Here is a 60323-nt window from a genome sequence, read left to right on the forward strand (position 1 = left end):
CTGTGTACCAGATTCCTCCTTTATGTAACTCTACAGACTGCAGTTGGATACTATACATGAGGAATGATATGGCTCCATTAGAATGAGGGTCGAATAATGTGCATTATACTAGAATTTTTTTTTTACATTGTGAAATCTTGTTTCTCTTATGATTTTTGTTTTGAACTTTTAACGGTTCAAGTCCTAATATTTTTCAGCCCACTGAATATAACTCTTAATTTGCTATTCTGTTGAATCCCATTAATATCTATCTTATTAGAATTCTAAGGCCCAGGAAGAGAAGAAATCAGCTGTGTAAGAAGTGTTGTCAGTTGAAGATGCCTGGGAATATTTGCAGGACTTGTTGCAGGAAATAAAATCTCAGAAGAATAGCATGTTTCTGGTCCTGACGGATGAGATTGTAAGCAACTCTGCTAGTCATTCAATCTTGAAGGCCAATAAGATTTAATTAATGTTTTAAATGTGTATCTCTCATCTTCCTTTTTACTTGGAAAGTAGGTCATGCAATCAATATACCTACCTTAATATCAAGAATAAGGCATGCTTATGTTTAGAAATATCAGGAGAGGTCCAAGTTAGTTTGGCTCAGCTCTCGTCAAAGCAACCTTTTCATCTCTACCAGTTTAAGGGCTTGATTCTCCAGTTGTTTCACAATGGGAGTCTTGTCTGCAGAATTAGGCCTTGATTCTGCTTTGAAACAATCACAATAATTTGCACAACATCAGAGGGTTACATAAACTGTTATGATTTACCATCAGAACAAGAAGGGAAATCTGAAGTGGGAGGATGATGGCTTTTGCACATCTGTGCCTGAATAAAATAATAAAGGATTACAGAACACGACCAAGCACGTTAAAGTTCTAGAAACGTTTTTTTAAAAAAAAATTCTGTAGCCTAGAAATCTTTTGTGTGTGTGTGTGTGTGTGTGTGTGTGTGCGGATGAACTTGCTCGAGGTGGAGGAGATAAGATTTAGCCCATAATGCAAGTCAGATGGCGCTCTTCTTCTTCGAGTGATTGCTCATATCCATTCCAGTTAGGTGTGCGCGCCGTGCGTGCACGTTCGTAGGAAGACTTTTTACCCTAGCAACTCCAGTGGGCCGGCAGGTTGCCCCCTAGAGTGGCACCGCCATGGCGCTCGATATATACCCCTGCCGGCCCACCCGCTCCTCAGTTCCTTCTTACCGCCGTGTCGGTCGTTGGAACTGTGGAGTGCGGCATAGCTGTCCTCCACGTCCCTAGCTCTCCTTCGTTTCACTGTTCTCATAGTTGTAGATAGTTGTAAATTGTAGTTAGTTATTGTTAATTGTAGTATAGCTGTATATACTTATTAGCGGGTTTGGGCTGTAGCCCTTCCCTGCGCCCGGCACCGGGCCCAGGCCTGGTTCGCCGGGGTTCAAACAGTGCTCAGCCTGCAAAAAGCCGATGCCGACCAGCGATCCCCACGACGCCTGTCTGAAGTGCCTTGGGGAATCGCACATTTCAGATAAGTGCCGCATCTGTAAGGCTTTTAAGCCTCGGACAAAAAGGGAGAGGGACCAGAGGTTAAGGACTCTCCTGATGGAAGCGGCACGTAACTTTGTGGCCCCGACGCAGAGCGCCGGCTCCACGCCAGCACTGGAAAGACGCCCCGGCACCGACCTTCCCCGGCACCGGGACCCGACGCAAGGCCCTCGACGTCTGTGACTCCATCCTCGCAGACTCGAGCGGAGCACCCGGCACCTGCCTCTGCCACAGCGCCACCAGCAGGGATTCTGTCGACTCCGGGCCCCGGAGGTCCGTCGAGTCCGGTCTCTCCTAGTTTCCCTATAAGATCTGGGGTTGAGCTGTTGGTCCCTTCGACGCCAGACACATTCACTTCGGCGCAGGACCTAATTGCTCTCACGGAGCCTACCCAGACTCAACCCCCGGTACCCCCGGTGCGGGTTATATCTAGAGGCAAGCCTGCGACAATGCGAGCGCAGTCTCTGGACTCGCCCAGCCTGCACCGATCCCCTTCGAGGTCCCGGCACCGTGGACGTTCTCGCTCCAGGCGCCGCTCGCAGTCCTGGCACCGCTCCCCTCGGCGGTACCAGTCGCACTCGCAGCGTCGGTTATCCTCCAGATGGTCTCGCTACTACCAGCACCAAGACTCCAGGAGCTGTTCCCGTCGGCAGTCAGCACCCCGCTCGACCTCCCGGCACTGAGCTGGTGGCAGGTCCCGGTCCAGGTCGAGCTCCCGGCACCGCGCTGGTGGCAGGTCCCTGTCCCGATCCCGACACTGGTTCGATTCCCGGTACCGGTCCCCGGCACCGAGAAGATCGTCGACATCGAGACCGAGGGAGCCCTATCAGCCACGTTCGGCCCCACCATGGCCTTCCTGGCAGCCGTCTGTCTCATCGCAGGCAGACAGCATGTACGCCCTGGACGCAGACAGACCCGCGGCCCTCTTCCATGACCCTCCGCCGCAGGATCAGGGACCGCAGCAGTGGGGTTTCTGGACACCCTGGGCGTACCATCAAGCCCAGGGCCTTCAACACATTCCACCTCAACCAGTGGCATCTGAGCGCAGGGCTCCGGAAGCCTCGTTGTCTCGCCCTCCCCCCTCTCCGGCGGGGGAAGACCGATCTAACCAGCGGGACCCTGAGCTCCCTCCAGAATCAGAGGCGCTGGTATAGACGGAGCCCCCCGTGGACCCGCTCCTACCGGGGGTCTCCTCGTCGTCCTCCCCCGATGAGGCAGTGGCGGGAATGTCATCCTCCAGTCCTCCCCCACTCGACCTCAGGGCGCACCAGGACCTCCTCAGGCGTGTAGCGCAAAACTTGAACTTGCAGGCTGAGGAGGTTTTGGAAATCGAAGATCCTTTGGTGAGCATTCTCTCAGCGGATGCTCCCACCAGAGTCGCCCTTCCCTTTATCAGGACTATTCAAGCCAATGCTAATACCATCTGGCAATCACCGGCCTCCATCCCTCCTGCTGCACGCGGGGTGGAGTGCAAGTATATGGCACCCTCCAAAGGATATGAGTACCTGCATGTCCACCCAACCCCGTGCTCCCTTGTCGTGCAGTCTGTGAACGAGAGGGAGCGCCACGGACAGGAGGCCCCAGCACCGAAGTCCAAGGAAGCGAGGCGCATGGACCTGCTAGGCCGGAAGGTCTACTCATTGGGCGCCCTCCAACTTGGGGTCTCTAACCAACAGGCCCTCCTTAGCCGCTATGCCTATAACTCCTGGGTAGCAGCGGATAAGTTCAAGGAGTTGTTGCCTCAGGATGCGCGTCAAGAATTCGTGGCAATTCTTGATGAAGGCAAGAAGGTCGTAAGAACTTCATTGCAGGCATCCTTGGACGCGGCAGACTCGGCCACCAGAACTCTGGCTTCGGGGTTACAATGCGCCGCATCTCCTGGCTACAGGTTTCTGGCCTTCCTCCGGAGCTCCAACACACCATCCAGGACCTCCCGTTTGAAGGTCAGGGCCTGTTTTCAGAGAAGACTGACCCCAGGCTGAAAAGCCTGAAAGACAATAGGGTCATCATGTGCTCTCTAGGGATGCACATGCCCGGGACACAGCGCAGACCCTTCCGGCCACAACAGCAACAGCAGCGCCAGCCCTATCCCCAGTGCCGCCAGCGGCAAGACTTTGGTAGACGCCGAAGCAGGAATGGCCGGCGCAGACAATCGGGCAACCAAGGGGGGCAGAATCAGGGCTCCTCTAAAGCCCCACCTGGCCCAAAACCTTCGTTTTGAAGGTGCACCCGAAGACGCTGTACCAGTTTCCCCCACAGATCTGTCCCCCCCGTTTTCCAACCGCCTTTTGTTCTTCCTCCCGGCATGGACCCAAATAACTTCCGACAGTTGGGTATACGCACTGTGCAAACGGGATACCGTCTGCAATTTATTTCACACCCTCCTTCCCGCCCTCCACCCTTGTCCCTCTTCAGGGACCCCTCTCACGAGCAATTCCTCCTTCAGGAGGTGCAGATGCTCCTCGACAAAGGAGCCATAGAGGCGGTTCCGGAGAACGAAAAGGGCAAGGGGTTTTATTCCCGCTACTTTCTGATCCCCAAGGCCAAGGGAGGCATCAGACCCATCCTCGACCTGCGGGAACTCAACAAACATATGGTGAAGTTGAAGTTCCGCATGGTATCCCTGGGGACCATTATCCCATCTCTGGATCCTGGAGACTGGTACGTCGCCCTTGACATGCAGGACGCTTATTTTCATATAGCCATTTTTCCGCAACACAGACGCTTCCTTCGGTTCGTGGTCGACCACCACCGCTATCAATTTGCGGTCCTCCCGTTTGGCCTCTCCACAGCCCCGAGGGTATTCACGAAATGCATGGCTGTCGTCGTCGCATATCTTCGATGCAGTGGCATACACGTATTCCCCTACCTCGACGACTGGCTGATTCGAGGCACGTCAGAGTCGCAGGTCCGCAACCACATCCACAAGATCAGCAGACTCTTTGGAGCTTTGGGCCTCATTATCAACGTGGACAAGTCCACTCTGCTCCCCACGCAGAGGATAGAGTTAATCGGGGCCATTCTGGACTCCACCTTGGCCAGGGCCGTTCTGCCGCTGTCCAGGTTCCAGATGCTGTCGGCCATCATTCAGCGTCTACAGACGGCTCCCTTGACCTCTATAAGGACGTGCCTAACCCTTTTAGGCCACCTGGCGGCCTGCACCTTTGTTACGGGTTATGCGCGGCTTCGCATGAGGCCCTTCCAGTCCTGGCTTATCACTCAGTACCGTCCGGCCAGGCATCTGCTGGACACGGTTATCACCATCCCCCAGGAGGTACTGGATTCCCTCCGGTGGTGGCTAGACCAGTCCGTAGTGTGTGTGGGGCTCCCGTTTCATCCGCCCCAACCCTCGGTATCCCTAACAACGGATGCCTCAGACCTGGGGTGGGGGGCCCACCTCGGAACCCTGAGGACGCAGGGCCAGTGGTCTCCTCAGGAAGTGGCCCTCCACATCAACATACGGGAGTTGAGAGCGGTCCACCTTGCTTGCCAAGCGTTCTCCCATCAGCTTCAAGGTCGCGGTGTCTCGGTATTCACCGACAACACGACGACCATGTACTATATCAACAAGCAGGGCGGCACGAGATCCTCTCCCCTATGTCAGGAGGCAGTGCGGCTCTGGGACTTCTGTATAGCCCACTCCATTCACCTCATGGCTTCCTTTCTCCCCGGAGTACAGAGCACACTGGCAAACCGTCTGAGCAGATCCTTCCTTTCGCACGAATGGTCCCTTCGCCCGGAAGTCACCCTCTCACTCTTCCAGAGGTGGGGTTGTCCCCGGCTGGACCTCTTCGCGTCCAGGGGGAACAGGAAATGCCAGACGTTCTGCTCCTTTCAAGGGCGGGAACCAGGGTCGGTAGCGGATGCCTTCCTTATCCTGTGGACGACGCACCTACTCTATGCGTTCCCTCCGTTTCCGCTTATCCACAAGGTCCTTCTGAAGGTGCGCAGGGACAGGGCCCGCTTGATTATGATAGCTCCAGCATGGCCCAGACAACATTGGTATCCGATGTTGCTGGACCCGTCTCTGGCTGACTCAGTGCCCCTGCCCCTTTACCTGGATCTGATCACCCAGGACCACGGCAGGCTCCGTCACCCGGACCTCCAGTCTCTACACGTCATGGCGTGGCTCCTGAGTGGCTGACCAGGTCGGAACTACGGTGCTCTACCCCTGTACGTCAAGTACTACTGGGCAGCAGGAAACCTTCCACTAGAGCGACGTACTCGACGTACTCGGCCAAGTGGAAGCGTTTCTCCTGTTGATGCAAGGAGAGGGGTTCCCCCCCATGGAGGTTTCTGTCGCCAGTATTCTTGATTACATCTGGTCCCTCAAGCAGCAGGGCCTGGCGATATTTTCCCTTCGGGTTCACCTGGCAGCTATCTCCACCTTTCATCCGGGGGGAGATGGCCTTTCGGTTTTCTCTCACCCTACGGTGACTAGATTCCTGAAAGGACTAGAACGTCTCTACCCCCACGTTCGACCCCCTGCCCCTACCTGGGATCTCAACCTGGTTCTGACACGGCTCATGGGCCCTCCATTTGAACCGTTAGCGACTTGCTCCCTGCTCTATCTCTCCTGGAAGACTGCTTTCCTGGTGGCCATCACTTCAGCCAGACAGGTGTCAGAACTCCGGGCCCTCACAGTAGATCCCCTGTATACGGTCTTCCATAAAGACAAGGTGCAGCTGAGGCCACACCCTGCCTTTCTCCCCAAGGTGGTCTCAGCCTTTCACGTCAACCAGGAGATCTTTCTCCCCGTCTTCTTCCCAAAGCCCCATTCGTCCCACACGGAGCAACAACTCCACTCGCTTGATGTCCGCCGGTAGCGGACCGAATCAAAGGACTACCCATTTCCTCACAAAGGATCTCCTCATGGGTGATGTCCTGTATCAGGACCTGTTATGACTTGGCTCACACCCCTACGGGCCATGTGACTGCGCACTCTACCAGGGCACAAGCATCATCGATGGTTTTCCTCGCCTACGTACCCATCCAGGAGATTTGTAGGGCGGCGACCTGGTCCTCCGTCCACACCTTCGCTTCCCATTATGCCCTGGTCCAGCAGTCCAGAGATGATGCGGCCTTTGGCTCTGCAGTCCTCCATGCCACAACTTCTCACTCCGACCCCACCGCCTAGGTAAGGCTTGGGATTCACCTAACTGGAATGGATATGAGCAATCACTCGAAGAAGAAAAGATGGTTACTCACCTTTGTAACTGTTGTTCTTCGAGATGTGTTGCTCATATCCATTCCACACCCGCCCTCCTTCCCCACTGTCGGAGTAGCTGGCAAGAAGGAACTGAGGAACGGGTGGGCCGGCAGGGGTATATATCGAGCGCCATGGTGGCGCCACTCTAGGGGGCGACCTGTTGGCCCACTGGAGTTGCTAGGGTAAAAAGTCTTCCGACGAATGTGCACGCGCAGCGCACACACCTAACTGGAATGGATATGAGCAACACATCTCGAAGAACAACAGTTACAAAGGTGAGTAACCGTCTTTTTTGTACAGGTGGAGGATCTGCCAGGCCTGCATTTCATGGGTAATTCAGAGCTTAACTGTGTAGCAACTCCTTCTTTTTGTTCCCTTGTAACAGTTTGAGAGAGAGGGGCATAATGGGCTAGGGAGGAAGCAAGGATAACCAATTTACTTCTGCATGGTACCATTAGCTTCTGACATCTCCATCTCCCTACAGTTTGGGAATGCAGCAGCAATGAGAGCTACTGCAATCTAGGGTGGGTAAAAATCAATGATTTTTTTCATCAATTTTTTTTTTATTTAAATTGGATTTTTTTTGATAACATGCTTTTTGAGGGGGAAAAAACTATCTAAAGATAGTTTGAATTAAGATACTTTATAGCTCAAAGATATCTCATCATGGAATAGGGATTATAAATTCTAATTCTATAGTATGAGACAATATTTTCATGTAATGTTAAGAAAAGTTGTTTGTCAATGAGTTCCAATAGTTCATTGATTAGGGACAAGGGGCGGCTCCAGGCACCAGTGCACCAAGCACGTGCCTGGAGTGGCAAGCCAGGGGGGGAGAAGGGTGGGCCTGCCGGTCACCATGAGGGCAGCAGTCAGGCTGCCTTTGGTAGTGCACCAGTGGGAGGTGCGCCGGTCCTGCAGCTTCGGCAGCAGTTCGGTGGCGGGTATGCAGAAGGCACGGGACAGGTGGACCTCCCATAGAACCACCGCTGAATCTGCGTTACCAGCAGACCTCCTGCAGGCATGCTGCCAAAGGCTGCCTGACTGCCATGCTTGGGTGGCAAAATGCATAGAGCCGCCCCTGTTAGGGACCCAATTTTATGGGGTTGCACAGGTTTTTGTATAGATTATTTAGGTTAATATTCCTATCTACCCAATGGGACTCAGTGTTTAGTGTAGAAGATATCATCAGAGATGCTTAGTTTTGCGATTCTCAAACTGTTGATTTGTGTCTCCAGAGGTAACATGCTTGTTAACAGCAAAAATGTTTTAAAATAAATAATGTATAGAGGTGAGAAATAACAGAGCTCACCCCTATTGTCCCTCTGCAAATTTGTGTATACAGAGTCAATCCCTTACCTTTCTCTAAAAGTGCAAAGTTTCAAAAAGTTCAGTGAATAGAAGATTGTTGTGAGAAGCGAGGGACACATGCTTGTTTTGTTAAAATATTTTGTTTTCTGTTGAAGAAAATGCAGAATACTTAACGTTGTTGTTTTTAGTTAAATAAAACAATTTGAATGTCTGTCTGGTGGTGATCTCTTCTTAGTACAGCATGGCAAGAAAATCCTCCAAATATTTATGGTTAACCTGTTGATTGGAGATAGTCCCCGCACCCCCATGACTTCATAAATATCTGCTACAATTACCTTTTGGTAAATGAAATAACCAAACAATCATTCATTTTCTGATATAGCTGTAAAACTAATCTGAAAATGTTCAAAATAAATCATTCTTAAAAATGTATAGTGTATACCTTCTAAAAATGAAACCTACATCTATCTCTGAATTGTGAAGAATATGTATTAAGGCCATAATCAGGGGTGAAAGTAACTTAAAGGACTTACTGGTATGCCAGAGTCCTGAACAGGAGGGCGGGGTCTTAATGGGAAGGGACGGAGCCTCAACTGGAAGATTGAAAGGGCCCGGGGCTTCTGGCTGTCTCCACTACCCAGGGTCTCCGGCAGCAGCGGTCTGGCCACTGCTGAGAGCCTCAGACCCTTTAAATCACCAGCCTGGGGAAGCCGGTTCTGTCGGTGGTGTACTGGCTCTCTTGCCGGTACGCCAGACCAGCTTACTTTCACCTCTGATTATAACAACCAATAAGAATGCACTTTTATGTAGAAAACCATGATTAAATCAAGTCTTCCTGACAAATGATTTAAATCAATCCACCCTGCTGCCGTAGCAACTGTGGATCATGATCTGAGTTGGAGGATTCCTTCCCGTCACAGAATCCCATGCACGCCACCAGGCTTCTGACGCTGATAGAAGGGGGCAGATATAGCAAACTGTAATGTAACATCACTCCACCCTGATGGGGGTAGACTTCTGGCCTAGATATTTTTAATCTAGTCTGATACTTTGCTAAATTGACTAAAACGGTGGTTAGTGAGTTTTTTGTTTTGTTTTACTGTTAAGAAAAAACAAATGTAGCAGCAAATATGTCATTTATTAAAGACTAATTTGTGCTATTTAGACACAGCCTGGGCTTGAGGGTGGTATGGAGCCACCCTGTACCTACCTCAAGAAGAGCATACTCATTTGCTGCACCATTTTAGGGCATGCAACCTGCTCTAAGTCTGCTCTGTGAGCTGCTGCAGACTGATGCTATGTCCTTAGAGTGATGTTTCCCTGTGGATACGTGGAGGGAACAGTCCCTATTCTCTATCAACAAGGAGTGCATTGTGCAAGTAGAGGAAGTCCCTGTGTGCTCCTTCTCACCTCATTAGCTTGTAGAAAACCACCAAGGGCCAATAACAGCACTGCCCCCCATCCTCCTCCCAAAAGCTACCTCATCTCAAATGGAAATTGTACTGTATACAGTAATTTTCTATGGAGCACTTAAAGATTGTATACTATAAGCCTGTTATAACTTTCTACAATATGCCTTACACTAGAGCAAATGAACACTTTGGGGTGGGGAGGGGGAAGATAGCATTATATTAAATCAGGCTAAAAAAATTGCTATTTTCCCAAAGGAAGTCATTACTCTTACAAAACATTTCATGGCAGATGTGATCAACTTCAGTATTAGCGAAGCTGTTAAAAATAGTTTGTACCAGTCATGATGTTGACAGATACAATGCAAGCTTCTCCAAACACTGCTCCTAGTGCCTGTCAATGCTGACTTTCAAGCATGTCTGTTACTCTGTTGCTGAGTAGATGCTGTAAATGGACAGGTCATGACAAATTGAAGGTCAGTAATGATAGAAAATATCTGCTAGCTTACTTACATTTTGTCTGTAACTTTTTTGTAAAATTGGAGCCCAGATATTCAGAGGTGGAGGGCTGCTGAATTCATAGACTGCCTTACTACTTGATCTTTGAGTCCTTTTCTTGCCTTGCCTTAACATCACTATTCATTTGCTTCCTTTTTAAGTGATCTGCATTGTGGTAACTTTGTCCTCTATCCAAAGAAGTCTGTGTGCAGCTGTCTTGGGAGCTTCTCACCTACCCTGAAGGCATGGCTGAGAGTGTCTGAAGCAGAGCATGGTTCTCAGCCTGTGCCACTCAATGAAGTAGAGACCAAGCTCATTCTGTGACACAGAGCCTCCCTATATGGAGCTGAGTGAGACTATCGATGCCCTGCTCATTTTTTAATGTGCTCTGTCTTAAAAATATAAGCTTAAAGAATCCAAATAAACCCAGGGATTCAATAGACTGACCTGAACGTTAAGATACAAAAAAAATCTGTTATTTTATAAGATTATTTTTTGTGTGTGTTTCATTTACAGGAAAATATTTAACAAATTTATCATGTTTTAGCTCAAGAAGAGAGAGATCTTCCATGCAACTTACAAAGTAGAGCATGGGTTCCAGCAGAGGGCAATATTAAACTATATATGAAAATAGCTTTTTAAAAAACTGCTTCATCTGTGAAGTTGGCATGTTTCCAGTTTTCTCTTATGGAACATAGTAATCTCTGTAGGCTTTAACTTGTTATATAACAGAAGTTAGGATTGTAATTCCTACATAAATAAGATTGAATATGCTTCCTTTAGAAACCTCTATTATATCAGGATTCACAAGTCAGCTGAAAAAAATTTGTGTCCTGTGCTGAAATGCGATTTCTTAGACATTTTGTACAATATTTAAAAAAAAAAACTGTTCAGACTTCATTTCTCTATCTTGTGTTATCATAACTTGTTTGATTAATCAAACCAATTTTTTTCAGGTTTTAGCCCCTAATAAGTTCTAATCACTTGTTTGAATTTTTTTTTTTAATTGCCCAGTGTTGAACTTTTAAGGGTCAGAATTTCAAGCATGGCCTTTAAAAATTCTAGGCTCAATTTGCTTTCCCACCTTTTTTTACATGCAACTTTTGAAAGCAACAGTACCTTGGATTTGTATGCAGAAACTGCATTTACTCACACAAATGGGTTAATTGAACACCTGAGTGTCCTGACAGTTAAAGTTGTTTTTGCCCCAATTATTTAAGAGTACATGTTTAATCATGTACTCAATGTTCATCTTTTCAAACAACCCTCTCTCATCTTAGTCTAAATTGAGACATTAGGGCAAATTCTCTATTCAGTAGATCAGTACAACTCCTTTGAAGTCAGTGTGATTAAAATGGAGTAACTGAGGGCAGAAATTTGGAGATGGTGGGTAGATTCCATGATTACAAACCCCATGTGCTTATTTTGAAATCTTATGATTACTAATGAAGCTTGATAGGTGCCTTCTGGTGGGGGAGCCTTAAATTATCATGTTTTCAAACTTTTCTTCACTGCCATAAAGGTTACAAATTTATTCTTAAATAATGTTGCTATTTTCAAGTAATAGCATCATTCCAGCAGCTGGGGCTTTAAGAAAAACACCAAATACTGTCCGATCTTCCAATTTCATCCACCTTCTCATAATACTGGAAGGGCAAGCAGCCTCCTATGAAAGAGGAGGCCTGGAATGAGAGAGCGGGAAAGGTGCTCCAGCAGCAGAGTCCCTGCGCCACCTATGGCAGCACTGCAGATAGCAGGAATCTGAGACTGCTTGCTGGCAGTAGTGCTGGTGGCCTACTTCCCACTGCCTGTATCAGCTTAGAGCGAGACCAAGGGACTCTATATATAAATGCATCTATACATATGCATTAGACCAGTTCTATACAGTTAAAATGTTTGAACAAAAACACTTGGCTGTAGACCACCTTTCCTCTCTTCAGGCTTGTCTACAAGTGAAATTTACCAGTAGTGGTATATCAGTGTAACTCCCCATTTGCACATAATAGTTCTGAATGTGTGTGTGTTTTCTGATTTAGCTTATTCTGTTTGCTGTTCATGATTCATAGTAATATGATCAACTAAGTCCCTGTGTATTGTTTCTGCTTCCTTGTTGGATGACTGAAAAATGTTATATGCAAATAAAAAATTAGTGAGCATTGCACTAATGAAACAAATATTCAAATGAATAATCATTCTGCTAAATATGACACTTTTAGGATATAGGAACTTTTTCGTGAATAACTGGCATTCATCCAAGCACTCAAGCACAGCTAATAAAATGATCTTTACATATAACATTGAGACAAATTTGCCACTTCTATTTGAGAAAATTAATTTCAATTTTTTTCTGTCAGCCTACTCTTAGTGGCTGAAGTTTGAGTTTTGTGGGACAGAGCTTATTCCTGTAGTTTCTCATGTGGGTCTGCTATAGTGGTTCTTCCCCCCAGTCCTCCCCCCCAAAGTGATAATAGTGTGAAACAGCAAATTCCTAATGTGGGAAGTAATTGCCTACTATAATACTAAGCCCAATGTTATATTAGGGAGTTTACTGACACTCTTGTCATGCTAAAGTGCTTTTGACATTTCTTTAAACCATTTACATGAACTAACAATTTATCTCATTGACTTCAATAAAACAAGTACTCTCTTAATGTCTTCAATTTGAGCAGCAAAATTATTACATTATACTTCTACTTCTGTGAGTGTTTCATTGTTTTCTTACAAAAAATGAGTTGCAGTGCTTATTTGAACAAAACATTTGTAATTCTGCATTTCTCTCTACAATATCTAATGAGCAGTTTTGTTTATCTATAACATCTTTTATTCTTTCCTGTTTTAGGCATTGAAAGAGTAGTTGAGTCACTCACTCTTAAGTGTGGTACGGATGCTTGCTTGCTTACATCCATTCATAGAAAACTGGAACAAAGTCATAAAGAAACTGAAAACAACGTTTCTGGAATGTCCTGAACTTTCAGCAAAAGCAACCAGGTATGTAAGTTGTTTAGCTGAAAAGTCCCAGGAAAATATGGCTTTATTTCATTTTGTTTTCCTTCCATACAATTTAGAATACGGTATGGCTGCTTCCGTCTTTAGGATGGTAATTGACGGATGCCTCTGTGTAGATATGCCAGAATTGAAGAGGAAGGGTTTTTTGTTTTGTTTTGTTTTTTAAATCTCATGCTGATGTCTCTGCCTCTAGCTTTTCCAGCATACACTCATCAGTACGTAGACTGTGTGGCCAGATTGTGATCCTATAAAACAGAATGATATACTCACAAAAGTACTGTGCTAGGGATAAGTTCAGTTTATCTTAAGAGTGCCCAGATTTTTAAACACTGTTTAGACAAATAGGTGAAATCATTACTCTTCTCTCTGCCTATTTAAAATTTACACCGTGTTGGTACATTAGTTCATTCGCCCCATGGAATGATATACACTGGTGTGCATGGAATTCTGTGGGAACTCTAATATAAGGTTTGTCAACTTGAATAAACCATGTTTTCAAGGAGGGCTGGAGTTAGGTTCCGCTGAACTAGCGTAATCCCCCCCCCCTCACACACACACACACACTAGGAGTTGGAAGTAGTGGGTAAAGTGGCAGTACAGCTGAAAAAAAATGCACAAAAGCATTGCTTGTAACACAACTGGAGTAAGTGTGTGAACACCAGGGGACTGCTTCTCCTCTCATTTGCACTGGGTTTGCTCTGGTATAATGCTTGCTCATTTCACTAGTTACAAATGTGCAGCTGGGATAGTCTCAAGCTTTACCGAGCAACTTGTTGGCCATGCTTTTCAGCCTACTGTCGGCAAGGTCACAGAGCTCTAACACCATAGAAATATAACACTTGTTCCATCTTAGAAAAGAAAAATGAATAAAAATAAATGTGGTTATAGTAGTGTACATGTGCAAGGAAACTTTTTTGGCTTCAGTTTAAAGGAAATCTTATTTGATAGTCTTTCACGAATTCAGGTAACATCTATAGTGAGAAGTTAAATTTCACTGAAATTTGAGCAAAATTTCAAATTGTGATGCATATATCATTCCTTGACCATGAATTTTACTGATCTATGATAATAGAAACAAAAATTAAGGTGGATGATAAACTTACAAAGGATTAAATACCACATAACTGCTTTGACTTGTAAGCTTGACAGCCTTAAATTAGAACAGTAATTTAAACAGCATCCATTTAGAGAATTGCTGTAAAATAAACATCTGCCTAATATGACAGACATTCATGCTCTTTGTGCAATGTAACCTTTGAAAGAACAATGCTAAAGAAATCTGCTAGCCTTTTGAAAGGAGTGTTTACTATATACTCACCTCTTATATAGGTGGTGCAAGTAGCAATTCCTACTTAAGGCTGCCTAATACTTTCCATTATAAGACCCTGTTTTCAGTTGCTTATAACTTTGCCAGACGTTAACAGTCCAGGTTTCTGCCTCAGGATGATTTTTTTTAATTTTAATTCAGCAAAAATGCATCCACCATTTCTCAGACAAGTTCAGGGGAAAATGCATTGTTTTACCTGTGTTAATATTTTTTATAACTGTTTAGTTGAGAAGCTCTAGTGCCTCCATTCTGTGGAATAGGGACTTGAAATTTGGTTGGGGCAGCAGTCTCCATACTGTCAGGGATATGACATTGCCCATCTTTGTGAAAGTCCACCCAAATTTGGCCAAGGTATGAGCCTCTGAAACTCTGAGTTCACACCTGTTTAGAGAAGACTAATTTGAGTTTTGGGCATTTAAATTTTCCGATGATTCCATCTTCCATGAGCACACTCCATCCACTCACAACTTGCATGTACCAGACAACTGGACAAATTCTGTATGTGCCATCCCATCAGAGCAGCTGAGTATGCCTGGGGCTGCAGGCATTTCCCTGCAATCGCTCCTCCCATTTACCATGGTTATTCCATGCACAGAGTCAGGAAACTGTCTCTCCTGTTCCTTTAATGCATCCCCTATTGGCCTCCTAGCAGAGAGAAGGAGAAGGGAGATGAAGGCTGTTTGTTTTTTTTAAATGCAGAAGAGTATGGAGTCACACCTGGGGGTATAGTGGCAGGGTCAGACTGCAATGAGGAGCAATGGGGAGATTGGAAGCCGAGATGAGATGGGGAGGTTGGGAAATGGAATGAGGAGCCAAGGGAGAGTTGGGGGCCTCAAGACTAGGACAGGCTGGAGGGCAGAAGCAGTCAGGCATGAGAAGTTTCAGAAATAGAAGTGTCTAGTGCAGTGTTTTTCAAACCCGCTACTGGGTTGCAGCTTGCCAGATGCTGGGTCGCCTTGCTCTGGTCAGCAACACCGACCAGGACGTTAAAAGTCCCATTGCTGGTGCTGCCCAGTTAAGGCAGGCTAGTGCCTACCTTTTCCGACACCACGCTGTGCCCTGGAAGCAGCCAGCAGTGTGTCCAGCTTCTAGACAGGGGGACCACAGGACTCCACGAGCTGCCCCCACCCCAAACACCAGCTCCACACTCCCATTGGTCAGCAATTGGCCAATGGGAAGTATGTGGGGGTGCTTGCAGGTGAGAGTCACACAGAGCCACTTGCACACCTCTGCCTAGGAGCCAGACCTGCTGCTGGCTGCTTCCAGGGCAAAGCACAGTCCACAGTGCATCCCAACTGCACCACTGACCAGGAGCCACCGGAGGTAAGTCTGTGCCCATGCCCCAATCCCCTGCCCCAGCCCTGAGCCCCCCCAAACCTGGAACCCCTTCCTGCACCCCAAACCCCTCATCCCCAGCCCCAACCCAGAGCCTGCACCCCCAACTCTGAGCCCCCCAAACTCAGAGCCACTCCTGCACCCCAAACCGCTCAGTCCAGAGCCCTGACCCCCTCTTGCACCCCAGCTCCCTGCCCCAGCCCTGAGCCCCCCCAAACCTGGAGCCCCTCCTGCACCCCAACTGCCTGCCCCAGCCCAAAACCTCTTCCCACATCCTAAACCCCTCATTCCTGGCCCCACCCTGCAGCCCTCACCCCTGCACCTCAACCCTCTGCCCCAGCCCTGAGCCCCTCATCTCCCAGCTCCGTTTGGTCGCAGGCATCAGCAATTTTCTTCAACAGGGTTCCCAGAAAAAAGTTTGAAAACCACGGCTCTAGTGTAATCACTCAGAACTTGGAATGGCGCCCAGAATTACTGAGTCTGAACACTCTTCTGCTGTCAGAAATAGCTGTGAAACCCACTGTCTTATCTCCTTCTAGTGGCCGGCCCCCATGGAAAATGACAGCCTACTACTGCTATTAGTTACTCTGATAGTTTGAAAGGCAGAGGTCTGTGTTATGGATTTACAGGTTCCAACACTGCTGATAAGAATGGCTATACTGGGTCAGACCAATGGTCCATCTAGCACAGGGTCCTGTCTTGTAAAAGTGGCTAGTGCTCGATGCTTCAGAAGGGATGAACGCAACAGGGCAATTATCAAGTGATTAATCCTCTGTTGTCCAGTCCCAGTTTCTGGCAGTCAGAGGTTTAGGGACACCCAATCTATGGAGTTGTCATGGTTCCATATGATGAAACATCTGTTTTTCCTCTTTGCTTTTTAAGATTCGAGAGATTTTGTTAAACCAGTTTTCAAAATGCACAACTTGTGTGAGAAGATTGCTTTAAGCCAGTGTCCATATTTCAAGGTGGGAAGTGACTGGAAGCAGCTCCAGCAGGCATGGAGCCTGAGCTACCTCTGGGGAATGCAACAAGTAGTGGCATCTGTGTTCTTTACCTGGCTGCAACATATGCTGTGCCCAGCACTTGGCCCACCTCTGCTGGCTGGTGCAGAATGAGGCAGGACCATAGCCCTGCGGTTTGTCCCCTTCTCCACTTCTATTATGTTTCTAGCCCTATTGTTGAGGCTAGAGACCTTTTGGCTCTTATGCACTGGGTGTGCATTGACCAAGACTGTGCATAGTCCCTTAGCTTGAATGCAAGTTGAGATGCTCCTTACTTATACCTCCTTCCCCCTTTTCATCCAGTCAGGCCCTTTCTGTAGTATGATTTTTATGCTGAAGTGTTTTATAACTCCTAGGATTTGAATGTTCTGCTCTTTAGCTCCTGCATTCTGACACTTCTTGACTTAACAGCAAAGGCTGGCATTCCTAGTGTGTGCATATAACAAGCCAGAGTCTTCAAAACAGCATTTAGAAAGGGGTGGGCACAGAGAGTCCCAGTTACTTGGATTTTTCTTCTGTAAGAGGTAAAAATCTCCACCTTGGCTCCTAAATACCCAGTGGTAGAGGGTAGGAGGAACCCCAGAGTGTGAGTTTTGTGGGCTAGCAAAAGAAATCTCATCTGTGCCCTGAGCACAGCATCGGTCACTTCTCCAGAGTGGCCAGCAGAAGCTAAGGGAGTGCCTGGCCCATGGAAGCTCCTAGGCCTGGCCAGTTATAATCTCTGTAGAGCCTTTATTTTGCTGCCATTTTTTATACATTGATGACACTTCCACAGTAGTATTCAAACAAAAAGCATGCAAAGCTTTAAACATTAAGAGGTAAACTCTGGTCTCCGATGTGTCAGTGGCTCCAATTGACTGCCCTATTCTGCTCTCGGATGGGTGCCCATAAGCAGAGATTTTAGTTCAAGCACTTGTAAAATCATTTAAAAGTGAATATGTAAAAACAAAACAATCATATTTGAATTTCAAAAATGTTTTTTTACAGGTTTTCTTAAAACTTTTCTTTTTTTTCTTTTTTTTTTCTTTTAAATGTATGAGCTGGTAAGAAGTCAAGGAAATTTAAAGAATTTATAACAGTTTATTGTTGCGATTTAGAGAGGCAGTAAATCAAGCCATGTATTTCAGTAAGTTCATGTTTAATAGTCATGTACTTTTTCTGCATGTCCTTTCCTGTAATGGCTAGTTCGGATGATACCATAGGAGCACCAAAAAAAATTCAGCCTCAGTGTAATCAGACACAGTTCCATTGCTGTTGCTGGGGTCTCACCAATGTAACTCAGGGCCAAAACTGAACCACAGAGTGCAACAATCTCTGACTTGATACTCTGAGTCCAGTAATGCAATGCCTCATGCATAGAAGGAGTCCTGTTTGGAGTCAGTGGGATTACTTATATGAATAAGACTTTGCAGGATCTGGCCAAATTCCACTCTGTTAAATGTGTTCAAGTCCACTAAGTACAATGAGTTGCATGCTTGTAACTGAGAGTAAAATTGTCTCTAAGAATTTATCTCTGCATTCAGCAACAACTGGAAATCAAAGTCAGAAATAATAAATAGCTAAATGGAAGTCAAATTACAGTGAGGGTTTTCAGGAAAACTATCCATGAAATAACTTCTTGTACTTGATGCCAGTATATCTCCTGCTAATGTGCATAATCTGAAGGACAATTCTTTGTTTAACTCAATACCAATATATTATAAAAGTATTGCTTGTTTGTAAGAAGTCATGGGACGATGATGATGATTGATGATAGTGTAGTAACGGATCCAATTTAGTTCAGTTAAATGTCTACCTGATGGACTTACTAGTTTCTTATTATATGTCTTTTCTCTCTCATATCCACCCACACGCACACATTAATCTGACATCCATGTTTATATTTTTTCTAAATGAATTAAGCAGTTTGATGAAAAATGTATAGCATCCTGAATGGGTACTTTAATCCACTGTTTGACTCCACTTACTTTTTATAAGAGGAGAAAATGAGTCATCATAACCAAGGCAGTGGAAGGATAATATAAATAAAGCTGATCTTAATAGCTAATAATAATTACAAAAAGAAAAGTAATCTCTTGTCTTATGATCTGGCAGTTTGCTGTAATATACTTAACAGCAACATTCCTGCATATAACACTTTTTGTAAGAAATGATTGTCCAAATATTTAGTAAGAAATATAGGTATTCTTCCTTGCTACAACTATGTTGACAGGCGGCGTTTTCCAGTGAACTGTGTACAGGACTGAAAGACTCAGTACATTTTAGTTTAGTAGTGATTCACGCTTGATCTGGTTCCCACTGAAGTCAATGGCAAAACTCATTCTGATTCCTATGGGGCCAGATCATAGCTTCCATGTGGCCTTTAGAATATTTCTTCACCTCTCTGTCTCTATTTCCTCATGGGAGCTGGGTGATATGGTAATATTTGTTTCCTGCCTCACAGGGGTTCTGTGAAAAATTTACTGATTGTTTTACATTTTCAAAGCATTTGCCTCTCCCGCCCCTGCACTCCCAGCATGCTATAGCTATAACAGTGCCTAGAGAGTCCAGCCGCATAGTGCTAGGCACTATACAAATGGGATGGTCCATGTGCTGAAGATTTTACAGTTCAGCTATAAGATAACAAATAGACTGTGCAAGCATAAGATTCACTTAGATGATCCAGATAATATCTGCTTGCTCCCATCCCCAGCAATTTCTAGGACCCAAAGTGGAGGTAGGGCATTCTTACTGAAACTTCCTCGAATCTGGAATAGGAGTTGTCTTTATTTGTAGACCTAGGGTCTACACAAGTAAGGGCTTTAAAGCAGTATTGATTTAAAGCTATCAATCAGCCACTTTATAAGCAGCCAGTGTAAAGTAATGGGCAAACAATGCAAGCTGAATTGGCAAAGTAAATGTTCTAGGCATCTGATATGAAATAAATATAAGTACTCAGAGGAAATAATTTTTTTAAGGAGAAAAATTAATAAAATTAGTAACAAAAAATATTCCATTTTGATAGCACCCAAGATCCTGAATTACAGAAGGTCCTTTTAGAAGAATCAGATGAAACAAAAAAGCAGTCAGAAAAAATACAATGTAAGAAAGAATAAGTGGTCGATAAAGATGGCCAAAATTAATTGCCACAAAGGCCAAGATGAAGAAACCTTTTTGCACACCAGCCAGAAGCTAACTCAAAGCTTTAGATTAAATGTGCATGTTTCAGACCTGGCAAAAATTATTACAAGTAGAAGGAAAAGCTAAAACAACAAAAGAAAAAATGGAGGCTATATTGGAAATCATGAAGTCTTTGACAGAAGACAAAAGGAACAGTGTGGCTTTGGCTGAGCAAAGAGTAACTGAGAGAAATAAACCTGCAGGTGCTACAGAAAATAAATCTCAGTCAGAAGCCAATAAAGAGCTATATCCCCTAGCGTCCATTTTGAACATTAATAAACTGAGAGGATCTGCTCTTTGGATTCTGAGAGATCTCGATGTAAGCAGAGTCAAGATGAGCTCTACCCTGACATCTGGTGGTGAATTTTGAGGAGTTGTGAAAAAGAACTTCAGGGGCTGATCTTGTTTGCATAGGCACACCCACCCCACCTAGCATGAGTCCACAGCAGCCCAAATGGTCACTTGGGCTGCTGTGAGGCCCCCAGTTTCTCTGCTATTGGGGCAGGAAAAATAAAGTGTTGTTACCCTGATTATGTGAATCAAGGACAATGAAATTGTTTTATGACAGAGGGACTTGCGATCAACTAAGTAGCACTCACTAAACAAGGGACATGGGTTCCAAAACCCAGTGAATTGAGAGAGGCTGGGGACAGGTATTTTTACCTGATGGTATGGGCCCCTTTTGAGGGCCTGAAATATCAACTGCACCGCTTCCTCTCTCTACTATCAGAGCTAATTTTAATTCCATTAGGGGTCTAGTTACAGGCTGCTGAGCTGAATTCACTTTGGGACAATGGTGCACCAGCACTGAGGCTCCCCTACTACAAGCTGAAATTACTAAAGAGCTAAAATTACTAAGAGCTGAAATCACTGAGTGCTGTGGAGGGGGGCCTGAAGATATGTTGCTGAGCAGCTGGCGGAGAAGAGCAGTTTGCGGGATGACTGGAGCAGCTTGTGGGACAGCTGGTGGAGCGGAGTGGCTAGGGGAGTGGCTCACGGTGAAGGCTGTAGCAGAACCCCATGGAGAAGCGGGGCAGTTGGCCTCGGACCACGTAAGGTGCCCCTTAACGCTATGTCCCTCCCCCGCACTCCACCCCCCAGCTAGGAGGTAAAACTCTGCAGATAAACTTTTGAACTCTGGGGCTGCACTGACCAGGGACAGAGATTTTTAGGTTGCTGGACTTAAGACCCTGAGGGGAGAAGGACACTGCCAAACTTACTTGGGGGTGGATCTTTTCCTCATGGTTTATGTTATGAATCCTGTTTGTGGTGTTTTTCCCCAACATAATGCCGCATTGTTTCCCTCCTTTATTTGCTACACTCAGATTCTGTGCTTGCGAGAGGGAAAATGTTGCCTCTTAGAGGTGGCCGGGGGAGTGGTATGTAATTGTCCCAGGCCACTGGATGGAGGCTTGAGCCAGTTTTGCATTGTGTTATTGAAACGGAACCCCTAGATACTGAATCCGGCCCTTGTTGCTGCCAACTCAGACAGGCAGAAGGGTTACACAGTAATGATGTACTGGAAATTGGTGAGTTAATTTCACATGTTCTGCAGATGATTCAGGCAGTTCAGCTATGGTTTTCTGATGCTGAAAGAACCACAGCGCTTCCAACATGCCCAAAGGAAGTAAAAAGCTACTTTAAAATAAAAATAAGAAGGAGAGCAACTGTCAAGCAGGTAGTGTATGTAAACCAGATGCCTATAACTAAACTTAACTGAATAATTTTAAATATGCTTTGATTTAAAATGCTAAAATCCTGCTTCAGTCATAATATTGTAGGATCTTCCACAAGTATCAATGCACTTTACTCCCTGACTTTTGTCTGTCCCATACTGAACCTCTCCTTTGCAAGGATTTAGAGTAGGACCGTCATTTGTGATTCTGGTCAAAACTGAACTCTGGTCTTCGAGAGGTAAAGGGTGAGTGCATCATGTGTTTCTACATCAACACTTGTTTGTACATATACAAAAACCTGTAGGAGAGCACTTCAACCTCCTTGGCCACACTGTAGCAGACCTTAAGGTGGCCATCCTGCAGCAAAAAAACTTCAGGACCAGACTTCAAAGAGAAACTGCTGAGCTTCAGTTCATCTGCAAATTTGACACCATCAGCTCAGGACTGAACAAAGACTGTGAATGGCTTGCCAACTACAGAACCAGTTTCTCCTCTCTTGGTTTTCACACCTCAACTGCTAGAACAGGGCCTCATCCTCCCTGATTGAACTGACCTCGTTATCTCTAGCTTGCTTGCTAGCATATATATACCTGCCCCTGGATATTTCCACCACATGCATCTGAAGAAGTGGGTATTCACCCACGAAAGCTCATGCTCCAAAACGTCTGTTAGTCTATAAGGTGCCACAGGATTCTTTGCTGCTTTTACAGATCCAGACTAACACGGCTACCCCTCTGATACTTTACATCAACACTGTTAACTAGTGTACATCTTTAGGACCAACTGTTGCTCTCATTTGTTCATGTAGGGCTCCTGCTGAAGACAATAGGAGTTGAATATGTGTGTCTGTATTCAAAATACATTGGAGTGCATTTTTTAAATGCAAAATAATGCTGCCATTGAAGTGAATGGTAAAACTCTCATTGACTTCACTGGGACCGGGATTTAGTCCTTCAGAGAAACAAAGGCCCAGTGACTTCAAGTCTGTTTTTTTTTTTTTACTGTTTTATTGAAGTTACAGTCCTGTAGGAAACAGAATCAATATCACGTGATTTACTTTGACCAGTCCTACTACTTGAACATCAAATTATGAATATCTGCCAGCAATAGTCACATTAGCTTTTTGGTTGCTCAATTGTTTAAGCTGTCAGACAAAACACTTATCAAATAAATGTGTTTAAAGAAATCATTGGGTATCAAGATCTGTGTACAAGTTTCAAACAGAATATTTCTTCAGTAGAAGTAGTTCTTTCAGCCCTAGTAAAAACATAACTTGACCCTTATGGTTACACAGGCTAAATTCCATATGAAACATTTAAAATGCAAATTTAGCTTTTCAAGATTCTAAAGTGGTTGCAGGGCTTCCCCTTGGAGGAAATCCAAGAAAGCAATAACAGTGTGGGAAAAGATTCTTAACTGTGATGTTGTACACTCATAATAATAATAATAAGTACATCCAAAAAACTATGTTTAAAGAACATAAAGGTTGCAAAGTCAAGCACTTAAAATTAAGCAACCTTACAGCTAGCATTTCCTGTGCAGCCTTAATTCATCACCCTTTGTGTGCATGCATTACGATACGGTCTCTAATTACATGATCATGTAATTCGGTTCTGTTAATTCCCTCTGGAGCACCTGGCATTGGCCTCTGTTGTAAGACAGGATACTGGGCTAGATGGACCTTTTGGTCTGACCTAGTAGGGCCATTCTTATGTTCTTACTACTTCCTCCCTCTTCCCCTCCCCCCATGAGACCCTGGCCTCATTTAGTGGATAGGTCATTAGGCAATATTTGTTTTTATCCTCCACATTCAGTGTGTTCCTCCACAGGCCTTATTTAGTGCAAACCATCCAAACAGTGCTATATGTACTGAAAATGGATTTCAAGAGAATAAGAAAACCGGAGCTGTCTTCAGACCTTACTGCAGCCTATGATACTATCTGACACACTGATATGCAAGATATCAAGAGTTCTTCCTAGATGGGTTGTCCTGGCAACTGAGAAGAAGCAGCTCATGCTCCGAGTTAAATGTTTTCAGGTGGCTCTGTGTCACAAAACCAACAACTGGAGATTTCAGAAGAATTGACTCCTGCCAGACTTGCTGTTGGCACCAACTTTACTTAATTTATTCAACAATGATTTATCGAACACCATCTCCATGTGGTAAATGCATGTCAAAGATATTTGCTTGGCCTCAAAGGACTGTGACTTCCAGAGGACTGAAGAGAACTTGAACCCCATGTTTCAGTCTCCATTTCTTGCAATAGTTACCTTTGGCAGCCATATCAAAATACATCAAAAACCATGTCACCGTGCTTCCACCTGCATAAGGTTCAGAGCCAACGTTAACTTAACATCTTCTTGAATGATTCGTAGATTCATAGATTCATAGACTCTAGGACTGGAAGGGACCTCGAGAGGTCATCGAGTCCAGTCCCCTGCCCTCATGGCACGACCAAATACTGTCTAGACTATCCCTGATAGACATTTATCTAACCTACTCTTAAATATCTCCAGAGATGGAGATTCCACAACCTCCCTAGGCAATTTATTCCAGTGTTTAACTACCCTGACAGTTAGGAACTTTTTCCTAATGTCCAACCTAAATCTCCCTTGCTGCAGTTTAAGCCCATTGCTTCTTGTTCTATCATTGGAGGCTAAGGTGAACAAGTTTTCTCCCTCCTCCTGATAACACCCTTTTAGATACCTGAAAACTGCTATCATGTCCCCTCTCAGTCTTCTCTTTTCCAAACTAAGTAAACCCAATGCTTTCAGCCTTCCTTCATAGGTCATGTTCTCAAGACCTTTAATCATTCTTGTTGCTCTTCTCTGGACCCTCTCCAATTTCTCCACGTGTTCCTTGAAATGCGATGCCCAGAACTGGACACAATACTCCAGTTGAGGCCTAACCAGCGCAGAGTAGAGTAGAAGAATGACTTCTCGTGTCTTGTTTACAACACACCTGTCAATGCATCCCAGAATCATGTTTGCTTTTTTTGCAACAGTATCACACTGTTGACTCATATTTAGCTTGTGGTCCACTATGACCCCTAGATCTCTTTCTGCCATACTCCTTCCTAGACAGTCTCTTCCCATTCTGTATGTGTGAAACTGATTGTTCCTTCCTAAGTGGAGCACTTTGCATTTGTCTTTATTGAACTTCATCCAGTTTACCTCAGACCATTTCTCCAATTTGTCCAGATCATTTTGAATTTTGACCCTGTCCTCCAAAGCAGTTGCAATCCCTCCCAGTTTGGTATCGTCTGCAAACTTAGTAAGCATACTTTTTATGCCAACATCTAAGTAGTTGATGAAGATATTGAACAGAGCCGGTCCCAAAACAGAACCCTGCAGAACCCCACTTGTTATACCTTTCCAGCAGGATTGGGAGCCATTAATAACTACTCTCTGAGTACGGTTATCCAGCCAGTTATGCACCCACCTTATAATTTATAACAGCCCCATCTAAATTGTATTTGCCTAGTTTATCGATAAGGATATCATGCGAGACCGTATCAAATGCCCTACTAAAGTCTAGATATACCACATCCACCGCTTCTCCCTTATCCACAAGACTCGTTATCCTATCAAAGAAAGCGATCAGATTGGTTTGACACTATTTGTTCTTTACAAATCCATGCTGGCTATTCCCTATCACCTTACCACCTTCCAAGTATTTGCAGATGATTTCTTTAATTACTTGCTCCATTATCTTCCCTGGCACAGAAGTTAAACTAACTGGTCTGTAGTTTCCTGGGTTGTTTTCATTTCCCTTTTTATAGATGGGCACTATATTTGCCCTTTTCCAGTCTTCTGGAATCTCTCCCATCTCCCATGACTTTCCAAAGATAATAACTAGAGGCTCAGATACCTCCTCTATTAACTCCTTGAGTATTCTAGGATGCATTTCATCAGGCCCTGGTGACTTGCAGGCATCCAACTTTTCTAAGTGATTTTTAACTTGCTCTTTTTTAATTTTATCTTCTAAACCTACCCCCTTCCCATAAGCATTCACTATGTTAGACATTCCTTCAGACTTCTCAGTGAAGACCGAAACAAAGAAGTCATTAAGCATCTCTGCCATTTCCAAGTTTCCTGTTACTGTTTCTCCCTCCTCACTGAGCAGTGGGCCTACCCTGTCCTTAGTCTTCTTCTTGCTTCTAATGTATTGATAAAAAGTCTTCTTGTTTCCCTTTATTCCCATAGCTAATTTGAGCTCCTTTTGTACCTTTGCCTTTCTAATCTTGCCCCTGCATTCCTGTGTTGTTTGCCTATATTCATCCTTTGTAATCTGACCTAGTTTCCATTTTTATATGACTCCTTTTTATTTTTTAGATCATGCAAGATCTCGTGGTTAAGCCAAGGTGGTCTTTTGCCACATTTTCTATCTTTCCTACCCAGTGGAATAGCTTGCTTTTGGGCCTTTAGCAGTGTCCCTTTGAAAAACTGCCAACTCTCCTCAGTTGTTTTTCCCCTCAGTCTTGATTCCCATGGGACCTTACCTATCAGCTCTCTGAGCTTACCAAAATCCACCTTCCTGAAATCCATTATCTCTATTTTGCTGTACTCCCTTCTACCCTTCCTTAGAATTGCAAACTCTATGATTTCATGATCACTTTCACCCAAGCTGCCTTCTACTTTCAAATTCTCAACGAGTTCCTCCCTATTTGTTAAAATCAAGTCTAGAACAGCTTCCCCCCTAGTAGCTTTTTCAACCTTCTGAAATAAAAAGTTGTCTGCAATGCAGTCTAGGAACTTATTGGATAGTCTGTGCCCCACGGTGTTATTTTCCCAACATATATCTGGATAATTGAAGTCCCCTATCACCACCAAATCTTGGGCTTTGGATGATTTTGTTAATTGTTTAAAAAAAGCCTCATCCACCTCTTCCACCTGGTTAGGTGGCCTGTAGTAGACTCCTAGCACGACATCACCCTTGTTTTTTACCCCTTTTATCCTAACCCAGAGACCCTCAGCACTTCCGTCTCCTATGTCCATCTCCACCTCAGTCCAAGTGTGTACATTTTTAATATATAAGGCAACACCTCCTCCCTTTTCCCCCTGTCTATCCTTCCTGAGCAAACTATACCCATCCAAACCAACATTCCAATCACGTGTATTATCCCACCAAGTTTCAGTGATGCCAACAATGTCATAGTTGTATTTATTTATTAGCACTTCCAATTCTTTCTGCTTATTACCCATACTTCTCGCATTTGTATATAGGCATCTAAGATACTAGTTTGATCTTGCCTCCCAGTTTTGCCCTGACCCTCCTTTCTCTCTGCCATTATAGCCCACACTCCCTCTTGTTTCCGACCCATCTCCCAGGTCTTCGTGTTCCCCACTTACCTGTGGGCTTTGCTCACCTGTCCCTGTCAAACCTAGTTTAAAGCCCTCCTCACTAGGTTAGCCAGTCTGTGTCCAAATAGGGTTTTTCCCCTCCTCGAAAGGTGAACACCATCTCTGCTCTCTGATCAATAGTTGTCCCATGATCTAAAGACTGTATGTGGGGGCCGCTTTAGATTGTACACTGACATACAAATATCATGTCACTAAAATAGCTCAAAAGATGAAGAGCAGAAACTGTTTCTTGAACAAACTGGTAGGGTAACTCTGGGGAGTTAATGCACAAATACTGCATGTTTTGGGGCTCCCTCTCTTATTTAGTTGGTGAATATTGTGCTCCAGTTTAGTTAAATTGCCCCACATTAAACTAGTGGACACACAGCTTAGTCATATTAGGAGAATTATCACAGGCACACTGAAGTCAGCAAAACTTGTATGGTTATCAGTCCTACCCAATATTCCTCCACCTAACAACATCTAGTTTTGGCAGCCAATAAACTGATCACCAAGGTACAGCAGATGCCACACTTGCCACTGTTTAGGGATATACAGGATGCATCCTGCTACTAAGTGCATAGTAGAAATCCTATCTGGACAGTGCTGCACAGCTTCCATGTAACTGATAACTTCCACCATTCACTGTGGTGGACAGAATGGAAGAGAGCAGAAGCTGCTGCTGCTGGTGCCACTGCTAGCAGGAATTCTCACATCAACAGGCTGGATGGATGGCTACCTGACTTCAGTTTCCTGCACTTCCTTTGGAGCCAGCTTAAAAGTTCAAGTGAGGGGTGGTTCACTGCATGAAGACTGACCATGCCTGGGACATCCAGGACAGCCCACTGTGTATCTGTGATGCTTTTGTAGGATGCTGCACATCTGCAGGATGGCTCCTGGTTTTGTGCTCATCTTCCTGGAGGTCATCTCTAGCTCAGCAGTACTGACTGAGTGTCCACTGACTGGCTCCAGACTATTTAGCTGTGGTTCTTCCTCTTCCCCCCAACCCTTAAACCTAGCCTTGCTTGTTTTGCCCACATGCTCCACAATATACACTCCACAACCCTGATTTGTTTCCAGAGTGCCATCCACTCTGTGGACTAAACAAGGCAGGAGTCCTGTAGAAAAAGTAGTATGTGTATGATTTTAACATTGGCAAAACAACTTCTTTTTCTGTGGCTGGTTTCTGTGAAATGGACAAACCCTTTTAGCTGAAACTTTCCAAAAATGTTTAGGAGCCAGATGCCTGGCATGCAATATTTCAGCCCAAACTGCTAAACCTGGCAAAGTTTTATAAGCAATTGAAATAGGGTCTTATTGTAGAAACTGTTGGGCAACTTTAACTATAGGTAACATTACCTGCTCTGCCTGTAGTTCTTGGAACTCACATAACACCTTTTTAAAATATCAAAATGTTATTTGCTAATGAATCCACAAAATGGCCCTGTCTTGTAGGATTAATTTAAGTGGTGGTATGTTTATTTTACACCTGGGGAAACTGACAGAGAATTTAATAACTTACCTAAGGCTATGGAGAGGGTGTTTTGATAGGATTTCCCCACAGCATGGGTAGTAGCCAGGCATATTGCTTGTTTTATAAACTTATTTCATACGAAGATGGTATTAGGGCCAGGTGTACCATCCTACCCTTTAATAATCCAAGCATGGCTTAAAAAATTAAAAGAATTGTAATTGCTTTGTTTTAAAGATTGATTTTTAATTTTGGATTTTTTCACTTGACCATACTTAGTCTGTTTAAGCAACAAGACATGGCCATGTGACAGAGGGACATTTTCAGAGACACAAAGAGGAATTAGGCATCCAACTGTCATTGACTTTCAGTGGGAGTTGGGAGCCTAACTCCCCTTTGGGTCTTTGAAAATCTTCCCCACCATCTTTTATAGAATGTTGATCCCATGCTGTTCACTAATCCCTCACTTAACCCCTTCTGTGAGCTTGGGTTTAGGATTTGGATTTACGAAGCAGTTATATTTTAAAGATGCCTAAGAAATGAATAGGTATAAAATTTTTGATTTAGTTTGTTTTTGCTGCATTATGACAAAAGTAGTATATCTTTTAATCTAGTTTTAGTTAAAAAGTTGCAGCACCGGTTTAGTGGTTTTGGGGTGCTTTTGTTGTTTAAATTGCTTCCAGTCTGCTATATTTTACATCATTGTCAATTTTCAGCTGAAGAGAATTTAAAACAGCTAATATCAAAAGACTTTAAAATACAAATCTCAACTGTGGAATTTGGTCCCAAAAATAAGTGCTTAGAAGGCTAGTCAGATCATTTTAGATTAATTTACAGTGTCTTCCTAAATATGGTATAAATCCAGAAAGTACTATTAATAGAATGCAGTAATACTTAACAAAAGATGTGTTTTATAAGGAAAGGATTATGTAGTTTAGTTTATCATTTTTCTCTTTCTAGGTGATATGTTTTTAAGAGAACTTGTGGTTACAGGTCTACTTCAGTGGTTAAGTATCAGAGACATGCATCTGACGAAGTGGGTATTTACCCACAAAAGCTTATGCTGCAATACGTCTGTTAGTCTATAAGATGCCACAGGACTCTTTGTCGCTTTTTTCAGTGGTTAAAGCCCCTTCTACATCAGAGCACAAGGAACCTTTGGACTTCACCTAAATTAATCCCAGTCTAAAAATAAAACTCACCCAAACTCACAAAGTCATGTATTAGTAATGGCATATTAATTTAAGAAGGAATTTTTAAGAGCACTTGGCATCCGCCTAACTCTTACCATTAACTTCAATGGGAGCAAACTCCCAGGGACTTTTAAGGCACCACACAGGCTGAATTTTGTTAAAATTTGTTTACACAAGAGGCAACAATCTGGAGCTGGAAATCTGCCTGTGCCTTGTCCAAGACATCTAGAAAGCAAAGCAGCAGAGTGCAGCTGAGTTTAAAAAATTCCAAACTTTGTTCTATATGTCTCATCCTCTACTTTTCTCTTCAGCGTCTCCCAATTTATATAATGTAGCTTCTCTGTTTGTAGCTTCTTTCACAGTAAATATGCCTATTACATTCTGCCACAGAATGAGTTGACTATTGTGAAGCTGCTTTGCAAGAAATGAAAATCCTACATTGGTTCAGTGCATTTTAGTAGACTTTCACATCTCTTATGGCGAAATAGGGCTTCTCAGGAATTTTTTTTTTTATCGGAATGACTTTTCCAACCAAAAAAACTCCTTATATGCAATTTTTTTTCTGGAAAACTTGAAGTGACAACTCCCAGGACTGCCTGTCTAGAAGACTCAGCAATTTCACTTTCTGCCCTAGAAAGTGAAATTGACAAACACCCTGGCCCTTAGCCTCTCTTTCTCTCTCCTTCCCCCTCTCCTCCCCTTATTTCTGGGGCCAGAGGGGCAGAGAAGCCAGGGCACTCAACCTGTGGTCTCCCCCTTACCTCTAGCAGTGGGAGAGACAGAGATCCTTGATCTCCCTCCCTATCTCACTACCCCCATCTCCAGCAGGCAGAAAGGGTGAGCATGTCCAGTTCTCCGTCTTTCGGGCAGCTGGAGTGGAAGGCCTGTGAATAATAGTTTCTGTCTGGCCAGCCAAGAAGAAAAAAAAGTTACTTGGGTTTTCCTAAAAGGAAATTTTTCTTGAAATTCCTTCAGTGAAAAATGTTTGAGATGAGAAGCAGTTTTTAAAAACTGCTGAATACTAAAGTTCCTCATAATGCGGTGAATTGGTGATGTCAGAGACCTTGTCTACACTTGGGATGGTGGGTGTAGGGTACTTCTAGTGCCACAGTGAAAGGCAGGCTGTGTCCATAGTCACCACGGTGTGTAGTTACATATGGCAGTGAAAAGCTCCAGCAGTGGGGATATAGCGAGGAAAGGCTCCACCAGCAGGGATGCAGTGGGACAGGGTAGTGCTTTAGAGCTTACACTGCTAAAAATAGTAGTGTAGATTTAAGAGGCACTGTTTGCATGTATACAGAGCAATGCAGTGTTCATATCCCACGATTCTGGTGTGTGGGGCACTCTACTCACCTAAGCTACTTGTCTATACTGGTTTGTATACCCATGCTTGCTGGGTGTGCAGCATCTGTATGCTATATGCTGCCATATCCAGGGATGGCAGAGCTGTGGCTAAAGGTTCTCTTTGGTTAAGAAATTCACCCAATGGAGAGGGGCTGTGCACTACTTAGGGAGACTTCATTGGTGTAATGGCCTTATGATGGCCCTTTGCTCAGTGGTGAAGAGATGACAGAGGTGGTGTGAGGCTGAGGAATGTAGAATGGAAGGGAAGGCCAAATACAATATTGCCAACCTCAAGGTTCCAAAAATCATGAACAGGTCTGAAAAATCATGAGTTTTTTAACTAATTTTGGATTCATTTTATGTCTTCCTGTTTCTGAGCCTTCAGGAGATACACTGATCATATTCTTAAGCTTTGCAGTCATGGGGATTATAAGTTTTGATTTGTGGGTTGTTTGTTTGTTTTTCAGCGAAAGCTGAGACTCTCCCAACTACTTGTCTCCAGGAGATTTAAGAAAAACACCATGAAACTTGTAATAAAACTATGCAAGTTGGCAATGCTGGATAATATTCTCATAGAAGATGTATCTAAATTTGAGTTTGAAGAAGCAATTACCAAGAGGTGGTTGGGAGGCTGAGTCAAATAAGGAAGCCACTGTGAAACTGGGGGATGACACTAGCATCTCAGTGTTCATGCATTAAGAGCATGTCGGGCAAATTGAGAAATGCAGCTCCTTCAAGTGGAAGAGGAAGAGAGAAGGAGTTTGAGAGCAGCCCCTCTCAACCAGATGTCTGGGGCTCACGGGAGAGCCATGAGTAGGTTTCAGGAGATCAGTCAAAATACCCAGAGATCAGGGCCAATGTTAGACTCGCTGAGGCCAGGGCAGAAAGCCAAAGACTGGGCTCCACCACCTGGGGCTGAAGCCAAAGCCCACACAAGTTAGCTTCACAGGGGCCCTGGGCAGTTGCCCTGCTTGCTACCTCCTAATGCTAGCCCTGGCTTTTAATCTACTGGATATGCAGAAAAATAGCTGTAGCGCAGGTGGGCCACGGAATTTTTATAGCATGTTGGGGGGGACATCAGAAATAAAAAGGTTGAGCACCCCTGTCCTAGAGCCTGAGATGTCTTTTGACTCTTCAAATCAAATTTTCTCTGTGGCATTCAATACATCACAGCATAAGGAAATAGACTAACTTGTGAATTCAGATTTAATTTGCATATGCAAATATTGTAGCAAGTCAACATTTTAGCTTTTAGCAACTTCTAACCACAAAGTGGTTAGAAGAACAGCCTGTTTCTTCAGTATTAGGAATCCTCTTTAAGTCTAATTTTGGTAAGCCAGCGAGAGATGCCTGTGTGTGGGGGGCATCCTAGCCTATACTACAGCTGCTTCTTAGAGCATTGCCAAGTGTTTTGTTTGTCATTATCTGATGCAGCTGGCTGGAGAAGCTGGTATTGTGGATATCTATAGACTTTTCAAAAAGGTGTATGTTTAACTTTTTTGTATTATTATGGAGCACAATTGCATTAAACACTTGAACTGTCCAATACATCCGTGCTAGCATGTCTGGGTGTTCTTTGTTTTACAATTTTTAAACGTTCAAAAAGTTTCACCTGAACTTAGTAGTAGTAGTAGTAGCAGTAAATATTTTTTTACATTGTGATATTACCCAAAGACCCTTCAAAACATAAGCAGATGCACCATCTTGAGCAGTCCAAATAAAGCCCACGTGCTCAAGTTTAGTTCCAGGCAGACTTATTAGGCAACAAAAGATGCACAAGATCAAAATAGTACAAAGCATTTAAGAACAGGGACCTTTCTCATTCCCTGCAGCTGGGAAGATCTCTCTCTCCCTTTCAGTGTACTGAGTACTGACTCTCTTTTCCTGATCCTGGGTATCTCCTATCAACCTAAAAGACATGAAGCCTTATGAGGGACTTTTTGTAAGGCACCATGATTAGGAGCAAGCATGTGACCTACAACTATAGTTCCCAGTTTTAAAAGGCTCAGTAGTCATAAAGGCAACCTGGGGCGTACAAAGGTGTCCCAAAATGTAGTATCCTACTGACGGCTCCAATCAAGATTGGAACTCTGTTGTGCTAGTTGCTGCACAAACACAGTAAAAAGTTCCCTGCCTACATACTGAATGACACTTGCGTGTATATCATCATCCTGTGTGTGTTCAGGCATAGGACAGCAGATGTCAATATGTTCTTCAGTTCAGAATTACATACTTTTAATTACACGCTAGTCCCTGGCAAAATCATATAGTTTTGTGTGTTTTCTGTTGCCCTTGTTCCTTAAACATGAACTTTCTCAATTGAGCTGCCATATATTTGTTGATATGTATAGATGCTTGAAACTGAATTTGTTCAGTCCACAGATCTAATGGGTAATAATGGTTTCAGTCATTGCCATGTAAGTGCTGCTGCTTGTTTTCCATGCAAAGAAGAAGTATCTGATTGTTTTGCAATAGCTCAACAACTCCCAGCACACCGGGATTTTTATAATGAAATGCATGGCAAGAATAATTTAAATAGATCTGAAAAAGACAAATCCTTAATATACTTAAAGCAAAATTAGAGCTGGTCCTGCCTAGGTATATTAAGAGTGGGAGGCTGTTCAAGGAGCCTCTTTCTTCCAGTGCACCTACTGCAAAAGACAGCCATAGTTTGGATGTTCTGAGATTTAGAAGGACAGGGGATAGATAGTATTTTCAGCTGCACTTGCTAGTCTAAAGAGGGCACATCTGGATAAGAGAGGGTATGGTCATGGGCCCCTCTGTTTTTCCATCCACTGGACAGTGCCAACAGAAGATAGTTTATAATCCTCACAGGAATCCCTTTATTCAGGTATAACACAATCTGCTCCTCATATGGAAGTCTCATACTTCCCTTTAGGTCTTCTCAAGTGCTCAAAGTGCTTTCTGTGCTGCAGCACTACAAGAGCCCTTAGATTCCCCCTCCCCCCCATTTATTGTCCTTTCTTTTGTAGGTTGAGTGAATCACATACATTTTAGTTATCTCTCTCCCCTCCATTCTCCATCTGTATGGTGACCAAACTTTTAAAATAGAAAAACTAGGAACCTAGTGGTGGTGAGGAGTGAGGCTGATGGGTAAAAGGGGAGAGAGGTTGGTACCAAAGTGGGAAGAAAAGAGAGCCCACTCATTCCTCTTCCACTCCCCTTTCCCTTTCAGAATGAAAAGCTGGAATACATCACAGAAAAGGGGAGGGGTAACAGTGTTTATCCTTATGTGACCACTTTACTCTTTTCTCCATGGCATTTTCTTCTCCTGTCTCCATGCCACCTCTGTAATATACTCAGGGGTGAAAGTAACTCCACACACTTGCTGGCTCCGGCCTCTGAAGGGGCAGGGCCTCGGGCATAAGGGGCAGGGCTGGGGGTCAGCATCCCTCAGTCAGCCCTTCCGGATCCCCAGGCCCTTTTAAATCGCTGACCCCAGGGCAGCTGCTCCTTTTGCTGCCCCCCCCATCGGTGCCCGGGGGGAAAGGGGAGGGATGTTAGTGCTGCAGGGTCCTTTGTTGCGGCAGTGAAAGCACTGCTTTCATTTCAAAGGAAACATTGCTGCTCCTTCTTCCCCCCCCCCCCCATCGGCAGCCCTGCTGGTATGGACCTTACTAGCAGGGCCGCCAAAGGGGGAAGCAAAAGGGGCAGGGACATTAAAGTGCTGCCATGGCAGTGCTTTAATGTGGGCTGCGTATGAGCCTGTGCAGATTCTTACCGGTACACCGTACTGGCTCACTGTCACCCTTGAATGTACTCCTACCGTCTTCTGCTCATCCCCCAATATACACCCATGCTCACTCACAGAACTAGTTCACCCAAGCTCACACCTTCATTCATACATTATCCCACTTACACTCCCACTAACTGTCTTCTCTCCCTCAACCACCCACACTCATCACTGTTGATCTTACTGCCAGCTCAGAGCCCACCCCAGTTCTCCTCAGCTTCCTTCAGCCAGTCCCTCTCATTTGAGAACCAAGATGAGAACCTACTCTTCTTACCTAACAAATCTCACACCCAAAAACCTGCCCATATACTGAATCCTTCTCACTAACTCAAAACCTTCCTTGTTCCAATTCAATTACTCCACAGGCTCAAACCCCAAATCCTTGGGCTCAGAAAACATTTTTCTCTAGGCTCAGGACACTTCCCCTGCAGCCCAGCACCCCAACCTACCATGTTCAGAACCATAGGTCAGAAATCCCTTCCTCATACCCATCTAGTAACCTCTGCTTCCCCTCTTCTCTTCCCCCACCTGTTGATGGAGTAGAAGGAACAAAGGCAGCATGGCAGGAATGCAGCTGCAAGCAGCAGAAAGCTTGTGCAAGGAGTCCTGTACACTGCATCGGCAAGGCTAACCTGAATTAGCTCTTTGCAAGCCTGTAATCTCTGATCTACACCTCCTCTCCCTATATCTGAATCTCATGGCAGGAGGGACTTACATTTGCTTTCTAGTTCATGCTAGGTATACTGAATGTCCTAGTTGATGCTAGGTGTACTGAATGTCACTTCCACCAGAATCCCCTAGTAGCAGCCAGGAGTACTGCAGCCTCTAGTTCAATATGCCCTCTGTAGCTAATAGAGTGTCTAATATTTAAACATTATGGTTTAGGCTAAGCCCCAGCAGCTCTAGTGATCAGCCGCTCCTGGTAGTTTGCTGTTTAATTTCATTTGTCCACCTTTGCCTTAAGTTTGAATAATGCTGCCAAGTCTTTATTTTTCTAGACGTATCTTGCATGTCATTGCAGTGAATATTGCTGGGAAATGTGTGAGCTGGTGTAGATACCTGTGAAAGTTGTTTAGTTTACCCTGCTCTTAAGATACTAAAGTGGTAAATTGAGAAAGACCCAGCTAGGAATAACTTGTTAGCCTTACCATAACGTTTTGAACAATTTCAGCATCCTAGTACTTAATGTGTACCTGTCTCATTTGTTTACCCTCCGTGAATATTCTCCTATGTAAATAAACTTCTCCAGTGTCAAATAAGCTACTAGTCTAGATTTCATTTCAAAGGAAAATTGTTCCCTAGCACATAGGGCTAATCAGCTGAGCTACAGGGATTCCAGAGATCAGGATAAGGTTTTCTCTCTGTAGGGTCTCACATGCTATAGGCAGCTGAGGTGTTCTAAGGCTGCTACTCATCACTCCAATGGCTGCCACAGCTAATATGTGTGTGCACATGTGCACCCACACTCTCACACCCCTTTCACATGGGCAATGGTCAGTGGATCTTTGAGGTAGCAGAGTCACCAGTCCTAGCCTCTCCTCAAATCTCCCTCTGAACTGCATTAATTCTGATGTGGTCAATGTCTTTTGTGATGTGGAAAGGTAGCAAGAGCTCTGCTCCAAAGAAATATGGAACTTTATCCTCCATTCCAAAGGAAATTTTTGGCCATTACATTAATTCTGCTTGAATTTACAAAACTATCCTCTATTCACCATCAAACTTTGCCAGTCTCCAGACCCATTTTCTGCTGTCATAGAGAGCTGTTCAGCCATTTCTTTGACATTGAGCTACTTACTACCCAGCTCAAGGAGGTCAAAGGCTGTAAGCTGCTTCTGAGAAATGAATTCTAAAGATTTGGATGCAGAAGGCTAGATTAAGTCCCTTTTGCATCCACTAGGTTGGCTTCATGTACCGAACTAGTAAAACATAGGATTCCTTTTCTAGTTTTAAATATTTTTCCTCTATTAATTCATGGCACCTTCTTATTTTGATTAGGGGTAAATTGACGAGGATCAACCTTTTTGCATTTGTCATCTTTAGCTGCTGGGTTACTGCCCCCCCACCACACATGTTTTAGAGGACTAAGCATTCAGTTGAATGCCCTTGACATCAACACTTGCAGTCCTGTACTATACCTCATATGCTAACTGGAGGAAAGTAGAACCAACTACTGAACTGATGTTCCATAGCTTGTTCTAAGAAAATGTATACCTCCTAAATCAGGATTAGTCTGCATGGGTGCTGAGGTGCAGAAGCCAAATTTTTTGACGAATGACATTAGAAATTTAGTAAAATATTTTTGAGAAAGTGGCCATGATAAAGGACACTAATGCATCAAGGGATTTACTTCCACAGTGATTTAAAGCCTTTCAGCCTTTATTCATCAAAATACAGAACATAACAGGATTATTGATAAAATATTAATGAAATCCACCCTCATGTGTTGAATGGTTCATAGGTAAAACAATGTTGCATATCCCAAACAGTAGGGTCAGCTCTAAAGTTCTCATTAAAAAGCTATCATGAAAGAGATAGTTGTAAAGAAAAATAAAGAGCTCCAAATGAGGGATGATTTAGTTATCATAGAACCAGACAACTTTATTACTTAATTGTATGCAGCAGTTCCTTGAACATCTTTTCTCTGATTAAATTTGGCCCATTGAGTAGGAAGACAAAAAGAAACTGTTGCTAGGTCTGATCATTTTAATTGCATGGATTTCTTCTGATGAAATGTGGTTGCCAGGTTATTATTGCCTGAGCTATATAAAGGCAATGCAGATGCTATACACTTGGCTGTGCAATATATATGGATGACACTCTTTCCTTATTCCAGCATTTCTCATGTAGTTCTGGATCAAATATACTGTTTGATAATCATAGTTTCTACTATATTTGAAATATAGCATTATCTTTTTCTTTATGTGAACAGAAAAAAATTACTCTGCACATGAAGAATTCATCTTAGATGACAGGAAAGAAGGAAAGCCCCGCAAGGTAAGAGTTTGAAAGCATGAAAACTTATTTTCCCTAAATTGCTGGATTTCTGCTTAGCTGATGTTAAATCTAAATCAACACATCCAAATAATAGAATGAACATACTCTTCTATTAAATCCTAAGATTTTACAGAATATTTGGGGACCCTCTGAGGAACCCATATGAGCAAGGAAATTCAGGCTCCATACTGAAACTTCATCCTCAAAACATTTTGTCTTGCAGGAATTATACAGTGTTAGAGCCTTTAGATTTCACATGTCCTGTGAAGGATTTCTTGGTCTGCTTGATAAATTGTATTGAATAAAACTGAATTCCTGCAAAAACAGACTCCTTCCTGCAAGACAGGTGGGATTTTAAGGTTCCAGTACTGTAGCACTCATGATAGATAAGATAACACACTTTTTAGGGCTTGGAAGGAAACCCAATAGAGTATGGAAAATGCATCACAAATTATAGGTCAGTAGAGCCCTGCAAATCTGTGGATATCTGTTTTATATCTGCAGATATCTGCACTCAGATCATTTTTTCAGATCGAATGCAGATACAAATTTTGTATCTGTGCAGGACTGTATAGGTCAGCTTGTCAAATTCTGATTTCCCTTGCTTTTGTTAGATGCAAGAGACTCTATTCATGCATTGGAACATAAGTTTTTGTTGTTCAATCTCATTTAGTTTGATGGAGCACAAGAGAGAATAAAATGTGTCCTCAACATGCTCTTAGTTAACTTGTATTTTGGCAAGTTTGGTTTAGGGCAGGGATCGGCAACCTTTGGCACACAGCCCACCAAGGAAAGCCCCATTGGCCTGGAACGGTGAACCGTGGCCAGTTGGAGCTGCGATCGGCCAAACTTGCGGACACTGCAGGTAAACAAACCGTCCTGGCCTGCCAGCGACTTTCCCTGATGGGCCACGTGCCAAAGGTTACTGATCCCTGCTTTAGGGGGTTCCTTGTTTTGTTTCTAACTCAGTAGTTTGGTTTCCCATCAACTCTCCCCTACCCTCCCAATCTTCAAACTTACTTGATTCTGGGAATCTTTTTTTTTTTTAAAGGTCATTAATCCTCCATCAATTTATTTCAGTGTTTCAACATATCAAAATGAACAAACTTAATCAGGCAATCAGGTTTAAACTCCTTACTCAGGCAAACCTTCCATGACTACATGCTTCTTTAAGGTCATACATTTAAAAGAAGTAATATCTTCGTTTTTAAAAAAAAACTTTGATGGGCTTTTACTTTGGAACAACTTCTACTTAACATTATTTTGTAATAGCATCTCTCTTTTCTCAGAAGAGTAACTTTCTGTTAATGAAAGTTAATGGTCCCCAGGCTTCCATGAATTGGTAAGAATATCATCTTTCACTACTAGGAGGTTCTGTGTAAAATTAGAATTTCTCAGGACAGATTCAGAACAAGACTTGTTTATACTGTGTCCTTTAAGTATGTGATTACATTCCAGAGCTCATTTTACATTAGGGTGTACCCTGCATAGGCTTGTGTGTTGTAAACTTTAGTGAAGTGCACAGAATGTAAACATAACTCTTCACAGTGTATCTGGGAAAAGTGGTTCATTTTTCTGTTAGTGAATACTTCACAGTTTAATATTAGAAGGTTTGGGATTTTGATGTATATCATTAAGGGTAGTTACCTGTAGCAGATTCCCTAAGCATATTTATGAAGACCGGAGCAAATCAAGAAAGTCAAGTGGAAAGTGAGTAAGAACCTCAAGATTTGGTACACTGACTGCGCAGACAGGATTTAATATGTTGGAAATCCAGCTAATAGGTTTAGTCCCAGTAAAGACATCAAACCTTGCTGGATCTTCCAAATAATATGCTAAAATGCATATGTCCCTGCAGTTCAGATAATCCATCCCAGAGAGATAGTAGGGGCACAGTGAAGAGCAAAAGGAAGCCTTATAAATTAACACTAGCAATCAGGAAAGGTACTTGGTGATATTTAGATTATAGAAATGCTAAAAAAAGGGTGCCATATACTCTAGGTACCCTTGACGTACCTTCAGGTGTAATATATGATATATTTTTAAGAGCAGCGGTCTGGTGTGTCTCAGCAGAGTGATGAAAGGTTGGCATTTCTAGGAGGTAGGATTAAGGTTGTGGAGTGTGGCATACAATAGTTGTGGTAGTGGATTAGGTGTGTACCTGTAGGAATAGAGGGTATATACTGTTAGATAGCTTGACTTTTTTTCTGTCCTCTTTTAGTTTGGGGTCAGGTATGTCATGTTACAACCTCTATCACAACAAAGTTTTGGTTTGTTTGTATGAGTATTGCATGTCACAACCATATGGAAAGCCACACTATCCCAGCTTCTCTCTTCATCCCCAGACTTGGAATGGCAGGTTTCGGCCAATGAACTGTGGTTTGTCAGACCCAGAAGCTGGCCCAATAGCAAAGCTCACAGGCCCACTTGTCAGGGACGATTACCTGCCTGCCAGTGGAGGTGTTCCCTGCAGCTTTTAGGGGCTGGGACATGGGCAGGAGGAAGAGAGGTGGAGATTGTAGTGAGGCAAGTTGAAGTATTAGAAGCAGCAGTGCCCCATACAAGTACTCAAACATAACGCAGACATCTACAAACCATGAGACTTCAAACAAAAACCAGATCGTTCTTTTTTTCCATCAGCCTTCTGATTTTTGAGCCTTTTAGGGGAAGCGCTCCAATGTTAACTTGTATGTGATCATTTGAGCTTCAAAATTGAAACTTAAATGCCCAAACAAAAATGTGAGACTCACTGCTGGCTGTTTTGGAGAGGACTCCTTACCTTCCCCTAAGCCTTGAGATGGGGAGGTGCCATGATTTCTTTTTCCATCCTCCTCCAGTATCCCTATTTGCGAACCCTGAATCCTTCCTGCCCCCTTCCTTTTCTATTTCCCTGACCAATCTCCTGTTTTTATATCCTCTTGCCTTTCCCCCTCATTTTCTGTCTCCTGTCTCTGTTCCTCTTGACTCTATTCTGCTGCCCCCTTATCTCCCTCCTCCACTCCCTTACATTCCCCTACACAAACTCCTCTCCCTGCTGTCCTTGTGCTCCTACATGTGTATGCACACACACTTCCCCTCCTGCCCTCAGCGACCTCATGCGCACACAATTTTCTCTGTTTCTGCCCCTCTCCATTTTTACCTGCTCCTTACATTGTGTTTCTCTGCCTCTTGACAGCACTGGAGGCCTCCATCTTCCCTGAGGACATTTTGCCTTCATTCCCAGTGGGAGCAATTGGAGATGGTATTGGCTTATACAGAACTTTAGAACTCACCCTTTATCTTTTAGGTTTCCATATTAATAGCACATCCTGTCGTGTTTTTGATTGTCATCATGTCAATGTTATTAACAGGGATGCACTGAAACAATAACAACTTTGGAAGGACATTCATCTTTACCAAGGCTACCCTAGCTGGCCAAAAAATTTCTTATTTGTTCCATTCCTCCAAGTCTTTTATTCTACACTGGAGAGTAATTTGCCTTTAAAAAGATTTGTATGTTTCTACACAATATATATTCCTTAATAGTTTAAATATTGCTTTGCCAATTTAAATTTATGTAGCCGATGATAATTTGTTTTGACCCTTTCAGGAATATTAATTCCTAAAACTTCAGATCTGTTATATAGTTTATTTTGAAGCCTGATACCTGCCCAAATTCCAAAGTCAATTGTTCCATAATTTTTAACGAGGCTTCTGGCTCCTGCAAATGTAACAAGATATGTCAGCATACAAAGCTATTTTATGTTCTAATCCAAAAAAGTTTTGATGCCCTTTTCCAAGGGGCTATTTATCACATGTATTGGAAATGGCTCTATTGCCAAAGCAAACAACAGCAGGGATAACTGGCAACCCTGTCTCATACCCCTAGACAAATTAAAAGGACGAGACTGACAACCATTAACCATGGCAGACGCTAAAGGATGAGTATATAGGGTCAATATGCTTCTATAAAACTGATTCCACAACCAAACCTTACAAACCTGTCTGTGATACTCTCAATGCAGCCAGTTTGACTAATATTTTTTCAGTTAAGAACAACAGCAAAAAAAACTCGTTATCATAAATATTTTTTTTAAAAAACTACTTATTGCACTAGATCCATTTGAGTCACCTCTACCAATCTGAATAGATAGACTATGTTGTTTTAAAGATACCTATCAGTAATAAAATGTTAGAAACCCAAATTCTAGTTTCAAGCACTTCCTATTAATGTATTACACAAAATCCAAAAACAAACAAACAAACAAAAAAAACCTATACAGAAAATTTAAAGGACATGAAAACTAGTATTATGTGACAAGTATCAGAGGGGTAGCCATGTTAGTCTGGATCTGTAAAGGCAGCAAAGAATCCTGTGGCACCTTATGGACTAACAGATGTTTTGGAGCATGAGCTTTCGTGGGTGAATACCCACTTCGTCAGATGCATGTAGTGGAAATTTCCAGGGGCAGGTATATATATGCAAGCAAGCTAGAGATAACGAGGTTAGTTCCATCAGGGAGGATGAGGCCCTGTTCTAGCAGCTGAGGTGTGAAAACCAAGGGAGGAGAAACTGGTTTCGTAGTTGGCATGCCATTCACAATCTTTGTTTAATCCTGAGCTGATAGTGTCAAATTTGCAGATGAACTGAAGCTCAGCAGTTTCTCCTTGGCTTGCTCAGGAGACTCCCTACACTAACACCAGAACAAATCAACATACCCTTAGAGCCCCAACCAGGGTTATTCTATCTACTACCCAAGATCCACAAACCCGGAAATCCTAGACGCCCCATCATCTCAGGCATTGGCACTCTCACTGAAGGACTGTCTGGATATGTGGACTCTCTACTCAGACCCTATGCCACCAGCACTCCCAGCTATCTCCATGACACCACTGATTTCCTGAGGAAACTGGTGACCTTCCAGAAAACACCATCCTAGCCACCATGGATGTAGAGGCTCTCTACACAAACATCCCACACACAGGTGACATACAAGCTGTCAGGAACAGTATCCCTGATGATGCCACAGCACAACTGGCTGCTGAGCTCTGTGCCTTTATCCTCACACACAACTATTTCAAATTTGATGGCAATATATATCTTCAGATCAGTGGCACCGCGATGGGCACCTGCATGGCCCCACAATATGCCAATATTTTTATGGCTGACCTGGAACAATGCTTCCTCAGCTCTCGTCCACTCACTCCCCTTCTCTACCTACACTACATTGATGACATCTTCATCATCTGGACCCATGGGAAGGAGACTCTGGAAAAATTCCACCACAATTTCAACAGCTTCCACCCCACCATCAACCTCAGCCGGGATCAATCTACACGGGAAGTCCACTTCCTAGACACCACGGTGCAAATAAGTGATGGTCACATTAACACTACCCTATACCGAAAACCTACCGACCACTATGCCTACCTTCATGCTTCCAGCTTCCATCCTGGGCACATCACATGATCCATTGTCTACAGCCAAGCACTGAGGTACAACCACATCTGCTCTAACCCCTCAGACAGAGACCAATACCTACAAAATCTCCACCAAGCATTCTCAAAACTACAATACCCGCATGAGGAAATAAGGAAACAGATCAACAGAGCCAGACGTGTACCCAGAAGCTTCCTACTGCAAGACAAACCCAAGAAAGAAACCAACAGGACTCCACTGGCCATCACATACAGTCCCCAGCTAAAACCCCTCCAACGCATCATCAGGGATCTACAACCCATCCTGGATAATGATCCCACACTTTCACAGGCCTTGGGTGGCAGGCCAGTCCTCGCGCACAGACAACCTGCCAACCTGAAACATATTCTCACCAGTAACTGCACACCGCACCATAGTAACTCTAGCTCAGGAACCAATCCATGCAACAAACCTCGATGCCAACTCTGCCCACATATCTACACCAGTGACACTATCACAGGACCTAACCAGATCAGCCACACCATCACCGGTTCATTCACCTGCATGTCCACCAATGTAATATATGCCATCATATGCCAGCAATGCCCCTCTGCTATGTACATCGGCCAAACTGGACAGGCTCTGCGGAAAAGGATAAATGGATACAAATCAGATATTAGGAATGGCAATATACAAAAACCTGTAGGAGAACACTTCAGCCTCCCTGGCCACACTATAGCAGACCTTAAGGTGGCCATCCTGCAGCAAAAAAAACTTCAGGACCAGACTTCAAAGAGAAACTGCTGAGCTTCAGTTCATCTGCAAATTTGACACCATCAGCTCAGGATTAAAAAAAGACTGTGAATGGCTTGCCAACTACAAAACCAGTTTCTCCTCCCTTGGTTTTCACACCTCAACTGCTAGAACAGGGCCTCATCCTCCCTGATTGAACTAACCTCGTTATCTCTAGCTTGCTTGCATATATATACCTGCCCCTGGAAATTTCCACTACATACATCTGACGAAGTGGTTATTCACCCACAAAAGCTCATGCTCCAAAACGTCGTTAGTCTATAAGGTGCCACAGGATTCTTTGCTGCTAGTACTATGTGAAAATTTTCACAGAAAGATCAACTGCATATAGAGGAAAAACAGGAATTTATTTCCTATTTTAGAACACAGTTTTTAACCATGGAGTCACAATTAACACTTCCAATATGTGCCAGCAAATAGTGGTGGGCACAAAAATTCAGACCTAAATATTTGCGGGTGCAAAGTTGCAGCAATAAAAATAGAGGCTGGGTTGAGGTTGAAAATCTGACCCAATATACAGTAACTACTTTTTGTCAAAAAAGTTTTTGTGTTTGTAGATTTTTTGCGAAATGTGTTATTCAAATGCAAGTAAAGCACCATTGCCTATTAACTCACTTTTTGACTGAGAGAAAAAACAGTGCAAGTTTCATGTGAGAGAGACAGTTTTTTGTCAAATGGTACCTTTCTTGCTATCAGCAAAATCCTCCTGTTCATATGACACTCTGATTGATTGGAAGTGAATCTTTTTTGTATTTATAGAGAGTAGTGTAGCTTCTCTCTAGTCTCGTGTTGAAGCATTCTCATGCCCTTTTCATCTTTTCAAAAAACTGAAAAACCTCTGATGTGAATTGGAAATCGTTGAATCCTTCAGCATAAAATAGGTATTTGGATGGGCTGCTTCTTGATATATTGCTTGAAGGATTTTATAGTCGCATTCTGCTCTCAGGTGACCAAATGGTTCCTTTTGCCTTCTGGTTGATAAGAATGATGTGTACATTTGAGGGCAAACTTTTGGCAGACTAATAGGCAAGTATAGGAGTTGTAACTTTTGTTAGAGACTAAATTTTCCTACTGATCATTGTCTGTTTATCATGTCACATGCTTCCTTCAATCCTGAATACAAGTGAGTAAACTATAATTTAATCCAGTTATATTCCTGCCTTCAAAAAGTCCCACTGCATAAAATTTTATATTAATGTTTAATATGTATGTTGTGTGGGGAAGGGGAGGGTGTGTGTGTGTGTGTGTATTCTAAATGATTCAGGGTTGTGTGTGTTTTATTTTCTTTTGGCAGCAAGCTTTTTAATAGATTTGTGACCAAGTCACTTTGCAATTTGGTATTTTTTCCTCCTTCTATCTGATGTTCTTCATTGACCCTGAAGGTCCTTGCAGACTTATTTATATCTGGATTCAAGAAAAAAGTGGATTATTATTTGGTCATCCAGTAGTACCTTGCGTTATAACTGGAATTAGATGCTTCATTAAGGTAATTCTTGCTTATATACACAAGCTTTAACTTGATTGCCAAATTGGGATTGAGAAGGCATTTTCTCCAGGGCATATTGCCAAGGATTTTTTTTCAGGGTGGATAAGAGGAGTTTTACTTTGTCTCCTAATATGATCAGATTGACATTCTACACAATCCTCTGAAACTGAAATGACTAGGCATTGATGGATCCCCATCTTTCCCATGTTTTTCTGTGTCTTGGTTTCTGTGATAACAGAGCTATATCTGGGTGTCTTGATTATTAATACAGTGCAGAAAGATTCTTTTTGGTTCTGGAAGTTCTTTGTGTAATCCATGAAATGTAGTGGAATTTGATAAGCATTGAAATTCTACAGAAGTCAATGAGTTTTTACATTTAGAAGTCAGTGGGAAGTGCTAGCTAATGTATCCTCAGAGAAGTTAATGAGTTTCAGCAGTACATTGACTTTACTAGTGTTGTAGGTTCCAAACTATGTAATAGTCAGGTTGGCATGGAATATATGTTCATTTTCAAAGAAAGATGAGGTAAGACTTCAGTTGAGGATCAGATCTGGTGAGATATTTGCAATGTTTGTCCCATGTGCACTTTCAGATTTGTTTTTTTAATGTCAACATGTTGTGTTGCCTGAAATCTAATTATTAATGAAAATGTTCTGGTGTAATAGAAATAGCATGTCTGCACCTTGTCCTTTCCTACTCGCTGATCATTTGAAATTTGTAAATTTCTGTCTCACCTGATTGATTTTCACCTGAGTTATGTTGAGGTCTTCCCACACTTTTGGCTATTTTGATTTTATTTGGATGTTGAGTTGGCCATCTTAGATTGACTTTAGTAAATTGTAGCTATGTTTTGAGCAGCATTGAAACATAGGCAAGTAAAAAAGAAGAGAGGATATATGTACATTTAGTAATGTTTCATGTTACTGGATTTAGCAGGGCGATGATGATGATGATTTGAATCAGTGGATACAGGAGAATTGACAAAGTGATTGTTTCTTACTCTTGTATAGCTAAAACAAACTTCTTAGTTTCAGAGAAGGTAAAATATCGGTTATTGTATAACACTATCATATAAATGTGCTTCTTGAAGCGACCTGAATTTGAGAAACTGGATAAAAAATATGTAAGAATCTTGGGACTAATAATTTTCCAGAACCATAAAACTCAAGGAAAATTCTGAATCTGGGAATTAAAACTAAGCCATATTTAAGTCTTTGGATAAACTGAATGAATATAATGGGAGAAAATTGTTTAAAAAAAATGAAGAGGGTTAAATAAAAGTCTGGCAGACTAAAAAGAAACTAAGTGGCATTAAGGCCAAGTGAACAGACTTCTGAGTCTTAGGAGAATGAGGATGATAATTTCTACTATTTTAAAATTAGCATAAGCTAAGAAGTTCTGCTCCCATCCTGCCCCCAGCTCTATCCCCTTTGTTCCACTTTGGCATTGCAAAAGGGACAAAGAGCAGCTCTAAAATGACTATTGGGGATTCCCTTAATGTAGAGAAATCCTTCAGTGGCATAAACCATTACATGCTGCCATTCCCAGGCATAGAGAGTATTTCTGTGGAGGCCACGGACATGGCTTCATTATGCACTCTTGTGATGCCTCACCATTGAACTGGACCCTAGGGTTTATGTTCACTGCTGTAATTTAGAACAACACCTAGGCTGCTCTAAGACCTTGTCTACATTTGGAATTTTGCTTCAGTTCCAATATTTGATGGCAGTCCACTGATATGGCTGCACTAGTGCAAACCCCAAGAACAGACAAAGAAAGCAGTAGTCTGCACGTGGGGGAGCACTTACCCCAATTGAAACTGAAGTAAGTGCCGCTGATTTGAATCATGGCTTTCCTTGTCTACACTTGAGGTTTGCAACAGTGCAGTTAATGCAGACAATGCCTAAGTTATGCCAAAAGTCAGTTTCACCACTAGCCATGGATCAGGCCTTCAGAGTTAGGGCTGAAACTTTATCACTGCTGTTGCTACTGTTGTGAAGGTTCCTAAGCAGTTATCCTATTTTAGTAGTAATTCTGAGGCATAATGGGGTTCATTAGGAGGGAGCTTCCATTTTAATATGGAGTTTGCTAGTTTAAAGAAACAGTTCTCAATGTGTAAGTTACTGCACATTGGATGTAGAAGCATTTTTATTTAAGACCATTTTTAAACATTTAAGGCTAAACTCTGGGGTACATTTCTGCAGTTCTGTTGATTTCAATGAAGCTGCCTCGGTTTACACCTGCAGAGAGTTGTTGCACATACAAAGCTCCCAACTTTGTCAGTGGTAGATATATGCATGCAAGGGCTCAGGCTTAGTCCTCTTTTGGTTTGGGCAGAGTAGGGATTTGTCTCCTTGGGATAGCAACAGTGCCCATAAGGCACTTCAATATTCCTTATCTTTTGGGCCCATTTCTTCACAGTCCAGGAGCAGAGGATTTGCCATCCCAGTTCAGATCACTGGTCTTTCAAGTCCCATACCCTATATCTCTGACAGTGGGCCATACACACTTGATGTTTCATAGTAAGGTGAAAAATCATCACGAAGCATTACCGAATAGTGCATTTCTCTGCAAAGAAGTCAAACAATGGAGTGAGCAAATTACACCCTGAAGTGTTGTGGAAGTACAGAAAGTAGAAAGTGAGAACTAAGTTTTTCTCCGACAGTGTGATATTTGAATACCAATGTCTGAGCATGCTTTTTTGTTGCCTTTAGAACAAAACTGCCCATTTGTTCTGTAGAAATCAGTATTCCGGGCCTTTAGAAGGACACTGGTCATTATAGTTAAAAGACAGAAGGGTGGAGTGTGATGTTTAAGAGACTTTTCCCACCCCAGTTCTGTAGGGAAAAACCCTTACTGTCTAATACTGATTTTTAAAATGTCTTTTCCCTCCTATCCCCCTGAGATAATTGCTTCTTGTTAGAATGTAACTGCATGGTTTCTAAAGAAGACTGAGGTTTCCAATAAAACCCCCAAAACCTGAATTGTTTAGCTTTTTAATGGTGGTAGCTCTTGGCTTTTTGCGTGTGTGGCTTTGTTGTTGCTGTGTTGTGTGGGAGGGGGTTGTTTGTTTGTTTTTAAATCAGTGGGTTATATTTAACTCCGTATACTTAGAAATATTCCCTGGCTTTCTCCAGCAGTATGAAATTACCATTCGTATTTGTGAATCAGAGAAGTAAAGGTATTTTCATCTGAAGGTCACACCTTCACTCACTAGCTGTCTAAAATGATTCAATGAAAGTCATAAACCCAAAGATTTATTTATCAGACTACTACATTACATTTTTTTAAGTGACATTTTAAAAAACAAATTTTCAACTGATTTTCTTAACTGTCTGCAATATTTGTATACCTGTGAATGGATATGCCCAAATGGGCACTTGTACACATACACTGAATAACTGAGAATTTAACTATAGGGAGACCTGCATTTACATAGTTAGCGCATGAAAATCTGAGTTTGTATTCTTTCTTATAGATGTAATTCTTAATCCTGTGGGCACAATAAAGGAGTCTATATGCAGATTTAGCCCAATTAGGTTTTTTTATTACTCTTTACTGCAATGGCATATTAACTTTTTATATTGTGATGATGTACTTTTGTTAGTCTTGAGAGCAGTGTTTAGCTAAACACCAGTTTTACTAACCTCATATCTCTCGAGTGTTACTGAAAACTGCTAGGCTGTTTGTTCTCCTCCTCCAGACAGGTAGTGCTACATAGCTCTTCTTTCTCTAGAGTTGCCTGCTGACCCCTGTAAAAACAGTGGTAGAGAGAAGCAAGTGGACTGGCTGAATTCAATGTGATTTTATTGATCACTGATCTTATATGAATTGTACAAAACTACTCTAGGTGAAGAACAAAATACTGAAAGTTAATACCCTGAGCCTGCAAACATTTAAGCAGGTACATATCTCTTCACCCACATGAATAGTCCCATTGGGGCTACTCCAGGTCTAAAGTTAAGCATGTGCATAAGTATTTGCAGTACCAGGGACTAAAACTGTAGTTTAATAAACAACTTTTCTCTTAAAGACATAAAACTCTTGTCATTTCACAACCAAATTGTTTGTGTTAGCAATAAAAACTTAACTTTGTTAATCTATTTAAAGTTTATTCGGAACTTTTTAAATACACACAGGCCAACATTTTTAAATAAGAGCTTAAAGTTAAGCTAAAGCTCACAATTAGGCACTCATGGGTAGGATATTCAAAACCACGTAAGTTCAGTTGGAAGTAATTGGAAATTGTGCTCCAGACAGCAGGGATGCCCAGAGGATTCAGGGGGACTGGGGTCTTCGGCAGCAGGGGGGCCTGCTTCAGCAGTAATTCTGCGGCGGGGGGGGGGTCCTTCCACTCCGGGACCCGCCGCCTAAGTGCCCTGAAGACCCGCGGTGGGGGCTCCCCGCATCGAATTACCACTCAAGACCTCCCGCTGCCGAAGACCCGGAGTGGAAGAAGCTCTGGGGGCCCCAGCCCCGCAAGAGCTTTCCAGGGCCCCCGGAGCGAGTGAAGGACCCCGCTCCGGGGCCCCAAAAACTCTCGTGGGGGCCCCTGCAGGGCCTGGGGCAAATTGCCCCACTTGCCCCACCCTCTGGGCGGCACTGCCAGACAGAGTCAAACTCTGATGGATGCGTATGGCATAGTTAAAGCATGTCAGCTTTCTTCATTTGTGAAAGCTTTTGATTCATATCACAAGGTGATGTTGGTTGCCAATATAACATGGGCTATTTGCTTATGCATTTTTCTGTTGTTCACATGGTAAGATTGTTAATAAGGTCCTAAATGTGTCTTTTTAAAAGCATAATTAATTTTTTTTTTTTACTAAGAAGTTTCATAAAAGTTTCTAGGTAAAATCTGAAATTCTGCTAACAGTTAAGAAACTAATTTAAGAAACAAGTACAAAACATCTACTTTAGCAAAGTAAGACTACAAAATGGGATAAAAATGAACTATCAACATGAAAATAAAAATCTGATTTAAATCTTCTTAAATAATTTAAATAAACATAAATTTCATTTTAAAAATCATTTTATCTTATGATTTTTATTCCTCTGTGAAGGGCTAGTAGCTGGGGAAACAAGAATTAAAATAAGTTGGCAGGCAGCCTAGCAGGAAATGGAGATTCTTTGCCAGACTTAAGTGATGGAGAGAATTGGAGAGGAGATGGGTGGAACAGAGAGAAAGAAAAGAAAGGAGGGAAACTAAGGAGGAAAAAAGAGATGGGGGAGGAAGATGACTGGGATGAAAAAGGGAGGGAGACCTAGAGCGAAGGAAGAGAGACAGATATAGGGGGGGAAAAAAACTAGCAGGGAAGACCGCCTGTCAAGAATCTTTGGCATACAAGGGGGATTCAAAAGCTCAGGGAGAGGTAATGAAGTTGTAGTGTGGTCTGTCTGGGGGATCATTGTAGAACTACAGTGCCTTTGGAGGGTGGTCCAACAGAGATTGTGCCTAAGAGCTTGTCTATATTAGAAAGTTTATCAGTAAATTTCTGCCAGCATAGAGGGATTGACAGAACAATTTCAGCATTGTGTGTTCACAGTTGGCTGCATGTACTGGTACATTGCATCCACACAATATCAAGTTGTGTCTGCAAAAGGTGTATTGCACTGTGTGTGCATAGCATCTCAGTATCATGTACACCACATCAGGCGCACTATCATGGGAAACGGTCGCTGTGTAGTGTGGAACAGCTGCTATGTATTTTGGGATAACTGCACACCTTTCAGGGAATTGTTGAAACCTGGGGTCAAATGTCCACAATTCCCTCTGTTTTATCCCATAATCTAAGGCTGTCAAGAGCTATTTTTGAATTCACCACTGGAAACTTGGATGCAGCATGGTGAAACACAGTATTCGTATCCATTGTAAGGTCTGGACATACCATCCTGTTGTTTTCGTGAAGAACGTGGGAGCTGCCTATAATATTCGATGAATATGATATTTCCATCTGTTTGTTAATTAAAGAAAGGGTTAGCTGCATGTAGGCAGGAAGGGAGACAATGGCCTGATAATAGCTGCTCCAGGAATACCTGAGACAAGGCAGAAAACCAACCACTTTGAAGTTTATCTCCAACCCAGGGTGAGTTGCCTGAACCAGTTTAATGAGATACAGAACAATCAAATGACTTGGCTGGACTGAAAAAGGAGACACTCTCCTTGAAGGGGAGAGATGGGGGAGCAGAGAGCAGGGCTCCCAGCCTGGGTAGACAGAAACTCCCTAGCTCTGACTGAGCTTGCAGTGTAAATGTTGCAGCCTGGTGATGGTGTAGGCAACAGTGGGGGCTACTCACCTGAGTATGGACCCCAGCAGGGGTCAGGCAGGCTTTTATTCAGGCAGCTGGTCTGTGCCACAACATCCACACTGCTATTTTTAAGGCGATAGCTCAACCAAAGCTAGCACATCTGTCTGACAGGGCTGGGGGAGACGCTCCCTGCTGCAGTGTAGACATACCTGCAGAGGGCTGTAGCGTAGGGACCCAGTCTGAGTGGAAGAATCACAAAATTCTACCCCATGACAGGTGAAGGCAAGAGGCCTCTCTCTGAGGAAGTACATTCAGAGAGACCAGAGGGGGTCAAAGGTGCAACTAGCCCATGACAGTATTTGCAAGTATGCAATTCTCAGTCAACTGAGGATGACTGGACAGGGAATGCAGCAGCTACACTCTTACAGCTAATGGTGAAACAGCTAGACACAGTGGAGAGATGGTCCTGGGCCAGTCCAATGGACACCGAATGGTAGGACTGGATAGTCCTACAGGCTTGGGGAGACCAGTAATGGCTCCTGATCTTGCAGTCGCGGAAGGGCACATTCCTGAAGTTGTGTGTCAAGTTCATCCTAGTCCTGCAATGCAGAAATACCTAGATAAGAGCTGTCCTAACAGTGGAGAAACAAGTATTGAATGCAATATGCTTGCAGCTCCAGATTGTTGTTGGTAGGTAAGGAATCAAACTGACACTGGAAAATCAATGGTGTGAGTGGTTGTCATTGAGGTGTGCCAGAAACTAAAGTGTGCCCTGCTGTACAGGGTTGTCAGGTTAGGCAATGGGCAGGAAACAATGGATTCAATGACATGGGCTTTCCTAACTGCTGGGGTGATAGATGGGATGTATGCCCCATTCTGTGCACTCTGCCAAGCCTCTGAGTATATAAACAGAATGAGGTATTTCTTGATGGTTATACAGGCCTTGGTATATCACTGCATGTGGTTTATTGACATAAAAATTGGCTGGTCTGGGAAAGTCCACAATGCCTGGATTCCTAGAAACACTGGACTTTTTGACAAGGTGAAAGCAGGGTTTTTTTTTCCTGGACCGTCCAACTGGTATTAACAGCATCTCAGTGCAGGTCATGATTCTTGGAAACGTTGCCCTCCTTTTTCTTCCTTGATTTGTGAAGCCATATATCAGTAAGGGTGGGAGAAGCAATCACTCTATCCTCTTATTGCACCTTAGAGGCAGTTTGTACCCTGGGACATGCAATCCCTTCACTCTTTTGAACTCTGTGATTCTCCCAGACCTCTGTGTGTGCAACAACCAGGGGCAGTTTGGTCCTTGGTGATGCATCCATGTAGTACAGATTCCTGTGCTGCCTTGCTACGCACAATCAGATCAAATAAGAAAGAAATTTAAATTGTAACTTTGAATTTCATTCCTTTTATAATTTTGTCAGACTCCTTTGAATGCTTTTCTGTGGATTACTATTTAATATTTTAAGTATTATATATTATATGAGGGAGAGGGATAGCTCAGTGATTTGAGCACTGGCCTGCTAAATGCAGAGTTGTGAGTTCAATCCTTAAGGGGGCCATTTAGGGATCTGGGACAAAAATCTGTCTGGGGATTGGTCCTGCACTGAGCAGAGTGTTGGACTAGATGACTCTCAAGGTCTATTCCAACCCTGATATTCTATGTGAAGGTTAATAATAGCATAACCTGTTAAGGTTGCCCAACACTTCCCATTATAAGATCCTGTTTTCTATGCCTTATGATTTTGCCAAACTTTAAGCATTTGGGCTGAAGGCTTCCATAACAGGTCTCTCAAATAGAATTACTTTGGAAAGTTTTAGCCAAAATGATTTTTCCGTTTCTGAGAACAAAGTTAGGAAAAAATCCATAGTTTGGCCACTTTAATAAAAATATTCTGGTGACCTTTTCTTTGTGAAGCTCTGACACTCCCATGCTTTGGGGCAGGGACTTGAAATTCAGCTGGGAAATGGCCTTTGTATTAAGGATGTGTCTCTTGCTATTTCTGTGAAAATTGCCCAAATCTGGTCAAATTATAAGCTTCTGAAAAAATGTAGTTTATACAGGTTAGCAGCTAATAAATCGAAAGATTCAGTCCTGACTGATGGTGCTGTACCCATCACAGCTCCTAGTGATGACTGGACTGGAAACAGTCAACCTGGTCCTCAAGTAGTATCTGCAATGCTACATTAAACATCACAAGAATGATCAGTCCCTGACTCTCACTTATGTGAAGTTTACATATAACAACACAGACCATGCATCTGTGGGTCAAAACCCTTTTTAATATAAACCAACTACTTCCGATTCCATCCATAACTGCTCATGTCCTCTCCCTGTCTGGCCACCTGTCATAAACAGATAGCTAAGGGTTAATGTTCTTCTACCTGTAAAGGGGTAACACCAGTAACCTGAAACACGTGACCAGAGGACCAATCAGGAAACAAGACTTTTTCAAATCTGGGTGGAGGGAAATTTTGGGTGAGAGTTCTTTGTTCTTGGTTCGGTGACCCTCTCGGCTCTGAGAGTGATTTTTTCTATCTCCAGGCTTTCTAATCTTCTGTTTCCAAGTTGTAAGTACAAGGATAGTAAGACAATAGGTTTATATTGTTTTCTTTTGTATTTACATGTGTGTAGTTGCTGGAGTGTATTCTTTTTGGATAAGGCTGTTTATTCATTTTCTTTAAGCAATTGACCCTGTATATTGTCACCCTATACAGAGACCATTTCATGTCCTTTTTCTTTCTTTTTATATAAAGCTTTCTTTTTAAGACCTGTTGGAGTTTTTCTTTAGTGGGGACTCCAGGGAATTGAGTCTGCAGCTCACCAGGGAATTGGTGGGAGGAAAAAGTCGAGGGGGGAAAATCTCTTTGTGTTAGATTTACTAAGCCTGACTTTGCATACCCTCTGGGTGAGGGGGAAGAGAGATTAGATCTCTCGGTACTTGTGTTTCCAGGACTGGAAGCAGGGAATCTCCTAGGGTCGTCCAGGGAGGGCAGCCTGGGAGAAAGTAACAAGGAAACAAGGGGAGGGGGTTATTTCCCTTTGTTGTAAGACTCAAGGCATCTGAGTCTGGGGGTTCCCCAGGGAAGGTTTTGGGGAGACCACAGTGAGCTAGGCACTGTATAATTCCTAGCTGGTGGCAGCAATTACCAGGTCCAAGCTGGTAACTAAACTTGGAGGTTTTCATGCTAACGCCCATATTTTGGACGCTAAGGTCCAGATCTGGGAAAAAATGTTATGACACCACCTCAGACCTAGTGCAGCAGAATCACTGGGCCTGGGAAGAATTGAGGGAACACCTGGAGAAGTTGAGAGCAGACTATAAAGGGTACGCCGCTCAGCATCAACAGCAAGGTCCCACCTACTCATTGGGACAGAAAGTATTGCTCTCCATGGAGCATCTCTGCAAAGTCAAATCTGCTCACAAGCTGGACTTTTGGTTCCTTGGTCCTTTTAGGGTCCAGTGATTAGTTATTCCAGTCACTTTTGAACTTCAACTACCCTGCTCTCTGAAGATTCACCCAGTGTTTCATAAATTGCATTTGAAACCCTATATGGAAAATCCTTTCCCTCACAGGACCACGCCACCTCCTCCTCCATGTACAGGGCCACAAGGAATATGTGGTTCAAAAGATCTTGGAATTTAAGCATAAATGTGGCAGGCTCTGGTTCTTTATTGACTGGGAGGAATACAGCCCCAAGGAGCAGGTGGAAAATGTACATACCCTAGCAAAGTACAAGCATTCTGTAGGAACCACCCTAAAAAGCTCAGTCCTACATTGCCCAGAGGGAGAAGATGATGTCAGGACCACGGGTCTCAAACCCTAGTCCACTGGGTTCTTAGGAGCCAGTATGTTCTGACCTGCTAATAATTGCCAGAACTCAAAGCTCAACTCTGGCAGAGGACCAACCTAGGGATTTGATTAGAGGAGTCCTGGAAGTCCTTATTGGTTCCTTGCTTCTGTTTAAATCAAGCAGGAACAGAAAGTCATCTATGCAATGACTCCAGCATAGGACTACTTGCTCCTGCTGCCTGACTCTGACCTCAAGGTATCCTGACCTGGCCCACCTCCTGACCTGACTCCTGGTGTGCCATCTGGCTGTCTGATCTCCTGGTAACTTAACTCTGTTTGCCTCCAGGTGCCTGACTCTTGCTCTGCCCTTTGGCCTGCCTCAGGCTCTGATATCCTGGTATCCAGACCCAACCTGCCCCCTGACTCCCATTTCTGACCACTAAGCCAGAACAACCACATCCTGGTCCTGAAAAACCAAGAAATTAGCTGTCAATATCCATGACTCTGTAATATTTTTGCAGAGGGAGAGCTATCCAATCAGCAGAGGTGTATGATTTAACAAACAAGCCTGATTTACAGAAATGTTATTGCTCATGAAAAATCCATGTGTGCCAGCGGAAATGGGAGAAAATAATTTAGTGTGATACAAATTCCTGATATTCTCAGGAACTGCTTGGAGATCTTAGAAGGAAAGGTACAATATAAGTACAACATTTTAATGTTTAACACCAACAGGCCTTAAAGAGCAGTCCTAGTTTAACTGCTACTGATTTTTTGGATTGCTGTTCTGAAGGTCAGATATTTATTTCAGATAGCATATCCCTGAACAAAGCTTCCCATATTGCTTCCTGAAAAATTTATTTTTACCATAACAAATGTACTTTTCACTCTCAAAGCAGTTTAAAAAAATAAACTTAGGCCATTCATGAATGATTCGACAAGCATGTTAGGTCAATGTGTGTAGTGTAGATTTTGGTATCAAATTTTGCAAGTGATTAATGAAACTTGCCCTGTTGTTAGGATTAATCCAGCAAAGGAATGTCAGCTCAAAAATGTCAAAAATTTGTCTGGCTTGTGTCTTTTTTGCTCTCTAGAAAAAGTTACATAAACCTACAAAAGATAAAAAGGGCAATTTTTAATTTCATTTTAGGAGTAAAATATGCTATTTTGATGATGCAGTACCCAAATTAAATATGTGTAAGCAGAGTCAGGATGAGCTCTACCCTGACATCTGGTGGTGAATTATGGAAAATGTGGAAAGAAATTTTAGGTATTTGCATTGGCACATCCACCCCATCTAGTATAGCCCATGGCAGCCTGGGATGATTATTTTGACAGCTCTGGGATCCCCAATTTCTTTGTTATTGGGGCAGGAGGAATAAAGTGTTGTCACCCTGATTATGTGAATGAGGAACTATGAGACTTCTTTATGACAGAGATGTCTCAATATCAATTAAATAGCACTTGCTAGACAAGGGACATGGGTGCCAAAACCCATTGAAATGAGAGAGGTTGGGGACTGGTGTGTGTACCTGATGGTATGGGCCCCTTTTGAGGGCCTGAAACACCAATTGCACATCCTCCTCTCTCCACTGTTGAAGAGTAGAGCCAATTTTTTATTCCATTAAGAGTCTATCTAGAGGCTGCTGAGCTGAATTCACGTTGGGCCAATGGTGCACCAGCACCAGGGCTCCCCTACTACAAGCTGAAATCACTAAAAGAGCTAAGCTTACTGAGCTGAGATCACTGAGTGCTGTGTTAACTAGTGGGGGAGCCTGAAGATCTATTGCTAAGTGGCTGGCAGAGCGGAGCAGTTTGCAACATGTTGGAGCAGCCCACGGAACAGTGAGCGGAGTGGAGCGGTTTGCGGGGACATCTGAAGGAGCGGCACAGCGGGTGTAGTGGAGCTGGTCGTGGTGAAGGCTGCAGCAGAACTCCACGGAGAGGCAGAGCAGTTGGCCCTGGCCCACGTAAGGTGCCCCTTAACACCGTGGGTGTGTGTGCCCCTCCCATTTCCACCCAGGCTGAGGGGGTAAAACTCTGCAGATAAACTTTTGAACTCTGGGGTGGCACTAACCAGAGACTTTCGGGTTGTTGGACTTTGGGGTGATTGGACTTAAGACCCTAAAGGGGAAAGGACATTGCCAAATGTACTTAGAGGTGGGTTTTTTGCTTAAGGTTTGTGTTATAATCCTGGTTGTGGTGTTTCTCCAATGTGATGCTGCATTGTTTCCCTCCTTTATTAAAAGGATTTTACTACACTCAGACTCCGTGCTTGCGAGTGGGGAAGTATTGCCTCCTAGAGGTCCCCGGGGGAGGGGAGTGGTATGTAATTGTTCCAGGTCACTGGGTGGGGGCTCGAGCTTGTTTTGCATTGTGTTATTGAAACGGTACCCCGGATACTGAACTCGGCCCTTGTTGCTGCCAACTCAGAGGGGCAGAAGGATTACATATGAATACTTCATTTCAGAATCCTTTGGCCTGGATCAGTATGTAGTATTGTCCCATCAAATCTGTCCATAGATTGCCATGCAAAAGGCACGCTTTATCTCCTTCCATGTTGATGGGAAGTCAGATATCCTTGTGGCATCATTTTCTTTCCCCTGTCCCTCCCTTTCTGCCAGATTCTACGGAGGCAAACTGAGGGCAGGATTGGGGAAGCCACACATTGTCTCTCTTCAGCTTTGTAAAAAATATACCCACAAAAATCATCCTTGAGTTATATTATCTTCTTTTCAGTGCATCCCACTCTTCTCCGGGAGCTGCACTGAAAGGAGTTTCTTTGTACTGTAACTGCAAAGGATCTAAGCTGCCAGAAGCCTGTGAGGCCAGTGCTACTACCGAGGCAGAAGACCTCTCTGCACCTGTGGATCCTGCAGGTTGTTCCACAGATAAGCAAACCCTTCTTATCTCCCCACAGAGCAGTAAGGAAGGAACTCTGATGGGGGCTCTTTGTGGAGACTTCCTCTCCCTGTCCTGTGTGTGTTTTTATGATGGGAAATTTTGACTCAGGTTATTGTTCCTAAAAGCTGCTGTATAGAAACTAGTTATTTACAGTACTTCATAGTGGATTGTGTAGATGTTGGCCTGTTCAAGTCCAGTTAGTACTGACTGAAAGATAAACCACTTAACAGCTTTCACATGTTAAACTGGAATGTGGTGGTAGTCCTAGCAGACAATTGTTCGTGACAAACCAACCATATCTAAGACCCTGTAGTCTCTTGGTGGAGTGACTAATGCTTGAATGGGCATGGAAATTGAGTTACTTTCTTACTGCAGAGTCCACATTGGTGTGGGAAAACTTGTGTTGTTGCTGCCAGTATTTTACTTCATCTGAAGACAAACAAGAATCTGGAAGGCTGTCAATATAATACTTTTTCACAAGAACTGGATTCACTTATTTTTACAAGAAAACAAAACTTTTTTTTCCAAAAGCCTATAAATACTGCAAGTTTAAATGTAAATGTATTATGAAAAAATATTGCAAATTGTCCAGAATGGCATCTTAGCCAATAGTTTGCCATTTTAAATCAGTTCATTATCAATGTCATCTGCTCATGCATTCTACAAAATATATTCTTACATTTCCCAAGTCAACAATCCATTTACATCCTATCAATTAACTTTTTTTGAGCATCACAGCAATTACTTAAATCCACTTTTACAATGGGATCACTACTCTGAAACACTATCTGGACCAAACTGATATATAATATTGGAAAGCAATGGAATGTTATTCCTTTTGTGGGTGTTTTGTTAGTGTTTTGTTTTGTGTTTGTGTTTTGTAAGAGCTATTCATTCTCATGTTTCATATAAAACTGAAGTTATAAGGCCCCAGTCTTGTGAATGCTCAAGCATTTCCTTAACTTTATGCACCTAAATATTCCCATTAAAGTCATTTTTAAAATCCAAAAATGTTCTGTCCAGGGCCACCCAGAGGATTCAGGGGGTCTGGGGCAGTGCTCAATCTTCGGCAGCAATTCAGCGGCAGGTCCCTCTCGGAGGGAAAGACCCGCCACCAAATGAAGCGGCGGCAGTAGAGCAGCCTAAGTGCTGCCGATCGTGGCTTTTTTTTTTTCTTCCTTCTTCTTTTTTTCCTGCCGCTTGCAGTGCTTGTACTCACCGGGCAGCGCTCCAAGGCTTCGGCAGGACTTCAGCAGCGGGTCCTTCAGTCACTACGAGTCTTCAGCTGCACTGAAGGACCTGCCGCCGAAGACCCAGAGCGAGTGAAGGGCCCACCACTGAAGTGCCACCAGGTGGCTTGCAGGGCCCCTGCAGGGCCCAGGGCCTGGGGCAAATTGCCCCACTTGCCCCCCTGCCCCGGGCGGCCCTGGTTCTGTCCATAACTAGAACATTTAGGCCTTAATCTTGCATAAATATCTGTCCACACAGCTTGGAGCATCTAAAGGAATCAACTAATCAAACCCAGCATTAAACTTTGTTACATTGTTAGGGCTGGGACATAGGCAGGCAGGTCTTGCAGTTGGAGCAGGAGTCAGAACTGGGCATCAAGCGAAGGGTTAGAGCTGTAATCCTAGATTGTGCCAAGGGTCAGAGCTGAAGCTGGAGACCAGGGGCCAGGATCAGGAACAAGACAGGAACCAGGAACATCTCAGCAAGGCAGGAACCGGGGCAATTCAGGGAAGCAGAGTTTAGGAGTCAGGCAAGAAGGCAGGATCCAATGTAGCAGCCAGGTCTAGTGCAAATAACTATTTGTGCCTCTCTTCAAGTTTAAATAGAAAGCCCTGATTAATCAGAGTTCCCTATGTTCCTCTGGGTGGGCCCAGGGAAGCCCTCCTTTGTGTAACTTCAGGTTTCATTGTCTCTCCTGATAGATTGGTTAGTAATGAGCCACTAGGTGGGAGCTTGGAGGTAACAGTCAACTGGGCACCCTGCAGCCGGAAGATCAAGACCTGGGGGCCCATGACAATTACTCTGTATTATTTTAACTGAATGGGCTCTAACTGGTGGTGGACTTTTAATAAAACAAAATTTCCCTTCATTTTTGTTTGTCTATTTTTTCCCCAGTAATGTGACTATAGATTTATTCT

At 43.3% G+C, this 60323-nt stretch overlaps 1 long non-coding RNA gene across 1 annotated transcript; it reads left to right on the plus strand.

Annotated features, from left to right (window-relative positions):
• Positions 1-9820: 9820 nt before the first annotated feature.
• On the plus strand, positions 9821-31948 carry LOC115650420. The gene is made up of 3 exons (XR_004000090.1): positions 9821-9906; positions 12768-12916; positions 31251-31948. It is a non-coding gene; the product is annotated as an uncharacterized LOC115650420 (long non-coding RNA).
• The last annotated feature ends 28375 nt before the right edge of the window (positions 31949-60323 follow it).

This window comes from Gopherus evgoodei, chromosome 4, assembly GCF_007399415.2.
Source record: "Gopherus evgoodei ecotype Sinaloan lineage chromosome 4, rGopEvg1_v1.p, whole genome shotgun sequence".
Taxonomy (NCBI): domain Eukaryota; kingdom Metazoa; phylum Chordata; order Testudines; family Testudinidae; genus Gopherus; species Gopherus evgoodei.